The 72089-nt window shown below is 46.1% G+C and overlaps 2 long non-coding RNA genes across 3 annotated transcripts in view; both read right to left on the reverse strand.

Annotated features, from left to right (window-relative positions):
• Window positions 1–9430: 9430 nt before the first annotated feature.
• Window positions 9431–35195, reverse strand: LOC122445492. Its single transcript, XR_006270545.1, has 4 exons — window positions 35082–35195; window positions 34678–34767; window positions 12663–13023; window positions 9431–9910 (listed from the first exon to the last, which is right to left on the reverse strand). It is a non-coding gene; the product is annotated as an uncharacterized LOC122445492 (long non-coding RNA).
• Window positions 35196–57350: 22155 nt separating this feature from the next.
• Window positions 57351–72089, reverse strand: part of LOC122445491 — a 22583-nt gene continuing 7844 nt past the window's right edge. Inside the window, exons 2-4 of one of the 2 annotated variants that reach the window (XR_006270544.1) lie at window positions 67076–67741; window positions 57600–57809; window positions 57351–57507 (exon numbers count right to left, since the gene is read on the reverse strand). This is a non-coding gene — a long non-coding RNA (uncharacterized LOC122445491). Of the gene's footprint in view, window positions 57508–57599; window positions 57810–67075; window positions 67824–72089 lie in introns of those variants that run through there. The other variant, XR_006270543.1, reaches the window with a different exon arrangement.

A 72089-nucleotide genomic window follows, 5' to 3' on the forward strand; every position in this document is an offset into this window, starting at 1 on the left:
CATCATATCCACTATGGACTTCAAAATCTTTCAACATTTCCAGTGGAAGCTGAGCAGTGACTTTGGTTCTCAGTTCCATTTGCACTTTGATGGAAGAAATTGATGCCTTTGCATCCACAAAAATTACTGAGACCAAAAAATAAGCCAGGTAACCTTATTTTATTTTTTTACTTCTTTTGGCTGCACTGGGTCTTTGTTGCAGGATACAGACTCTCTTTAGTTGCCCCTCAGCATATGGGATCTTAGTTCCCCAACCTGGGATCAAACCAGCATTCCTTGTACTAGAAGGCACATTCTTAACCACTGGACCACAGGGGAAGTCCCCAAGCAACCTTTTAAAATATTAGTCCATGATGGCTATAGTCCAACTCAGAGGACATACATTTGTATGCAAGGTAATGTTAAAGTTTTAAGAGAAAGAGGGATAAATGTTGCATGCATGCTAAGTCACTTGAATTGTGTCCAACTCTTTGTATCCCACGGACTGTATCCCACCAGTCTCCTCTGTCCATGGAATTTTCCAGGTAAGGATACTGGAGTGGGTTGCCATGCCCTCCTCCAGGGGATCTTCCCAACACATGGATCGAACCTGGGTCTCCTGCATTGTGGGCAGATTCTTTACCACCTGAGCTACCAGAAAAGCCATGGCAAATATTACTCATTTCTAAAACTAGATGGAAATGATTGATGATCAGAGTAGCAAAGAAATAGTATGTACTGTATTCCAAGAAATCAAGAGAGGAGAAGAAAGCATGAACACAGTAGTTGGGGGTCATGGACAGAAATGTATGGGGTCTTCAGAATATTCAGCCAAGGACAACATCAAAGATGACAGAAGTGAGGTTGTTTTTGGAGTATATGACAGGCCACCCAGCCGGGGAGAAGATGGGCAATGCTTGCAAATGCAGATGGAAAACCTGGCTCGAAGGCCAGATCCTGTGGTGATGGGGGCTGTCAACAGACCAGACGTTGGCAGGAAGCCTGATCCTAATTGAAGCAAAGCATCTGATTAATTCTTGGCTTGCCTCCTTGGAAATTCCATCTCTTACAAGTTTGAAGAAACCCTGGAACAAGGGGCTGGTGGGTATCCCTAGTCCTTTTCAGCAGGCAACCATAAAAGCCAAGAATGCATCGAGTCCCTTGCGAATGGAATACAGAGGTCAATACGGAGGCCTAGTTTGTGATCCAGGCCATGGCCCTGGTGACTAGCAGGACAGGGCGACATCCAAGCAAAGCCTCTACTTGGGTCTATGGAATCATCTCTGCCTCTTGCAGATGCCTGGAGCAGGGTATTCTACAGGCACTAAGGTCACTTTCAACTTACATTCCTAACACACAGCATAGTTCACATGCAACCAGGAACTGTATTCTAAAACAACGCATGCTATTTTTCGTAAACCACAAGTTTATTTACATATATAAATATGGACTCCCCTGGCGGCTTAGATGGTAAAGCGTCTGCCTGCAATGCAGGAGACCTGGGTTCGATCCCTGGGTTGGGAAGATCCCCTGGAGAAGGGAATAGCTGCCCACTCCAGTATTCTTGCCTGGAGAATCCCATGGACAGGGAAGTCTGGTGGATTACAGTCCATGGGGTCCCAAAGAGTTGGGCACAACTGATATCTACACACACATACATATTCAAATGAGTTGAAAACTTATGTCCACACAAAGGCAGATGTTTACAGTTGCTTTGTTCACAGTTACCAAACCTTGGAGACAACCAGGATGTCTTTCAGTAGGTGAATGGATAAACAAACTATGGTAATACATGCAAAGGAATATTATTTAGCCATATCTAAAAAGAGTTATCAAGCCACAAAAAGGCACACAAGAACCTTAAGTGCATTATAGTAAATGAAAGAAGCCAATCTGAAAAGGCTACATGTTATATTACTCCAATGGCAGGACATTCTGGAGAAGGCAAAACAGTAGAGACAGTATCATGATCAGCTGTTGTTAAGGATTCAGGGTGGGTAGGAGGGGGGATGAATAGGTGGAGCACAGATGAATTTAGGGCAGTGAAATTACCCTGTATGACACCATCATGATGTCACAGGTCAAACTACATACATCAAAACTCAAGGAATGTACGACACAAAGGGTGAACCCCAATGTAAACCAGGGACTTGAGCTAATAATAATATCAATACTGTGGCTGCTAGCGGGGAGGGGGATGGCGGAGGGATGGGTTGGAAGCCTTGGATTAACACGCAAACTTTTACACATGGGATGGATAAACAACCAGGTCCTATTGTGTGGCACAGGGAACTATATTCAATATGCTGTGAGAAATCATAATGGAAAAGAATATGTATCATACATGTATTATATAACTGAATCATAGCAGAAGCTAACATGGCATTGTAAATCAGCTATACTTCTATAGGGCTTCCCAGGTGGGGCTAGTGGTAAAGAACCTGCCTGCCAATGCAGAAGACGCAAGAGATGCGGGTTCGATCCCTAGGTTAGGAAGATTCCCTGTAGGAGGAAATGGCAATCCACTCCAGTATTTGCCTGGGAAATTCCACGGATAGAGGAGCCCAGAGGCCTACAGGACATGGGGTCACAGAGAGTTGAACCCGACTGAGTGAGCACACACAGACATACGTCAATAGAAAATGCATTAAAAAATAATGATCAATATTGGCTCAACATTTGAAGCAGATGTCCCACTCTTAATGTAAGATGTTCAGAACAGGGAAATGGGGCATTAGGAAGAGTGAGACGGTGCATAGGAATTCTCTGTACTTTCCGCTCAGTTTTTCTGTAAACATAAAACTGCTAAACGAAGAAGGGAAACCATCTAATATATGCTGTATATATAAATATAAAGAATAGATGGAGCACAGAGGACCTACACAGCAGTGGAACGATTTTATAATGTTTATAATTTGACAATATAATATAAAAGCCACCCTTAAAATTATATAGGACTCATATGATACTGTTATATATGTTATAATTCATAGGCTAACAATGTCAACATCATCCTCCAAATTGGGACCCCACCATTGTAAGGCTGTACATTGAGCAGGAACACTTGGAACGTTTGGACTGAAGTCGGAGGTTATTCATCTTCCAACACGCAGAGGGAGGCTAAGGGAAGGTGATAGAATAAAACAAAATCACATCAATTTTAATTTTTGGGGGGAAAATTCATTTGACTATTTAATGAATATTTAAGCCTTTCTTAAACGATTGCGTACAACTGTAACTGTCTGCACTGTTATTCCCGACACATCCTGATAAAGTAGGAAGTCTAAAACACAGAACTGCTCCCTTGTCAGGGTCCTGCTGCTCCTTTAGAACAGGGAAAGTGAAGTCGTTCAGTCGTGTCCGACTCTTTGTGACCCCATGAACTGTAGCCCGCCAGGCTCCTCTGTCCATGGGATTCTCCAGGCCAGAATACTGGAGAGGGTTGCCATTTCCTTCTCCAGGGGATCTTCCCAACCCAGGGATTGAACCCAAGTCTCCCGTATTGCAGACTGATTCTTTACCGTCTGAGTCATCAGGGAAGCCTGCTTAAATAGAAACCCTCTGCTTTTAACATATCCTTGGTTAAGCGGATGATTAATCCTGCAGCTGCAGTAGGACATGGCATGGCGTTTTAAGCACCACATACAAACCTTTCTCAGCTGAAAGAGCGAGTGAATGGTTGCCCAATATGCTCTTTGAAATGGAAACTTCATGCATTCCAAGAAAAAAGTAGGAGGGTTTTTCCCTGGTATCTCGACTGATCACACTTCAGATCAAACCTAAACACACACCCAGTGATGATGTCAAAGCTGTTTAAACACTCAGTGCGTATAACAGGCTAACTCGATGGTGCCAAGTTTCTTTTACCTCAGATGGGGCTCTGTTTCTCTGGCTCCCGGGCCCCTCCTATCCTAAGAACAAACAACTCATTCCGGGAAAGATGATGAGCTAATTATCAGGGATCATTGCACAAACGACTCCTGAGCAGACAGATGGCCCTTTACAGAAAACCAATCTATAGAGTGCATTTAAAATGAAATACAGTTCAAGAAGAGCAGACCTCTGTTTTAAAGCTTGTTCAACCCAATACATTTATTTTTAAAGTGATAGTGGAATTCTGGTTCCAGGTACAATGAGTTAAGTGCATGATGGCTGTGTAATTTGGGGGCCCCGCCACAAGATGAAAATATGAGGACCTCCATTTTAAAAAGTTGAGATTACAAAAAATAAAAATAAAAATAAAAAGTTAAGAGATTACAACAGAGAGTAAACCAAGAACAGGGCCAGTCTGAGCGCATGGATACGGTGGGACACAAGTGTGACATCCAGGAAGCTGGGACAGGTCGATGTGGCTTGGATTTATCCTAATAGTTGACTTTGTCATTTGTGATCACTGAAAGAATGTGTGAGAAAAGGGATGTACATGGGTAAATGTTTAAAGCCTCTGTCTCATTAACTAAACAGAAACTCTGATATATGCTCACTATGTAACAGGATGAGAATCATGGGGCTTTTGAAACATTTTGAAAATGATCATTTGAAAAAAATTTTGTTCTGTATGGCAGTTTAATTGATTTACACTGTTGTGTTAGTCTCAGGGGCTACAGCAAAATGATTCAGTTACATGTGTACATATACCCATTCTTTTTCAGATTCAGTCCCCATATCAGTTATCACAGAATACTGAGTAGAATTGCCTGTACTATCCAGTAGCCCCTTATTACCTATTGTACATAGAGTAGTGTGTGTGTTAAACCCAGCCTCCTAATTTATCCCTACCTGCACTTTCCCCGTTCGGTAACCGTTAGTTTTTTTCCTAAGTCTGTGAGACTGTTTCTGTTTGGTGGGTAAGTTCCCTTGTGACACTGATCATTTTTGTCAGGACCCAATCCTTTTCTTTCTTGCAAAGATCTGAGATGCCCCCAGAACCCCACTATCCCCACCCCATCGGCACTGGAAATGCCTCTGACCGTCTTCAGCTTCTGATCGTAGAGAGCCTCCCCAGAGATGCAGCAACCCTGTCTGCAGTCAGCTCGCTACCCGCCCCCCTTCACACCACCTCTTTCCTGTGGAGGGCCTAAATGACGGGGTGCTTGGGGGCCAATCTAACGGCTTTGCACACTCAGGCTTTCTCTCCAAGAATACTCAAGCCCCTGAAACCCGTCCAAAGAAAACGGTAAAAATTCCACCCTCCATCCTGCATTTCTGCACACTGGGTTTGTGTGTTCCCTTCCTAAAACCCAAGCCAGTAAGACGCCTCGCAGATCCATAAAGCTTGGCTTTGCAGAGCCAATTGCTAGGTCAATCTTAGCACATGCCTTTTTGTGTTTATCACAGTGGTACAGTCAGAAAGCCTGGCATCCATTGAAACTAAAAGGTCATTCATGTCAGCTGCGGGACAGCCTTGGTTTACACAGGGACTCCTCCTTGTCCAGAAAAACCAAGGGGCTTTAGTGAAAAGCATTTGGGTTCCTTTCTATCTGCATTTTATTTTGGGTTTTTAATTTATTTTTAAACATAGTTAATGTTTGACTTAACATGCTGTCTAGGTTGGTCAGGTTGATGACCTTATTTGCCAACAAAGGTCCATCTAGTCAAGGCTATGGTTTTTGCAGTAGTCAGGTATGGATGTGAGAGTTGGACTCTAAAGAAAGCTGAGCAACAAAGAATTGATGCTTTTGAACTGTGGTGTTGGAGAAGACTCTTGAGAGGTCTTGGACTGCAAGGCAATCCAATGAGTCCATCCCAAAGGAAATCAGTCCTGACTATTCATTGGAAGGATTGATATTGAAGCTGAAACTCCAATACTTTGGCCACCTGATGCGAAGAACTGATTCATTTGAAAAGATCCTGATGCAGGGAAAGATTGAAGGTGGGAGGAGAAGGGGGCGACAGAGGATGAGATGGTTGGATGACATTACTGACTCAATGGACATGAGTTTGAGTAAACTCCAGGAGTTGGTGAAGCCTGGCGTGCTGCAATCTGTGGGGTCACAAAGAGTTGGACAAGACTGAGAGACTGCAATGAACTGAATGTTTGACTAGGTAATGCTTTCACACTGTATCAAAAAGTGTAAGAAGTTGTACAGTTAGGGGGTGGTTTTATATATTACCTTCTATCTAGTAATATTCAAAGATTATTATGCAAATATAAGCAAATAGATACTCCCCTTTTACACAAAGGGGAGCTTACCCTGAACCCTACTCTGTACAGTAAGTCCCCAACATACAAATGAATTCTGCTCAGGGAGTGTGTTTATAAGTCCAATTTGCTCATAAGTCCAACAAAGTTAGCCTAGGTACCCAACTAACAGAATCAGCTACATAGTACTATACTGTAATAGGTTGATAATACTTTTCACACAAATAATACATAAAATCAAGCACACAAAAAATAAAGAGACCGTTTGTAGTCTTACAGTACACTACCTTGAAAAGGAGGGTGTGAGACTGTCAAGACTAGCACCATGACAGGCGCCCTGAACTAGGAGTAAGTTTCAGTTTCTCCTGAGGGTAGGGTAATTATCTGCCCTCAACAGGCCCCCAGAGACCAGCTAATCAGTACTCGCCCAGTAAACCTCCGAGAAGGTCCCCTGGACAGTCCCGCGCGCGCTAAAGTTTGTACCAATAAAGTTGCTTTGCAAACATGTAACCAATCTGCTTGCGCCCACTACCCACTGCTTATGTTTGAAATCGAGCGCCTTATAAATGTGCGTGGAAACTGGGGCTCGGGGCTCTCTGACTTTGCACCACTGTGTTGGTTGCAGCAGGGGCCCAGACTCGAGTCTGCAATAAATTTCCCTTCCTTTGCGAGTTGCATTGTCCTGGAGGTCTTCTCTTTTCCTGCTGGGGGATTCAGACAGCGGGCATAACAGAGGGTAGTCCAGTACAAGAGCTGGCACACAGGGGCTGGCATGGAGTGAACAGGCAAGAAGGGTTACTGACCGGAGGAGGGAGGGGAGGTGAGAGAGGGTGGAGCGGAAGGATGCTCAGCCACAGGAGACAGAGGGCGAGCTGCAGGGTCATGCTTACCTAGCATTGATGGCGCAGGTTCTGGGCTTGAAATAAAGATAGTGTACTTCTGTAATCTACACAGTTGTTCAGTCATTCAGTTGTGTCCGACTCTTTACGACCCCACGGACTGCAGCACGCCAGGCTTTTCTGTCCTTCACCGTCTCCCGGAGCTTGCTCAGACTCATGTCCATTGAGTCTGTGATGCCATCCAGCCATCTCATCCTCCGTACAGTACTTGTACGGTAAAGCATACACATGCACAAGCACTTGTAGAGGATGCATGCCCATGGCAAGGTACGCCAGACTTGTGAACTCACTTATGTGATTGGACAATCGAACACGCGTTCGCCTCTCTGAAAGTTTGCAGCTTGAAGGTTCGTATGCAGTGGACTTACTGTAATTTCCTTTGCAATTTAACACTCTGTCCTGGAACAATCTCCATCAGGACGTAAAAGGCACACCCCTTGTTGCATTCTGCTGTATGTATGGATGTCCCATAGTATACTTAATCAGTCTTCTTTAAGGGTAGGGGCCCCCAAATTCTGATGATCTGAGATGGAGCTGATGTAATAATAATAGAATTAAATGCACAATAAGCGAGGTGGTGGTGGCTTAGTCACTAAGTCGTGTCCAAATCCTGCAACCCTATGGACTGGAGCCCGCCAGGCTCCTCTGTGCCTGGAGTTCTCCAGGCAAGAGTACTGGAATGGGCTACCATTTCCTTCTTCAAGGGATCTTCCCGATCCAGGGATCAAACCTGGGTCTCCTGTGGAGAAAACAGGCAGATTCTTTACGAATGGGCCACCAGGAAGACAATCAGTTCAGTTTGGTTCAGTTGAGTTCAGTCCGTCAGTCATCTCTGACCCTTTGCAACCCCATGGACTGCAGCACATCAAGCCTCCCTGTCCATCACCAACTCCCACAGTTTACTCAAACTCATGTCCATTGAGTTGGTGATGCCATCCAACCATCTCATCCTCTGTCGTCCCCTTCTCCGCCTGCCTTCAATCTTTCCCAGCATCAGGGTCTTTTCAAATCAATCAGTTCTTTGCATCAGGTGGCCAAAATATTGGAGTTTCAGCTCCAGCATCAGTCCTTTCAATAAATATTCAGGACTGATTTCCTTTAGGATGGACTGGTTGGATCTCCTTGCAGTCCAAGGGACTCTCAAGAGTCTTCTCCAACACCACAGTTCAAAAGCATCAATTCTTCAGCACTCAGCTTTCTTTAGAGTCCAACTTTCACATCCATACATGACTACTGGAAGAACCATAGCCTTGACTAGACGGACCTTTGTTGACAAAGTAATGTCTCTGCTTTTTAATATGCTGTCTAGGTTGGTCATAACTTTCCTTCCAAGGAGTAAACGTCTTTTAATTTCATGGCTGCAGTCACCATCTGCAGTGATTTTGGAGCCCAGAAAAATAAAGTCAGCCACTGTTTCCACTGTTTCCCCATCTATTTGCCATGAAGTGATGGGACTGGATGCCATGATGTTAGTTTTCTGAATGTTGAGTTTTAAGCCGGAAGACAATAAATGTAATAAAATAAATGTAATGTGCTTGAATCATGCTGAAACCATCCCCTACTCCAAGTCTATGGAAAAACAGTCTTCCATGAAACCAGTCCCTGATGCCAAAAATGTTGGGGACTGATGTTTTAGGGAACAGATATATTATTGCAAACCTTTTGCTGTTACAAAATTACCCAAATCTATTTTTCAATGTGATTTGTTGATTAGAGCCTGAGGAGGCCATCGTGTGATGAAAAGATCACTACCAGTCACACCAGGGCCCTAAGACAAGGCTTCTCGGTTGTAAAAAAGTGCATTTCTAACAGTGAGCACACATTTTTGCCCACAGAAGTTCAGAGCTGAAGGTTTTCCCCTCTCCTCCTAAATTCTTCCAGGAATTTTTCTGAGAATTTGCCTCCATTCTAAGGATGTGAAACCCTCTTGCTCTCAGTACACAAAAACCTCTGGGTACTACAGACTCAAACAAGACCAAAGACAGCACACAATTAAACGGCCCCCAAGCACCTTTACATTTCCGCTCACAGGGGATGCTTTTGATTCAAAGCCTTTGTATGTCAAGAGACGTGCAAAGATAAACTTATTTTAGTAAGAGAAAGCATTTAGCAAAAGACTACCCTATAGCAAGTGCTCAGCAAATAACAGATAAAAATCAGTGAGCTGCCTACAGCCCACTTCCTGTGGTCAATACTATAAGAACCAGTTAAACATTCTGGGCTTCCCAGATGGCTTAGCAGTAAAAAAAAAAAAAAAAAAAAAATCTGTCTGCAATGCAGGAGATGTAGGAAACCCAGGTTCAATCCCTGGGTTGGGGAGATCCCCTGGAGGAGGGCATGTCAACCCACTCTAATATTCTTGCCTGGAAAATCCCATGGACAGAGGAGCCTGGTGGGCTAGAGTCCTTGGGGTCACAAAGAGTCAGACACAGCTGAAGTGACTGAGCAGCAGCAGAAAACACTCGGAAGAGACAAATAAACACTAAAAGGGAAATTTAATGCCTGCAGCCCACCGGAGCGTTCCCCTGCCCCCAGTTTCTAGGTTAGTGTCTGAGGATCTAAGCCAGACTTCAGCCCTGGATCACATCATCACATCACTGGATGTCTGGATTCTGGGATAAAGGCACTAACTGAGGCCAACACTGTGGTCGTCAGCGTGGTCTAGCCAGAGACCTCTGGGAGTCTTAGACCCTCTGGGGCATCCATGAGGTCACAGAGAGTCTCATAGTAACACTGAGACCCATCTTTCTCACTCTTGCTCTCTCAACAATCCATGGAGTTTTCCAGAAGTTTTGTGACGTTTGATACTGCACCAGATTGAATACAGAGGCAGGAATGAGAACACAGCTATCTTCCAGTAAGCCAGCCATGAAAGAGACTTGAAAAAAATCTGCAAAATAATGTTAATTTCTCAATTAGACTACTTTGCTTTGGAACATGTAGTTTAAAAAAAAAAATGTACATATTGTTTATGCCGAAATGTAGTGGGTTTATTATTTTTAGTCAATTAAATGGCTTTTAAATTTCTCACTTTTTTACTTTCTAATACAGTAAAAATGCTCTGGTTAGCACAGTACACAAAAACAAAAGCTCTTGGAGGTCTTAAGCAAATTTTAAGAGTGTGAAGGGATTCCAAAACCAAAGAGTTTGAGAATCCTGGCCCATCCAACAAAGAGACGTTGGTTATCAACTCCTCCACCTTAAGTTCTAGGGGTCCAGCCCACTTGCGGACTTGGTCAAGCTTATGTCCCCAGCAGCACACAACACTTGCATGTGGCAGAGGCCTGTGTTTGGTGGGGGGAGCAAGGGGGTGGCAGGCGGGAGCAACCTGAGGACGTCTTCATTAACTATCACTAAATAAGGCAGCGAATGCAAATGTAGGAAATGGCAGCCCAGTCCACCATTCTTGCCTGGACAATCCCATGGACAGAAAAGCCTGGTGGGCCACAATCCATGGGGTCACAAAAGGGTCAGACACAAATGAACGACTAACACTTCACTACACGTCAGTGCAAATGTAGGCAAACTCTCCAAGAGGAAATGGCAAGTTGTTTGGGGTGCATGGCTCATCGTGAAGAGAATCAGCAAATGGACAAAGAGTTGGAGATCCATGTTGAAAGGGAGGGAAGGAGGGAAGCATAAACAGGTGCATCCCAGCCAGGGGTGTCCTGCAGAGGGGCTCCTCACCTCTCCCCACCGCTGCTGCTCCTCCAGGACCTGCCCTGCACGTGCCCCCCCCCCAGGCCAGGGCTGGGCAGCAGGGGTGTCCAGCTTCCTGAGACCACCCTCGGCCCTGCATCGCCCAGCCTCACCTACACGCCCCTGTGGCTCTGATGAGCCTGCACCTGAATTCCGGCCCGGGAGCCCCACCACCAGCGCCACTGTGGCAGGAGCCCATCATGGAACCTGCCGGGGTCCACCTAGCTCAAGCGCTGCCGTGTTGCCCGGCAGAGTCCAGCACCATGAATGCCCCGAGTGCAAGGCCTGAGGGCTCCTCCATCCACTCCCCCACCAACATTTAGCGCCAGAAGCCTTCCTGATCCTGCCTCAAAGATTTAAGGTGGTGTCTTCTGCTTTGCATTTTTCCCATCCCTGTGCCTAACGAAGGTCTCCTCCCATGCTTAAGCACATTTGGGGGTCAACCTTTCCTATAAATCACCTGTTTTTCCTTCACCTTTTTTCCATTAAGATTTCTTCTTCTTTTTAAATTGAAATATTGTTGATTTACAATGTTGTGTTAGTTTCTAGTGTATAACAAAGTGATTCAGTTATGTGTGTGTGTGGGGGGGGTGCACATGTGTGTGTGTTCATTTATATACATATATATTTTTTCATTCTTTTACATTATGGTTTATTACAAGATATTGAATACAGTCCCCTATGCTCTACAGTAAGACCTTATTGTCTATTTTATATATAATAGTATGATTATGTTAATTTCTGACTCCTAATTTATTCCCCACTCCCTTTCCCCCTCTTTGACCATAGGTTGTTTTCTATATCTGTAAGTCTGTTTCATAAACAAATTCATTTGTGCCAGATTTCAGATTCACATATAAGTGATATCAGATGGTGTTTGTCTTTCTCTTTCTGAGTTACTTCTCTTAGTTTGATCATCTCTAGGTCCTTCCATGTTGCTGCCAATGACATTATTTCATAGAAAGTCTTCTCTATCTTACTGGTTTGTAGATGTTTCTTGCATATTCTTTATTGGTTTCAGTTGTGGACACGTCTCTCTGCAGCCTGACTCCACCAATCTGTCATCCTTCTCTAACCTTGTCCATGGGGTCCTAAGGGCAATAAGGTTTCATTGATTTTTTTTTTTTTTTTGCCTGTAATGTGAGCTTTTAAATTTTGGCTTACTAATCCTTTTCCCTCTGTAAGGCCATAGACACCTTCCTACATCTTCTTCAACTGAATGTATGGTTTTACCTTTCACTTTTTAGATCTTTAGTCCAGCAGGGGTCAAAGCTGATAACAAAGTTATCTTTACTTTGCAAAACAAGCCATGCAGTGCTTGTGTGTGAGCTAAGTTGCCTTAGTCATTTCTGACTCTTTGTGATCCTATGAATCGTAGCCTGCCAGGCTCTTCTGTCCAGGATTCTCCAAACAAGAATACTGGAGTGGATTGCCTTGCCTGGAGAATCCCATGGACAGAGGAGCCTGGCAGGCTGCAGTCCATAGGGTTGCAAAGAGTCGCACACAACTGAAGCAACTTAGCTCACACTGCATGACTTGTTTCACAAAGTAAAGATAACTTTGTTATCAGCTTTGACTCCTGCTGGACTAAGGTTTAAAAAGTGAAAAGTAAAACCATACATTCAACTGAAGAAACTGCAGGAAAATGTAAACCCAGGTATTTCCTTGCATTGGCCAGAGGGTCCCTGTCTTGAGCCTCTACCTCCGGGGACAGCTCAGCAGGTATACTCTAACTCCAGGGGCTGAAGGCATTGGGGGCACTCCTTGAAATGGAGTTGCTCCATCTGGAGCCCTGGAGAAGAACACCTCTGCCTTCCTCCCCAGGACAAACCCCACTGAGCCCCAGTATGTTGGAGTCATCTTAGTTCATAGTTTCCAAGAAAATCCAATTTGGGATTCCAATGTGGTAGGAATAAGCATCAGGAGAATAGCACTTGAAATACCTTCATATTCCAGTAACCAGCACCTGCTGTCTGCCAGGAACTGTCATAAGCACTTAGCAACCTTCATCCCAGGATCCTGTTTGGGTATAAGACCTCATCGAAGCCTCGATGGAGACACTCCATGTGTTGAGATGCAGCTGGTGAGAACTCATCAGGTGTCGAATATGGCGTGATGCACATCACACCCCAAGAAACCAATGTCATCGGCCAGTCTTCCAGCATCTGCTACAGAAAGCTATTCTTGTACACCTTGGGAGCCCAGCCCTTTGCTCGAGGGTCCTTGTAACAGTGTGATTGCTTGAAATCCAGCTGAGGCAAAAGCAGAACCATGGCAAGAAATGCTTGCAGCTGAAGTCATAACCTAATGTGGGATCTAAAAGATAAAAAAGTCAGTCATAGGACAAGAGAGTAGGATGGTGGCTGTCAGGGTCTGGGGTGGGGGAAATGGGAGAGGCTGGTAAAAGAGTACAGACTTAACTATGAGGAAGGTCTAAGGATTGAATGTGTAACTTGGTGACTATCATCAGAATACTGTGTTGAATAACTGAAAGTTGTTGAAAGAGTAGAACTTAATGTTCTCAGAAAATAAAAAAGAAAGTAAAGAAGTGAGGTGATAGGTGTGTGGTAAATAACAGGAGTGTGGGAAACTTCCACGGTGTACATGGATATCCAATCACCATAATGTAGCCTTTAAATACATTACAGTTTTGTCAACCATACCTCAATAAAACTGAAAAAAAGAAAGTCATTTACTTAAGTTGTATGCTTATTTAACTTATCCGCAGAGTACATCATATGAAATGCTAGGCTGGTTGAATCATAAGCTGGAATCAAGATTGCTGGGAGAAATATCAACAATCTGAGATATACAGATGATACCACTCTAATGGCAGAAAGTGAAGAAGAACTAAAGAGCCTCTTGATGAAAGTAAAAGAGGAGAGTGAAAAAGCTGGCTTAAAACTCAACATTCAGAAAACTAACATCATGGCATCTGGTCCTATCACTTCATGGCAAATAGGTTGGGTAAGAGCGGAAACAGTGGCAGATTTTAATTTCTTGGGCTCCAAAATCACTTCGGACAGTGACTGCAGCCATGAAATGAAAAGATGCCTGCTCCTTGAAAGTAAAGCTATGACAAACATAGACAGTGTATTGAAAAGCAGACACATCACTTTGCTGACAGAGGTTCATAGAGTCAAAGCTATCGTTTTTCCAGGAGTCATGTACAGATGTGAGTTGGACCATAAAGAAGACTGAGTACCAAAGAATTGATGCTTGCAAACTGTGGTGCTGGAGTAGACTCTTGAGAACCCCTTGGACTGCAAGGAAATCAACGCAGTCAATCCTAAAGGAAATCAACCTTGAATACTCATTGAACCTTGAATATTCAATTCAACCTTGAATATTCAGCATTATTCCTTGAAGGACTGATGCTGAAGCTCCAATACTTTGATCATCTGTTGTGAAGAGCCAACTCATTGGAAAAGACTCTGATACAGGAAAAGATTGAAGGCAGGAGGAGAAGGGGACGACAGAGGATGAGATGGTTGGATGGTATCATCAACTCAACGGACAAGAGTTTGAGCCAACTCTGGGAGATAATGAAGGACAATGAAACCTGGTGTGCTGCAGTCCGTGGGGTGGCAAAGAGTCAGATACAACTTAATGACTGAACAAAAACAAGAGGTAGGTTCTCTCCGCCCCCCAGATCGCAACGACCTGAGTCTGGCCCCCAGTTCTATGTCCACGGTGGCAACATGAGTTCCTCTCCACTCATCCTATGGTTTCCTGAGATTGTGGCCTCCAGGCTCCGGCCCTGGGGCAGGTCTGCAGCACAGGAACACACAAGCCCAGGTGAAGAACCGAACACAGCAAATGTGTGCACGCGTGGGCAGCAGTGTGCATGGATATTCATGTGTGCATGCATGAACACACATGGAGAGGTATACATGTATGGGAGCATGTGTACATACACAGGCGTGTGTGCTCTCTCACAAAACTATCACAGAACACACGCTAGGGTTCCTGGCTTTACTGCAGACTGCTGGCCAGAGAGAGTTGGAGTTTGAGCTCAGTCACTCAGTCATGTCTGGCTCTGGGACCCTGTGGACCGCAGCCCTCCAGGCTCCTCTATGCATTGGATGTCCTAGGCAAGAGTGCTGGAGTGGGTTGCCATTTCCTCCTTCAGGGGATCTTCCTGACCCAGAGATCGAACCTCCGTCTCCTGAGTCTCCTGCATTGGCAGGGGAATTCTTTACCCCTGAGCCACCAGGAGAGCCCAGAGGAAGATGGACAAGGGTTCAAATGAAGTTTGTATGAAAACTCGCTCCAGTTGCAGACCCACAGCCCCACAGCACCATCACCCCCATCCCCTGACCTGTCTCTCCTCCTTCCTCTTTTCTCAACCTCCTCTTCTCATCTCTGACAATGCAGGGGCTCTTTTCCTACTGTAAGCATTCAAGGTGTTTTCCAAACAACACAGTGATTTTTCCTACTTGAGAAGAATTCTGCTACCAGTTGTTCAGATGATCAGTTCTTATAAATCTCCTCATGTGGTAAGAAGAGATGTACAATCTCAAGAAGGTCCTCTCCTGGGCTAGCCTTCCCCTGTGGATTCTTGAAAGATGCTCTGTCACCTGACGTGGAATGCTGGTGCCTCTTAGATATTTCACCCTTCATGTCTTTTTAGGAGCAGAACCATTGCCAGGATCCCAGATGTAGTGTCAGACCAAGTTGTTTGCACGCTGCCCAAGTGATTCTAAAAGAAAACAACAATGTACTTGCCACATTCTCAATGAACAGACAAGCAATTCACAGAGGTGCCTGATTAATGCTTTTAGCCCCTCAGGATATTTTTTTACCAACCACTTTCCCCACCCGTAGTTTAATTGCCCATGAAGTTCATCAGCCATGGCAATGACACAGAAAATCTGGAATTCCCAATAGCCAATAGCTCAAGACATGTACAGTTGATACAGACTGTCAGGAATGTAGATGAGCCCATAATTTAAGCACTGAACAAAAGTCTCCATGACTAATGAGGAGAAGCATAATCAAGGGGCAAAGGTTGTCCTTCTGAGGAAGAAAAGAAATGAAGCTTACCTTCAATTTTAAGCTAGATTCATCATGGGTTGTCCCAACTGTTTCATGGTCAGTGTTATTTATTCTATAGTTTAAAATGGTGACATAAATTCTCCAGTTTCACACTTTGCCCCATTGGAATCCAAACTAACAGAATCACAAAGGAATTTCTGGTCTCTTCCCACATGTTCATCTGATAAATTGATAATGAGGGCATCAGAATATGTACCATGCTTGCAAAGCAGTGACTATATCAAGGCCACAAAAATTCAGGCTCAACGGAAGTGCTAAACCTAAGGATTTGTGCGATGTTGAGTGACAGTTTTCCAACATTTGCAGAAGCAATTTTGAAACTACTTCTAAAATGTCAACTTTGGCAAAGACCTCTCCACACACTGCCTCCCACAATCCACACAAGAACCAGATATTGGAGCAGCGTTTCAGTGTCTGATTCTCAGTAGTTTTGACACCTCCACAAAAGCTCACCTTAGAATTAGCAGTTAGTGTTAGTTAAATATTGGTGATGTGTGGCTGGAATGAAGGTGCTCACCACATTTTAAGTAAGCACTCAGGCTCTTTTAAAAGCTTTTCCCTTGGAGTGAAGATGCATTTTTCTTGGCCAGGTCTAAGGGAGGAGGTTGGATTCTGTTTGTCAGCTTCCAACTCCTCAGAGCCTCACTGGGGAGTTTTGACCAGGAATGACCACCTGTGTGGTCATTAATAGTGGCATGAACTGCTTTCTTCCCAAAAGGATTCTGTGCCAATGTCTTAAAACAGAAAGAATAAATACAGAAATACATACTGCATTTGGGAAAGCATTCCCTTTGCCCTGTCAATTACAACAACACATACCCTTCAAGTTACCAAATACGCAGTGTCTCATAATTCAGTGACTAGGAAAGGATTGGCCTTTAGGAAAGAAAACTGGCTTAGAGTATATACTACAACTGAACTAGACCCTATTGAGTGTCTGTCTGTGTGTGTGTGTTTAGTCACTCAATTGTGTCTGACCCTTTTGTGACCCCACGGACTGTAGCCTGCCAGATTCCTCTGTCCATGGACTTTGTCAGGCAAGAATACTGAAGTGGATTGCCAATTCTAACACCAGCGGATCTTCCCAACCTAGGGATCAAACCTCTGTCTCTTCACCTCCTACACTGGCAGGTGGATTCCTTACCACTGAGCCACGTGGGAAGCCCCATTGAGTGTCTCAGTTCAGTTCAGTTCAGTCACTCCGTAGTGTCTGACTCTTTGCAATCCCTTGGACTGCAGCACACCAGGTTTCTCTGTCCTTCACCATCTCCCAGAGTTTGCTCAAACTCTAGTCCATTGAGTCAGTGATGCCATCCAACCAGCTCATCCTCTGTCATCCCCTTCTCCTCCTGCCCTCAGTCTTTCCCAGCATCAGGGTCTTTTCCAGTGAGTCAGTTCTTCGCATCAGGTGGCCAAAGTATTGGAGCTTCCACTTCAGCATCAGTCCTTCCAATGAATATTCAGGACTGATTTCCTCTAGGACTGACTGGTTTGATCTCCCTGCAGCCCAAGGGACTCTCAAGAGTCTTCTCCAATACCCCAGTTCAAAAGCATCAACCCTTCAGCATTCAGCCTTCTTTATGGTCCAACTCTCACAACCATACATGACTACTAGAAAAACTCTATGGATCTTTGTCAGCAAAGTGATGTCTCTGCTTTTTAATATGCTGTTCTTTTTAATAAGCCTTTCTTCCAAGGAGCAATGGCCATTTAATTTCATGGCTGTAGTCATTGTCTGCAGTGATTTTGGAGCGCCAAAAAATAAAGTCTCTCACTGTTTCCATTGCTTCCTCATCTATTTGCCATGAAGTGATGGGACCACATGCCATGATCTTAGTTTTCTGAATGTTGAGACTTAAGCCAGCTTTTCCACTTTTACTTTCATCAAGAGGCTCTTTAGTTCTTCTTCACTTTCTGCCATTAGGGTGGTGTCATCTGCATATCTGAGGTTACTTATATTTCTCCCAGCAATCTTGATTCCTGCTTGTGCTTCATCCAGCCCAGCATTTTGCATGATGTACTCCGCATGGAAGTTAAACAAGCAGGGTGATGATATACAACCTTGACATACTCCTTTCCCAATTTGGAATCAGTCTGTTGTTTCATGTCCAGTTCTAACCATTGCTTCTTGACCTGCATACGGATTTCTCAGGAGGTGGGTAAGGTGGTCTGGTATTCCCATCCTTGAAGAATTTTCCAGTTTGTTGTGATCCACACAGTCAAAGGCTTTATCATAGTTCATGAAGCAGTAGATGTTTTTGTGGAATTCCCTTGCTTTTTCTATGATCAAAGGGATGTTGGCAATTTGATGATGTCAAATGTTATCTCTCACAACAAACCTACCAATAAGATACACTGATCCTTTGTTATTTATCAAGTTCAGAAAAATGAAATAACTTGTCCAAGGTCAACCAGCAAAGTGGAAGAATCAGAATTCCAACCTAATTGTGTTCCATCCCACAATATTCATCCATAGTAGTCTTCTCAGGCTGCCATAACAAAAATATCACAAACCAGGCAGCTTTAGCAGTAGAAACGTATTTTCTCTCAATTTTGGAGGCTGAGAAGAAGTCTATGGTCAAGGTGTCACATGGTGGGTTTCTGATGAGAGCCCTCTTCCTGGCCTGCAGACAGGAAGTCCATTCTTGTCTCTTCATGTGAAAGTCTCTCAGTCATGTCCAACTCCTTGTGACCCCATGGACTATACAGTCCCTGGAATTCTCCAGGCCAGAATACTGGAGTGGGTAGCCTTGCCCTTCTCCAGCGGAATCTTCCCAACCCAGGGATTGAACCCAGGTCTCCTGCATTGCAGGTGGATTCTTTACCAGCTAAGCCACAAGGGAAGCTCTTGTCATCTTGCCTCTTCTTACAAGGACACTAATCCTCTGGGAGCAGGGTCCTACCTTTATGATCTTGTTTAAACTTAAGTAATTCCTCAGAGACCCCAATTCCAATACAGCCACACCAGTGGTCAGGGCTTCAGCATGGGAATTTGAGGAGACACCTTCAGACCATAGGTCTTCCCCAGCGGCTCAGTGGTAAAGAACCTGCCTGCCAGTGCAGGAGATGCAAGAGACACAGGTTTGATCCCAGGGTCGGGAGGATCCCCTGGAGAAGAAAATGGCTACCCATTCCAGTATTTTTGCCTGAAAAACTGCATGGACAGAGGAGCCTGGCGGGCTACAGTCCATGAAGTCACAAAGAGTCGGACACAACTGAGTACATAAACACACATACACACATTCAGACCATAATATGGTCTTTCTACTACACTGTGCTTCCTTTCTGTATCAATATATCAATTAGAGAAAATTGCATTAAAATTTTAGATATTTTTAGTCACAACATCCACATTAAGACTCAATTCTTTCCTGACTTGATTGTTTTCTGCCATCAAACTTTATTTTTACCATTAAGTCAGGAAGTGAGAACACAAGTTAGCAAGATTGAGTCAATATTTTTCTAATGTAATCTTCTGTCAGTTTTAATATTACAAATATTTTCTCTTAGTGTGGAAATACTTGTGTCTGCCTTATCGTCTTTACTGAAGGGAAATTTCTTCTTTATTGAACAGAAATTTTTCTTTTTTTAAAAAAAATTAATTTTTATTGGAGGGTAGTTGCCTTACAATGGTGTGTTAGTTTCTAGGGTACAGCAGAGTGAATTGGCCATACATATAAAGCAGCCCCCTCCTTTTTGGACTTCATTCCCATTCACGTCATCACGGTGCATTAAGTAGAGTTTCCTGGGCTATATAGTATATACTCATTAGTTATCTACTTTATATATCCTATCAACAGCATATACGTGTCAACACCAGTCTCTCAATTCCTCCCACCCCCTCCTTGCCCACTCAGTATTCATACATTTGTTCTCTGCATCTTTGTCTCTATTTCTGCTTTGCAAATAAGTTCATCTGTACCCTATTTTTAGACTCCACATATACACATTAATAAACGATCTTTGTTTTTCTCTCAGCAATTCTTCATGTTAATGTGTTGGGTAGAATACTATTGGCACAGACACATTTGGAAGGACAAAGGAGAACTTGGAATTTTGCTCCACTAGGCTCAGATGACTTTCCCCAGTTCGATAATCAGCAGGAGTTTATCTAACTGCATGATGCCAACCATGCTGACTAAATCTGTTTCCTACTTAGAACACTGTGGAAGTAAGATATTCCCAAAAGAATACTGAAGCACAAGTCAATGAAAGACAGGAACCATAGAAAAATCAGAGCTGCTTCCAGCTGTGAAAGACATCATCTTCCTTTAATATTTTGATTCCCTAGCAGAGCAGAAGTCATTTTTCTCTGTGCATCACACTCAAAGGGATTGCAGGCGGCATCATGCTCATTGAGAAGGCTCCAGGGATTCAGAGAGGTGGTCCAGATTGTTATAATGATTCCAAGGGACAGGAAGCAGCTGTGATATTGATTGCTGCCAGACCGGAGATGCTTTCAGAGAGAACGGGAATCAGAGCTGAGGGTCGAAAAACAAATGGCCATAATGGAGAGCAGTGAATGCCACAGGCCTTGGAGTAGACTTGACAAGCGTTCCGGCACTTCCTAGCTGCAGAATCTTAGACAATTCCCTTCCATAACTAGTGTGGGGCTAGCGTGAGCATTGGAGGAGAGATGGAAAGGGCTTGGAGCAGCCTGGCACTTGCTTTCCCACTTGGAACAAGTATTTGCTGCTGGAAGGGGATGTACTGTTGAGAACAGATTCAGCATCTGTTGATGCTGCAAATTTGCATAAGTGCAAATTCAGCGTCTTGACCTCAGAACAGAGAGAAGACTTGCTCCAATTTTCAGGCTCAGAAGGGAGGATGCAGAATCCAGCTGAGAAGGTACATGAAGAGAAGACCTTCATCACGGTGCATCCAGTACTTTGGAAGAACGATCTCAAGTTCCTCCCATTGAGGGTGGGGGGAGGGTGGCTATTCTTCATAGCATCTTTTTTCACTTTTTTTTCATTGTCGTAGAATATACATAACACAAAATTGACCATCTTGATCATTCTTCAGTTAGACATCCGTGTCATTAAGCACATTCACGTGGTTGAACAACCATCACCCACCCTCCAGTCATCCCAAACTCAAACCCTGTCCCCATTAGGCAATAAGTCCCTAGCCTCCGCCCCTCTCCCCCCGCACCTACTATTACACCTGTGTCTGTATGAGTTTGACTACTCCAGGATCCTCGTATCAAGTAGAATCTTTACAGAATTTGTCTTGCTGTGACTGGTTTATTTCACTTATCATCATGTCCTCAAGGCTCGCCCCTATTGGAACGTGTGTTAGAATTTCACCCTTTTGAAGGCTGAATAATACCAGTAATAAGGAATGAGGCTGAACAACCCTATGGATGGACCACGTTTTGCTTATCCCCTTGTCTGTCAGTGGCTGCTCATGTTGCTTCCACCTCCTGGCCACTCTGAGGGATGCTGGTGAGCAGTCGTGGTCATGCACAGCTGTCCCCACCTCTGCCACCACTCACAGTCCCTTCTACCTGCTCCCAGCCCTGGAGATTTCCCCTCTACCAGACTCCTTCCTCCCAGGCCTCAGTGAAAGCAATGCTGACGCCACGCCTTCCCTCTGTATTCATCTGGGGAGGTGACTGTTCCGGGACAAGTTCCAGACCAATTCTCAGAAAGCATGTGGTGGGGGCCCAGAGTCCCCCCTTGCTATGAAGTGCAAATGACACGCTTTCAACCCGCCCCCTACACGGCCCAGAGAAGTCGTTGTCTCTCTTGCCAGAAATATCTGGGGACCTGCCTTAGTAGGTGGTTTTTCTTGGTGGCTATTATCAGGTTCAATGCAATGCAAACCTCAGATAATTACATGGCATCCCATAAATTATTTGTGTGTATGTTCTTGAGAAACCTGTAAGCAGGTCAGGAAGCAGCAGTTAGAACTGCACATGGACCAACAAGACTGGTTCCAAATAGGAAAAGGAGTACGTCAAGGCTGTATATTGCCACCCTGCTTATTTAACTTATGTGCAGAATACATCATGAGAAACGCTGGGCTGGATGAAGCACAAGCTAGAATCAAGATTGCCAGGAGAAATATCAATAACCTCAGATATACAGATGACACCACCCTTATGGCAGAGAGTGAAGAGGAACTAAAAAGCCTCTTGATGAAAGTGAAAGAGTAGAGTGAAAAAGTTGGCTTAAAGCTTAACATTCAGAAAACTAAGATCATGGCATCTGGTCCCATCACCTCATGGGAAATAGATGGGGAGACAGTGGAAACAGTGTCAGACTTTATTTTGGGGGCTCCAAAATCACTGCAGATGGTAATTGCAGCCATGAAATTAAAAGACACTTACCCCTTGGAAGGAAAGTTATGACCAACCTAGACAGCATATTAAAAAGCAGAGACATTACTTTGCCAACAAAGGTCCATCTAGTCAAGGCCATGGTTTTTCCAGTGGTCATGTATGGATGTGAGAGTTGGACTGTGAAGAAAGCTGAGCGCCAAAAAATGGATACTTTTGAACTGTGGTGTTGGAGAAGACTCTTGAGAGTCCCTTGGACTGCAAGGAGATCCAACCAGTCCATCCTAAAGGCGATCAGTCCTGGGTGTTCATTGGAAGGACTGATGCTGAAGCTGAAACTCCAGTATTTTGGCCACCTGATGCGAAGAGTTGACTCATTGGAAAAGACCCTGATGCTGGGAGGGATTGGGGGCAGGAGGAGGAGGGGACGACAGAGGATGAGATGGCTGAATGGCATCACCGACTCGATGGGCATGGGTTTGAGTCAACTCTGGGAGTTGGTGATGGATAGGGAGGCCTGGCGTGTTGCAATTCATGGGGTCGCAAAGAATCGTACATGACTGAGTGACTGAACTGAACTGAACTGAACTGGGTGTGTGTGTGTGACTAAGATAGTTCAAGACCCAAGAGCACTGGGTAGAGAATATGACCTAGAGTTTCCAAAGGAAGACCTCCAAGCAGGAGGCCTCCACACAAGCCTGGTGACCTTGAGGATAACTCTCTGGGGGCTGTGGGTCCTAAGCCGGAGCTCAGCCCTCCTCCAACTGGGTGATTCCCACCCACCCCCAGGTGTGTGCCAGGACAGCTTTGCCACGCATCCCTGGAGCAGAGGTTTGACCAGAAGATCTGAGGGCAGGGACAGAAACACAGAGGAGGGGATTAAAAAAGTCCAATATTTAGTTGGTGACCAGTGTACCTATTTTAAGAATAAAGCAATCAGCTACAAAGTAAGGCAGAATCCAAAAATTCTCATGAATAGAGAGAATTCTCATGAATACAGAACACGAGAAGGTCTAATTGAAACACCCTCTGAGACCAGCTCCACACAGTTACCAGAAATGTATTAATACAACCTGGCCTGGGTGCCCCACTCCATGGAGAAGTCAGTGCCATAGTGGGGGAGAGGGAATTAGGAAGGAACTGATAGAGCAAAGAAGCAACCAGGCCCCTCCCCTGTTTCCCTTTCCCCCAGACTGGGGGAGGAGGTAAGGAAGGAGTTTTCCTGAGGACGAGGTGCTGGACACACTAATTACTAACCCGAGACTTTTCGGGGAACAAGGGGCCCAGAAGACTTTCACTGACCTGAGAGTAGCCAGAAGAGAGATGAGGCTTCGTGGGTGGTGCAGTGGTTAAGAGCTCGCCAGTGCAGGGGACACAGTTTCGACCCCTGGCCCAGGAAGATTCCGCATGCCTAGGGCCTCTAAGCCCATGTGCCACAACAAGAGAGGCCACTGCAGTGAGAGGCGCGGGCACCACAGCTAGAGAGAGTAGCCCCTGCTCACCGCAACCAGAGAAAGCTGCAGGTGGCAACCAAGGCCTCAGTCCAGTTCAGCTCAGTCGCTCAGTCTTGTCCGACTCTTTGCGACCCCAGGGACTGCAGCGCACCAGGCCTTCCTGTCCATCACCAACTCCCGGAGTTTACTCAAACTCTTCTCCATTGAGTCGGTGATGCCATCCAACCATCTCATCCTCTGTCGTCCCCTTCTCCTGCCCTCAATCTTTCCCAGCATCAGGGTCTTTCCAAATGAGTCAGGTCTTCGCATCAGGTGGCCAAAGTATCGGAGTTTCAGCTTCAGCATCAGTCTTTCCAATGAACACCCAGGACTGATCTCCTTTAGGATGGACTGGTTGGATCTCCTTGCAGTCCAAGGGACTCTCAAGAGTCTTCTCCAACACCACAGTTCAAAAGCATCAATTCTTCAGCACTCAGCTTTCTTCACAGTCCAACTCTCACATCCATACATGACCACTGGAAAAACCATGGCCTTGACTAGATGGACCTTTGTTGGCAAAGTAATGTCTCTGCTTTTTAATATTCTGTCTAGGTTGGTCATAACTTTCCTTCCAAGGAGTAAGTGTCTTTTAATTTCAAGGCTGCGGTCACCATCTGCAGTGATTTTGGAGCCCAGAAAAATAAAGTCAGCCACTGTTTCCACTGTTTCCCCATCTATTTGCCATGAAGTGATGGACTGGATGCCATGATCTCAGTTTTCTAATGTTGAGCTTTAAGCCAACTTTTCCACTCTCCTCTTTCTCTTTCATCAAAAGGCTCTTTAGTTCCTCTTTGCTTACTGCCTTAAGGGTGGTGTCATCTGCATATCTGAGGTTATTGATATTTCTCCCGGCAATCTTGATTCCAGCTTGTGCTTCCTCCAGCCCAGCGTCTCTCATGATGTACTCTGCATATAAGTTAAATAAGCAGGGTGACAAAGAAAGGCCTAGTGTAGCAAAAATTAAACAAAGAAAATCTCTGGTTAAAAAAGAAAACCACTCAGGGGGCCCACCCTGATTCCAAACAAGATGAGAGGAAAGATGAACTTACATCGCAGGATGAGGTGCAGAAAAGAGATAACCTGTAGGCCCTGCCTCTTTTAAAGTAAGAATCCTGAGTATTTAGATCAAGGCCCTCCCTGGCTGGCAAAACAGATGACAACTGCTTAGAAGTAACTCAGGAAGCCTCTCAAAGCACGACCTTCAGAGGCTGGGAACCACCTCTGGCCTGTGAAATCCAGAGCCTACAGGCTGATTTTGTCTCTGATTCCAGGTAGCCTAGAGGGGGTTAAAAAGTGGTGACCGCTTTACACACTGCAGTATTCATGATGGACAACCAACCAGGTCCGACTGTAGAGCAGAGGGAACTGGGCTCAACGCTCTGTGGCGGCCTGGAGGAGAGGGAGGTACGGGGGAGAACGGATACATGTGTAAGTACTGCTGGCTTCCTTTGCTCTTCACCTGAAACTAGCACGTTGTTCATTGGTTTTACCCCCATACAAAACAAAAAGTTTGAAAAAATATAGTGGCCCCAAGTTCTGATCCTTCTCCAAGTTATTCTCACATGATGGCCGCGCCCTCAGGTTGTGAGGCTACCGGATAAAATACAGGCCACCTTGCTGCAGCTCGAATTTCAGATAAACATGATAATTTTTTTCATATAAGCATATCCCAAACATTGCAAGAGACATTATACTAAAAATTAGTCCTCATTTGCCTGAAATTCTTATTAAACTGGGCATTCAGTGTTTTTAACAGCTTTACTGAGGTATAATTTATATACCATATAAGTCACCCATTTAAATAAAATTCAATGGGTTTTTGGTACATTCAGAGTTGTATAACCGTCACCGAAGTCAATTTTTTGAGAACGTTTTCATCACCCTCCCAAGAAGCCCTATGCGCATTTGTGGTCACGCCCATTGCTTGCACCCAGTTCAGCTCCCTGGCCCCTGACAACCCACTAATCTACTCTCTGCCTCTATAGATTTGTCTGTTCTGGACATTTTGTGATATGTGGTCTTTTAGAACTGACTTACTACACTTGGCATGATTTTTCAAGGTTCATCCACGTAGCACAGGTCAGTATCTTGTTCTTTGTGTACTTAGCCGCTGGGTCGTGTCCGACTCTTTGTGACCCCATGAACTGTAGCCCACCAGGCTCCTTGTCCATGGGATTCTACAGGCAAGAATACTAGAGTGGGTTGCCACTTTCTCCTCCAGGAGATCTTCCTGACCCAGGAATCGAACCCAGGTCTCCTACACTGCAGGCAGATTCTTTACCCCCTGAGCTAAATCTTGTTCTTTATTACTGCCAAATAATATTCCTTTGGATGGATGTAACACACTTTCTTCACCCAAACATCAGTTGATGGGCATTGAGCTATTCCTACTTTCAAGCTATTATGAACAACGCTGCAGGGAACATCCATGCACACGTTTTTGTGTGGATGTTTGTTTTCATTTCTCTTGGATGTGTACCTAGAAGTGGCATTACTGGGTCATACAATAACTCTGACCTTTAGAGAAATTGCCAAACTGTTTTCCACAGCAACTAAACTATTGCATATTTCCACCAGCAATATACAGGGTTCCAATCTTTCCACATCTTTACTACAATTACTAAAAGAGTCTCTCGGCTTTTTTATTATTCCACGTCAGTGGGTATGAAGTGCTAACTCACTGTTGTTTTGATTTTCAATTTCCTAATGACCAACAAGCATCTTTTCATGTGCTTTCTGGCTGTTTGTGCATCTTTTTTGAAGTCACATCTAATCAGAGTTTTTTTAAGGTGGACCATTTTTAAAGTCTTTATTGAACTTGTTACAATATTGTTTCTGTTCTATTTTTTTTTTTTTTTTTTTGACTCTATGAGACATGTGTGATCTCAGCTTCCCGACCAGGGATCAAACCTGCATCCCCTGCATTGGAAGGCAAAGTCCAAACAACGGGACCACCAACTAAGTCCCCTATTCAGGTTCTATGCCTATTTTTTAATTGAGTTGCTCATCTTCTTAGTATTGAGTTTAAGAGTTCTTTACAAATTCTGAATACTATACTCATATTACTTAAATTGCCTAAAAATACTTCCTCCCATTCTGTGAACTGTCTGTTCACTTTCTTGATTGTGTTCTTGGAAATATTTCTGTTGTTTAGCCACTCAGTAGTGTCCTACTTTTTGCAACCCTATGGACTGTCGACTTCCAGGCTCCTCTGTCCTTGGGATTTCCCAGGTAAGAATACTGAAGTGGGATGCCATTTCCTTCTCCAGGGGAATCTTCCTAACCCAGGGATTGAACCCCCAATTTCAGCATTGGCAGACAAGTTCTTTACCATTAAGCCACTTTGAAAGACAAACGTTTTGAATTCTGATGAAGTCTAATTAATCTATTTTTTTTCTTTTGTTGCTTATGCTTTTGATGTTATACCTAAGAAGGCTTTCCCTAACCCAAAGTGACAACAATTTTCCCTTTATTTTCTTCTAATGGTTTTATGGTTTTGAAAAGTGAAAGTCGCTCAGCAGTGTCCGACTCTTTGCCACCCCATGGACTATACAGTCCATGGAATTCTCCAGGCCAGAATACTGGAGTGGGTAGCCTTTCCCTTCTCCAAGGGATCTTCCCTACCCAGGGATGGTACCCAGGTCTCCCACACTGCAGGCAGATTCTTTACCAGCTGAGCCATCAGGGAAGCCCATTTTACAGTTTTAGTTCTTACTTTTAAGTCCATGAGCACATTTGGTATATGATATAAGAAAGACTCCAACTTCATACTTTTCATTCAGCTGTCCCAGCACCATTTTTCTCTGGCATCTTCTGTTTTTATTTGTTACCTCTGGCGGGCCTAGCCAGATATTTAGCCACTGAAAAAAGCGGGCGGCTCCCTAACCCTTGGCAGTTTCGGGTTGATCTTTTCTGGAGGAGCTGCTCATCCTTTTCGTTCCTCCCACCATGAATTCACATTTTCCTCCAGCCCTTGGCCTTAAGCACCGGGCAAGGGCTGCCAAAGACAAACCACAGGTTGTTGGCTCCTGTTGTCAGTGGCACCGTTGTTGACGTCCCAGAGTCGAAACGGGTGCCCTTTGGACTCTCTGGGCCCTGCAGGTAGACAGTTGCTCTCCCTGCCCTCCGCCACCTCGGTTCTCAGAGATCTTCCGGTCCACAGGCCGCCGGCCCCACGGCGCAGAGGTTTCTGCCTGTGAGAACTGAGACACGTGCTGGCCTGCATCCCTATGAGCTGGCATCAAGGTAACTCAACACAGCCGCCCGCTGTGGGAAGACTCAGCCCAGTGGCCTGTGCCTGGCATTTAGCCTGGAAGCCAAATTTACTAAGCCTGGATGGTAATTTACTAAGGTTCAGACTCAACATGGCTCATAACTTTCTTCTAAGGCCCTGGAGTCACTTCCCCAGACCTCCGTTGTCTACCCAAGATGACTTATTCATTAGCAAGAGTGAATAATGCCTGAACGCACCACTGGATTTCCCCCTAAAGCCCTGCTGGGTGTGCCTCACGGGGCGTAATCTTGCCTGCAGAGCTGGAGTTACGCAAGCGTCTACGAGGCCTAGCCTGTCTTGATTCATACCTGAGAACCGAAAGTAAGCAACTCCAAGAACCGAAAGTAAGCAACTCCAAGGCCCGTTGAGCCAAACTGGGTGGGAGTGAGAGGTTGGGCAGAGAGTCATCAACACTTCTGCATTAACAGACATCTGTCTCTTAATGACCCCTGAGATGAAAGCAGAAGAACCAAAAATAGATCCACCTTTTCCATTCAAGACGGGCTTTTTTTTCCCCTACCTTCCCAATGGAAAACACATCATTAAACTATCACTTTGTTAATTAAATGTGTCATCACAATTGCATCTCTGTTTTGCTCTTACCATGTGTATCAGTGAGGGTTCTGCTAGAGCAACAGAACCAGCTCTGTGTGTGTGTGTGTGTGTGTTTAGGCAAACAGGCAGACAGACAACCTGATTTTAAGGAACTGACACCTACAGTTGTGGAGTCTGGCTGTAGGGTGGGCTGTAAAGTCTCAGGCAGGAGCTGAAGGTAGAATCTCTTCCTCTTCAAGAAAGTCTCTGATGTGCTCTGAGAGCCTCTTAACTTACTGCTCGAGGCCCATCCACAGTACTGAGGATAATATAATCTCCTTGACTTAAAGTCCGCTGATCTTTGAGGTTAAATCAACATCCTACCTTCAAAATATCTCCACAGCAGCACCTAGATTGGCATTTAATGAAATCATTGGACAGCATAGATGGCCAAGTTGACACATGAAATCAAACATTGAACCATGAAATGCTTTTCTGTCACTAGGGGAGGGAGGCTGGCATCACTTCCCAGAAGAAGATACTAGAACATACACACCAGGTGAAGAATCTGCTGTCCCCCTCGAGGTCACACAGATGCAATTGACTGAACATCTTGGGGGTGGGTGGGGGGGCTAGCAAGTGATGAACCCAGGCCCTGGACCAAACCTGCAGAGGACTCAGAACTGGGCACAGGGGCTCAGAAGTTGGGGTTCACGGGCCCTGGGGTGCACAGACTCAGTAGTTGGGGCTCATGGGCCCTGGGGTGCACAGACTCAGTAGTTGGGGCTCACAGGTCCTGGGGTGCACAGACTCAGTAGTTGGGGTTCATGGGCCCTGGGGTGCACAGACTCAGTTGTCGGGGTTCACATGCCCTGGGGTGCACAGACTCAGTAGTTGGGGCTCACAGGTCCTGGGGTGCACAGACTCAGTAGTTGGGGCTCATGGGTCCTGGGGTGCAGAGACTCAGTTGTTGGGGTTCACACGCCCTGGGGTGCACAGGCTCAGTAGTTGGGGCTCACAGGTCCTGGGGTGCATGGCTCAGTAGTTGGGGTTCATGGGCCCTGAGGTGCACAGACTCAGTAGTTGGGTCTCACAGACCCTGGGGTGCACAGACTCAGTAGTTGGGGTGCATGGGCCCTGGGGTGCACAGACTCAGTCATTGGGGTTCATGGGCCCTGGGGTGCACAGACTCAGTCGTTGGGGCTCACGGGCCCTGGGGTGCACAGACTCAGTAGTTGGGGTTCATGGGTCCTGGGGTGCACAGGCTTTACTAACTGTGGCACACGGGCTTAGTTGCTCCGCAGCATGTGGAATCTCCCTGACCAGGGATCAAAGCAGTGTCCCCCGAATTGGCAGCAGATTCTGATCCATTGTGCCACCAGGGAAGTCCCACTGCCTGTTTTTGCATGTAACGTTTTATTGGCACATAGCTGTGACTACTCATTTAAGTACGATACATAGCTGCTCTCATGTTATCATGGCAGTGTTGAGTTATTGTCTAAATGACCAGCAAAGCTTTAAAAACCTATTTGACCCCTTGTAGGAAAGCTGTAGCTTTCCAGCAAGAAGGTGCTTTTCCTCCTGCCCCATCAGGAAAGCGGGCATGTTCTTCAATTCCAGAATTCCTTACAACTCAGGGACTAGAAATCATTGTGAGGTTTCCTGTGTTCGCTGCAGCACTATTTACAATAACCAAGTCATGGAAGCAATCTATATGTCTGTCGGCAGATAAATTGATAAAGAAGATGTGGCACATATACACAATGGAATATTACTCAGCCATAAAAAAGAATGAAACAATGCCATTTGCAGCAACATGTTGGACCTGAAGATTATCTTACTAAACGAAGTCAGACAGAGAAAGACAAATATCAAATAGTATCTCTTATATGCTTCCCTGATAGCTCAGTTGGTAAAGAATCCACCTGCAATGCAGGAAACCTCAGTTTGATTCCTGGGTCGGGAAGATCCACTAGAGAAGGGATAGGCTACCCACTCCAATATTCTTCGGCGTTCCTTGTAGCTCAGCTGGTAAAGAATCTTCCTGCAACGCAGGAGACCCTGGTTCGATCCCTGGGTTGGGAAGATCCTCTGGAGAAGGGAAAGGTTACCCACTCCAGTATTCTGGCCTGGAGAATTTCATGGACTGTATAGTCCATAAGTTGCAGAGTCGGATACAACTGAACAACTTTCACTTTCATCTCTTATATGTGGAATCTTAGGAATACAAATGACCTTGTTTCCGAAACAGAAAGGGTTTCACAGACACAATACTAACAATAGGAAACAGTGGTTCAGGGAAGGAATGAATTAAGAGCTTGGGATTAATATACACTGCCATATATAAAATAGATAACCAACGGGACCTATTGGTCTAAGGACCTATTGTATAAGACAGGGAACTCTACTCAATATTCTGTAATAACCTAAATGGGAAAAGAATCTGGGAAGAATGAATATATGTATATGGACTGCAAGGAGATCCAATCAGTCCATCTTAAAAGGAAATCAGTCCTGGGTGTTCATTGGAGGGACTGATGTTGAGGCTGAAACTCTGGTACTTTGGCCACCTGATGGGAAGAGCTGACTCATTTGAAAAGACCCTGATGCTGGGAAAGATTGAGGGCAGGAGGAAAAGGGGACGACAGAGGATGAGATGGCTGGATGGCATCACCGACTCAATGGACATGAGTTTGGGTAAATTCCAGGAGTTTGTGATGGACAGGGAGGCCTGGCATGCTGCGGTTCATGGGGTCGCAAAGAGTCGGACATGGCTGAGCGACTGAACTGAGACTGAGATAAATGAATCATTTTGCTGTCCACCTGCAACACAACACTGTAAATCAACTGTATTCTAATAAATTTAAAAAAAAAAAACCACTGGATTGTGCCATTTAATAGGGTGACTTTTATATATAAAAGGTATATATATATATAGTTGTGGGGCTTCGAGAATGGCCCATGTGGATCTCCCCAACCCTGCCCTTTGCTAGGGAGGAGGCTGCCCATGAAGGGGGCAAAGCCATGGAGGCAGAGTCTCAGGGTGGAGGACTTCCACAACGTGCTTAAACTCTGTGCAGAATCTGGCTAAACTGCTGGCCCAGTCCTTATTGACTGGTTGCCCTCAGTGAAACACCAGGGATGAGATTCCACAGGATCAGAGGGTTTCTTTCAAGGAAGCTGAGATTATTGGTGATCTGATGAGGGAACTAGCACTAATGTTTGTTCTGTGATGCTTGAGGCCTTGGGAAGGTGAAGTCAGGTGTTCCCTCCTCGAGGAAAACACCAGACCGCAGAGGACGAAGGGGCAAATGGACACACCCCTTCTTCCCCTCGCATCGTCACACACCCGGGTCTCCCGAGTGGGGGCTCCAGGCCCTAAAATTGGCCGTGTCTGGACTGCTAGAGGGCCCCCGAGGAGGCTGGCCTCTCACAAGAAACTGCAAATCCACTGTGACAGTCGCCAGGATCCAGAAAAGGAGCCATTCAGATGCCTTCCCCGCACTGCCCCGCCACCCCCCATCAGAAGGTGCCCCACCTCCCAGGTTAGCAACTAGCTCGAGTAATTTCAAGTCAGAACAAGAGTTCCCGGGGAAACCTTCATCTGCACACTTTCCCGACATAATTGAAGCCCTCTGACAACTTTATGAAGTCCCGGGTGTGGGATGAAGCTGCCTTTCTGCAGGCAGGTCTTCCAAGGAGAGTTCAGCCACCTCCAAGGACTGGGATTGATCAGTACCCCTGCTGTGAGATGGTCAATGTCCTCTTGGTCTGCCCTGTCCAGGTGGGCAACAGACATGAAATACGTGTGTACTCCAGTAGTGACCCCATTCAGCTCAAATATCTACTTTCCCCAAAATGTGGCACAGACCCTTCCTCTTCCTGCCAACCCAGGAGGATTTCCCCAGAATTTCAAATTATTTGCAGAGCCACGTAGCCATTTATCATACGGATGCCATGTGGAGCTTCTCAGAGGGAATCTGGCAAAATTACATGCTGCTCAAGAAAAGGAAAAAATATTCCATCTTCCTCTTCCCTAAGGGAAGGCAGAAATTAGACTTGTTTTTCCAAGACACTCATACCAGAGGCGTTACAAGCAACCCAGGGAGATGTCTCATCAAAGGGATTCAAGACAATGACAATTTTCAACAGGATTAGAATTGCAACTGCAGAAATGACTGCTTTGCTACTCAGAAACTTTTTAATTGCCTTGGCTGATCTCTACCCCTGCTTCTAGTAATTTTATTACTATTATTGGGTTTGAGGTTTCTTTTTTATAAAACATCTCAGGGTATTTTCAACAGTTGTCATGGAGAATTGGCACCAGAGAGAATTCCTGGAGAAAAATTATTTCAAAGGCTTGTGTCCTCAAGACAAACACACCAAAAAAAAAAAAAAAAAGAAAGAAAAAAAAGAAAGAAAGAAAAAGGCTTTGCAAGAGAACATTATAGGAACTTTGAAGAGAAAAATATTGTGATGTCATCTATAAATTCACTTCTCCCTCTAGGTCACATTTGGATGCCTACCACCTGCCATCACCTACAGATTAATGGCTTTTATTACAATGTTATGATCACACATGACAGCAAATATGAGACATTAATAAATTGACAAAGCATAATTAACACAACAGATAAGTGATCGAAAAACAATTGTAAATGAAAGCTCTAATGAGTGGCAGAAGGCATCCAAGGACCTGACTGCATGCCAGTGTTTGGAACTATTTTGTATTGAGACCGTTTGTCAACTCAAAGACCAAGGCTAATATCAAGACACATTTCACAACTTCTAAGCAAGTTTAGAGGATGACCCCTGAAGAATAACCCACAAAGTCACTCGACGCGTCCACACAAGATCCTTAACGTTGGGTATGAAGACAAAGCAGTCTGCATTTTTCACAAAAGCGTACAGGCTTACGACCTGAAGGGCTTCCTTGATAGTTGGTAGAGAGTCCGCCTGCAGTGCAGGAGACCTGGGTTCGATCCCTGGGTTGGGAAGATCCCCTGAAGAAGGGAAAGGCTACCCACTCCAGTATTCTGGCCTGGAGAATTCCACAAAGAGTCAGATATGACTGAGCAACTTTCACTTTCACTTCACTTTTACAAGACCTGAAACACTGCTCCTTTCAACCATAAAGGCCATATACATATTTGGAGTCAGGTGACAAATGGACAGGGCACAAAATATCACAAGGCCAAGATGTGGAAGAAAATGTGGTCGGTGCTCCAAGACCCTGAAGTCTACGTGACTGGGGTTGCCATTCAGGAAGTACAAGAAAGGAAGTACAGAATTCCAAGGCCCATTTCTTCTTTCTAGTGTGATGGAGCTTTGAGAAAAAACATCCAAGAGAAGGCCAAGAATCAGAATAGGAAAATCAAACCATAGGTGGGACAAATTGGAAGAGTGGCATTGATATATACACACTACCTTACCATGGGTAAAACAGACAGCTAGTGGGAAACAGCTGATAGCTGGGAGCTCAGCTCAGTGCTGTGATGACCTAGAGGGTGGGATGGGGTGGGTGGAAGGCTCAAGAAGTTGGGGATGTATGTGTATGCATATGGCTAATTCAGGCTTCCCAGCTGGCTCAGTGGTAAAGGATTCGCCTGCCAAGCAGGAGACACAGTAGGAGGTGAGAGTCTGATCCCTGGGTCTGGATGGCAGAAGCAAATGGCAACCCACTCCAGTATCCTTGCCTGGGAAATCCCATGGACAAGAGGAGCAATGGCGGGCTGTGCTCCATGGGTTCGCAGAGTCGGACACCACCGAACAACTAAACAACAACGATGATGGCTGATTCACTTCATTGTACAGCAGAAACCAACAAAACAATGTCAAGCAATCAGACTCCAATTAAAAAATTAAAAAGAAATAAACATTAAAAAAAAGAAAAATCCAGCCATAAGGTTCATAACGTGTGCCTTACTTTGGCCTTTTTGATGTTTGCGGGTAATGCTGGCCCATCCTCTGCCTTCTGTCCCCATCCAGCCATCCTCTCTAGGAGACCAGAGTCCCTCGGGGGGTATACGCTCATTCAAGGCCCCTCGATTCCCACCCATCCACACCTATTGCAAATTCCATTAAAAATTTTTGCTTTCATTTGTCCTCTCTCCTCCCTTTTAGATGTTACTTGAACATTTCTCCTTTTTTCATAGTCTCCTTTGAGAAACTCATAACATTCCACTTTTAAGTCTCATCTGTCATTTGTTTTCCCCCTGTATTAAATCCCAAGTTCTACTGGAAAACCATGAGGGAGAGGCCATCAGGAGAAGAAAAGAATATTTAAAAGGAAAGGGGAGGAGAAGAAAAGCTACGACCTCAGCAGGCAGAACAGAGCCGGGACGATGGACCTCGCAGAGCTGCCAAGATCTGGCTCACAGGGAGGTGAGATGATTTGGGAAGGCTCCCTGCAAAAGAAAGAAAAAAAAGTCCTGTTCCCGAAACAGCAGGTCTGGCTTTCTTGCATGGCTGTGCACCTGTTTGCTAATTTTATTTTGTTTTGTTTTAACCTGTGTACTAATTTTAACCTCTCCCTTCCCCACCTGTCCCCACGTCCTTCTGAGCACTGATGAGTCTCAAGAACTTGGATGGAGGAGCCGGGACACTCCCTTCTGGCTCCTTCCAGCTTTGCCTGGAGATTTCTTTCAGAGGCTCTCCAGTTCCTGCTCTTGATCACCCACAAAACACCCCTTCCCCCTCTAGGCTCATCCTACAAACAAACCTTCTCAAGATGTCATCAGACTCCTTGGCCAGTTCCCAGTGGGAGGGATGGGGTCCTGGGGAGCCCTTTCTCTCCTGTGTGTTGATTTCCTGATGTAACAAATGATCACAAACGCACTGGCTTAAAACAACACAGACGTGTCATCTTACAATTCTGGGGTCAGACATCTGACACTGGCACCAAAACCGAGGTCTCAGCAGGTCTGGTTCCTCCTGGAAGCTCTGGGGACAGTCTGTTTCCTGGTCTCTCCAGCTTTCTGGTGGCTGCCTGCATTCCACGGGCCCTCCCTCCATCTTCAAAGCCAACAGCAAGATCAAGTCAGCAGGAGCTGACACATGGAGGACCCATATTTGGCTGCTAGGTATTTTTGTGCATGTGATTATTTCCATTCCAGTAGGGAGAGCTGTGGTGCTGGAGAAGACTCTTGAGAGTCCCTTGGACTGCAAGGAGATCCAACCAGTCCATCCTAAAGGAGATAGTCCTGGGTGTTCATTGGAAGGACTGATGCTGAAGCTGAAATTCCAATACTTTGGCCACCTGATGCAAAGAACAGACTCGTTTGAAAAGACCCTGATGCTGGGAAAGATTGAAGGCAGGCGACAGAGGATGAGATGGTTGGATGGCATCACTGACTCAATGAGCATGACTTTGAGCAAACTGCAATCCATAGGGTCTCGAAGAGTCAGACGTGACTGACTGAATAACAGCAGGGAGAGTTGAGAGTGGCCCTCGGCTTTTTTTATTTTGGTAACTGAGCATGTCCTTTACTGAGACAGCAGACAGAGTGTAAGAGGGGGGCTTGAGGAGAGTAGGTCATGGTATTTCCTCATTTACTTGTTATGCAGTTATTCATGGACGTAACTGTTCTTTGATTTTGTTTAATTTTTGTTTCACACCGGAGAAGAGCTGCTTGACAATGCTGTGTTCATTTCAGACGCACAACAAAGTGATTCAGTTATAGCCATGCAAGTCTCCATTCTTTATCAAATTTTCCTCCCATTTAGGTTATTACAGAACATTGAGCCGCGTTCCAGGTGCTGTGCCATAGGTCCTTGTTGGTTATCTATTTTAAATATACTAGTGTGTACACGTCATTTATTTTGAATACTAACAAATCCATAATAAATGAATATTAACTTTTCATTCCTTCCTAAATATTACTTGAGACTTCTGTGTGCCATGCAATGTGCTCTTGGCACTGATTAGACAGCTGTGAACAAGATCAATTATGTCTCTGGCCTGGGAGGTTCATGTCTTTAGCTATGAAACAGGCAGGCTGACTTGTTAGCTTCTAAGTAGGGTTAAAAACTAGGACCCTCCATAGTTCTTGACATTGTAAAAACAAACAAACAGACTTGTAGAAAAAGAGGTCAGATTTGTAGTCACCAGTAGTGGGAAGAGGGAGGGGGATTAAATGGGCTTCCCTGGTGACACAGCCGGTAAAGAATCTGCATAGTGGGAACATGAGGGGGAATTAGATGAAGGTAATCAAAAGGTATAAACTCCCAGTTATAATATAAAAAAGTACTAAGCATGTAATGTACAAATGATCAATACAATTAACACTGCTGTACTTTTATATATGAAAGTTGTTAAGAGAGGAAATTGTAAGAGCTCTCATTACAAGGACAAAGCTTTTTTCTCTTTCTTTCATCTTGTATCTTTATGAGATGATGGGTTCTTACTAAAACTGGTCATCATTTCAGGATGTATGCAAGTCAAATCATTATGCTGTACACCTTCCACGTACAGTGCTGGATGTCATTCTATCTCCATAAAACTAGAAGGAAAAAACTACGTCTTAAGACCTTTATAAAGAAAATTTAAATTTGGCCTATGGAGACTAACCAAACTCTGAGAAAAACGTTATTAAAAAGATATCAATTTTAAAAGTCTTTTCATTGAGTCAAAAAGCAACTGAATACCAAAGAAATGTAATAGACATTAATTTACAATCCTTTGATTTAATACAAATGCCTTTTTCCCATCCCTGGGATGGTGTGATTTACCAGTTTTCAGGTTGGCCAGAGTGACAGAGAATGCCTTGCGTCCCACTGGGCTCCTCTGCTTCTGAGGCTCCCACCTGGACCAACTCCCCAGTCCCCTTTGCAGACAGGTGATGGTTCTAACCAAGGAACATGGGTGGAAGGAACACAGGCTACTTCCTGATCTGATCCTGAAAAATCTTCTGGGAAATCCTCCTTACGTCTGTCTTCCCATATCCTTTGGGAAGGGAGGACCCCAGGCCTTTGAGGATGGCATGGCCATAAGACAGAAGGAGCCTGGGTCCTTGAACGAGGCTGTAGAGCAGACTCCTTCCCCACCAAACTCCCACCACCAGATACAGAATAAACTCTATTATACTAAGCCACTAAAACAGTGGGATCATTTGTTACGGAGGTTAACCTATGGTAACTCATTCAAACAGCTCCTGAATATGGATCTCAGAATTGTCACACACGCACACTTGCAGATATAGATAAGTGACACAGTCTTGTGGAGGGAAATCCAAAGACATGGTCACCACCTACCATCACACTTCATTTTCTCTCCCCAAATCTTGCAGGCCCCTCTAATCCAGAGAAATGTTCCAGATTCACATGTTATAGATTGCTGTTACTTTTTAGCATTTTACATATATTACAGATGTATGTAAATGATATGTGACCACTCTTGCTTATGGAAAAATACCATACAGTGATGCTTGGTTCAGAAGGAAGTTCAGCTTATCAACAAAGGAGATGTTGCTAATTCACCTGAATACTGAGAATTCAAGGTCCGTGAACTTTGCTTGGGAATGCAGCAGAGCCTTCCCTGGTCCTTTCTTTATTGACCAGATGGTCTTGTTTTTGGAAGCTTCAGTGAACACTCAGCAAAGCGTTTCAGTCCCAAATTAAGACTTTGAGCTGCTCTGGTGTTAATTTAAACCAGGCCCCTTAGTCAAAATTGTCTGAACCAAGAGACTCTTATGGGTGAGGAAGAAACTAACCAAATGCAGTCTTTGTCCCAGCTTCTGCTTTCTCCTTCTCTGACCTACTTTCTCCTTCCATTATAGGAATGGAATTAATAAAGATTTACTGTGGCAAATAAATCCAACTAAATCAGAAAGAAAGAAGAGACATTGTCTTTGCTTGTAAATGACATTTCATACATCAGTTCAGTCGCTCAGTCGTGTCCAACTCTTTGCGACCCCATGAATCACAGCACGCCAGGCCTCCCTGTCCATCACCAACTCCCGGAGTTTACTCAAACTCATGTCCATTGAGTCGGTGATGCCATCCAACCATCTCATCCTCTGTCATCCCCTTCTCCTCCTGCCCCCAACCCCTCCCCAGCATCAGGGTTTTTCCAATGAGTCAGCTCTTCACATCAGGTGGCCAAAGTATTGGAGTTTCAGCTTCAGCATCAGTCCTTCCAACGAACACCCATCTCCTTTAGGATGGACTGGTTGGATCTCCTTGCAGTCCAAGGGACTCTCAAGAGTCTTCTCTAGCACCACAGTTCAAAAGCATCAATTTTTTGGCGCTCAGCTTTCTTCACAGTCCAACTCTCACATCCATACATGACCACTGGAAAAACCATAGCCTTGACTAGATGGACCTTTGTTGGCAAAGCAATGTCTCTGCTTTTTAATATGCTATCTAGGTTGGTTGTAACTTTCCTTCCAAGGGGTAAGCATCTTTTAATTTCATGGCTGCAATCACCATCTGTAGTGATCTTGGAGCCCAAAAAAATAAAGTCTGACACTGTTTCTACTGTTTCCCCATCTATTTCCCATGAAGTGACGGGACCACATGCCATGATCTTAGTTTTTTAAATGTTGAGCTTTAAGCCAAATTTTTCACTCTCCTCTTTCACTTTCTTCAAGAGGCTCTTTAGTTCTTCTTCACTTTCTGCCATAAGGATGGTGTCATCTGCATATTTGAGGTTATTGATATTTCTCCTGGCAATCTTGATTCCAGCTTGTGCTTCCTCCAGCCCAGTGTTTCTCATGATGTACTCTGCATACAAGTTAAATAAGCAGGGTGGCAATATACAGCCTTGACGTACTCCTTTTCCTATTTGGAACCAGTCTGTTGTTCCATGTCTAGTTCTAATTGTTGCTTCCTGACCTGCATACAGGTTTCTCAAGAGGCAGGTCAGGTGGTCTGGTATTCCCATCTCTTTCAGAATTTTCCACAGTTTATTGTGATCCACACAGTCAAAGGTTTTGACATAGTCAATAAAGCAGAAATAGATGTTTTTCTGGAACTCTCTTGCTTTTTCGATGATCCAGCAGATGTTGGCAATTTAATCTCTGGTTCCTCTGCCTTTTCTAAAACCAGCTTGAACATCTGGAAGTTCACGGTTCACATATTGCTGAAGCCTGGCTTGGAGAATTTTGAGCATTATTTTACTAGCGTGTGAGATGAGTGCAATTGTGTGGTAGTTTGAGCATTCTTTGGGATTGCCTTTCTTTGGGATTGTAATGAAAACTGACTTTTTCCAGTCCTGTGGCCACTGCTGAGTTTTCCAAATTTGCTGGCTTATTGAGTGAAGCACTTTCACAGCATCATCTTTCAGGATTTGAAAGAGCTCAACTGGAATTCCATCACCTCCACTAGCTTTGTTCGTAGTGATGCTTTCTAAGGCCCACTTGACTTCACATTCCAGGATGTCTGGCTCTAGGTGAGTGATCACACCATCGTGATTATCTGGGTTGTGAAGATCTTTTCTGTACAGTTCTTCTGTGTATTCTTGCCACCTCTTCTTAATATCTACTGCTTCTTTTAGGTCCCTACCATTTCTGTCCTTTATTGAGCCCATCTTTGCATGAAATGTTCCCTTGGTATCTCTAATTTTCTTGAAGAGATCTCTAGTCTTTCCCATTCTGTTGTGTTCCTCTACTTCTTTGCATTGATCGCTGAGGAAGGCTTTCTTATATCTCCTTGCTATTCTTTGGAACTCTGCATTCAAATGGGTATATCTTTCCGTTTCACCTTTGCTTTTGGCTTCTCTTCTTTTCACAGCTATTTGTAAGGCCTCCTCAGACAGTCATTTTGCCTTTTTGCCTTTCTTTTCCATGGGGATGGTCTTGATCACTGTCTCCTGTTAAATGTCACGAACCTCCGTCCATAGTTCATCAGGCTCTCTGCCTATCAGATCTAGTCCCTTAAATCTATTTCTCACTTCCACTGTATAGTCATAAGGGATTTGATTTAGGTCATACCTGAACGGTCTAGTGGTTTTTCCTACTTTCTTCAATTTAAGTCTGAATTTGGCAATAAGGAGTTCATGATGTGAGCCACAGTCAGCTCCCAGTCTTGTTTTTGCTGACTGTATAGAGCGTCTCCATCTTTAGCTGCAAATATAATCAATCTGATCTTGGTGTTGACCATCTGGTCATGTCCATGTGTAGAGTCTTCTCTTGTCTTGTTGGAAGAGGGTGTTTGCTATGACCAGTGGGTTCTCTTGGCAGAACTCCATTAGCCTTTGCCCTGCTTCATTCTGTACTCCAAGGCCAAATTTGCCTGTTACTCCAGGTGTTTCTTGACTTCCTACTTCTGCATTCCAGTCCCCTATAATGAAAAGGACATCTTTTCATTATAGGCTGTGAAGGACCGCACAGAAGCATGGCCCTGAGCAGCTACCCCTCGCCCAAAGTCAGGGGTGGCGATCGAGAGCGCCAGGCTGCGATGGTGCAGGAGCAACTGAGAGGAGCTACCCCATGCCCGAGGTCTGGGGCAGCGGCCAAGACGAGCTACCCCAAGTCCAAGGAGCGGCTGCTGTGGGGTGCAGGAGGGCCTGGAGGAGCTACTCCACATTCAAGGTCAGGAGGGGCGGCCGTGAGAAGATACCCCTCGTCCAAGGTAAGGAGCAGCAGCTGCGCTTTGCTGGAGCAGCCATGAAGAGATGCCCCACGTCCAAGGTAAGAGAAACCCAAGTAAGATGGTAGGTGTTGCGAGAGGGCATCAGAGGGCAGACACACTAAAACCATAATCACAGAAAACCAGCCAATCTGATCACACGGACCATAACCTTGTCTAACTCAATGAAACTAAGCCATGCCGTGTGGGGCCACCCAAGACGGCTGGGTCATGGTGGAGAGGCCTGACAGAATGTGGTCCACTGGCGAAGGGAATGGCAAACCACTTCAGTATTTTTGCCTTGAGAACCCCATGAACAGCATGAGAAGGCAAAATGATAGGATACTGAAAGAGGAACTCCCCAGGTCGGTAGGTGCCCAGTATGCTACTGGAGATCAGTGGAGAAATAACTCCAGAAAGAATGAAGGGATGGAGCCAAAGCAAAAATAATACCCAGTTGTGGATGTGACTGGTGATAGAAGCAAGGTTCAATGCTATAAAGAGCAATATTGCATAGGAACCTGGAATGTTAGGTCCATGAATCAAGGCAAATTGGAAGTGGTCAAACAGGAGATGGCAAGAGTGAATGTCGACATTCTAGGAATCAGCGAACTAAAATGAACTGCAATGGGTGAATTTAACTCAGATGACCATTATATCTACTACTGTGGGCAGGAATCCCTTAGAAGAAATGGAATAGCCATCATGATCAACAAAAGAGTCCGAAATGCAGTACTTGGATGCAATCTCAAAAATGACAGAACAATCTCTGTTCATTTCCAAGGCAAACCATTCACTATCACGGTAATCCAAGCCTATGCCCCAACCAGTAACGCTGAAGAAGCTGAAGTTGAATGGTTTTATGAAGCCCTCAAGACCTTTTAGAACTAACACCCTCCCCCCAAAAAAGATTTTATACATAGTAAACCCTAACAATTCCACCAAAGAAAAACTGTGACAACTAATGAATGAATTTAGCAAAGTTGCCAGATATAAAATCATTACACAAAGATCAGATGCATTTCTGTACACTAACAGTGAACAATCCAGAAAGGAAATTAGCAACTTCATTTAAAATAAAATCAAAAGGAACAAAATATTTGGAAGGAAATTAAAGAAGATACCAATACATAGAAAGACATCCTGGGTTCATGGATTAAAAGACTTAATAATGTGAGGATTTCAATGCTACATTGAAAACATTACACTAAGTGAAGTAAGCCATCACCCAATTAAAAAAAAGAAAAGTGGTGATTCTACTCACATGAAGTTCCTACAGTGTAAAATCCACAGAGAAAGTGGAACGGTGGTTGTTAGGGCCTGGGGAGGGGACAGAGAGGAATTAGCATTCAATGTGCTTTAATCAGGGAACGTGTGAAAGTTCTGGACACGGTTGGTAGTGATGGTTATACAGCCACTGAGCTATACACTGAAAAATGGCATAAATGATAACTTTTGTGTTAGGTATATTTTACCAAATAAAAAAATGAACTACAGTTATGAGTAAATGGAATATAAGTAAGCAAATAGAATGATACCTTGCAAGGTATATATATATCTATATATATATCTATATATAGATATAGATATATATATCTCCAGGAGATAATTAAGGACAGGGAAACCTGACTTGCCGCAGTTCATGGGTTGCAAAGAGTCGGACACGACGTAGTGACTCAACAACACTAAGGTGCATTCTATCAGTAATAGAAAATATTCCAAATTTGAGCACTGATCTGATTGTTTCTCAACCAACAAAATCCAGTCTAGAGGTAAGGCAGAGTACACACACACAGCGTACTCTGGACACACACACGCACACAGGCCCCTCACCCTGACCTGGTGCATTTTCTAGAAGCTTGCCTCTGGTCTTCCTTTTGTGCACCCACGTTTTCAGTCCCTCCTGATAGAACCACAGGGCTCAGGGCTGCCTGTTTCCTCAGGGGAGAAGTCGGGGCAGGATGGAGTTTCCTAGTATCGTGCGGTCAGCTTCGGCCCACTGATGCCTCCTCTCAGGACACTGAATCTCCCTCAGAGCATGTTACAGCCTGCAGGCTCACTGGAAGACTCCAGTAACCATGAACAGGCAAGAAATAGAAGGAATAGGGCAAAACTGAAAAAAATGGCATGGATGTAATCAGCAACATGAGACTCCAGGAAAAGACTGGACAAATGTGCTGGTTCTTTTAAAAAATAAGTTAAAAGAATAACTGAATAAGAAAGAGATGTATGGATCAATCCAAACAAACCAAAGTTTTTAGATCCCAATTCAAATAAAATGTCAAAAACAAAATAAAACTTTCAAGACATTCAGGGAAATGTAAGCATTGTCTAGATGATAAAAATTATTATTTTAATTTGATTAAAAATTTGTCTTTGTTTTTAAATGGGATAATGGTACTGTGGTGTTATTGGTATGATTTAAGTTCTCTGTCTTTTCATCTTTCAGTTACATCCTGAAATATTTAGAGATAAAATTATGTGATTCCTTGAAACTGCTTCCAGTAAATTCTGGGGGTGGGATGATTTGTGGTATTAAAAGAAACAAGACTGGCCACATCCTGATAATTGTCAGTGTTTCCAGTTGATGATAAACTGCTATTGAATTTGGTACATTTTAAAATTTTATAATGAACTGTTTTGAAATCTTGCTTACAAATAATTTTCAGTGACATGGGCAAATGCCATTATCTACTCAACTGAGTGACTAACACTTTCACTATACTAAGTAGTAAAGGAAAAAAGTAAGCACAATAACATCCAAGCTATTGAAATCAACATGTTCTAGACCAGAACGTCCCCAGTAGGTATTATCTTGACTGGTGGGATTATTACAGTAAATTTCGTTCCTTAGTCTACACTCTAATTTCTGGCTTTCTACCATGGGCATGTAAAACTGATAATTAGGGGAAACATTTATATTTTAATTTTTAAGAGTAGAGAGTGGAGCCATCTGAAATAATGCTTTTGACTCTTCATCCATGTGTCTGGGAAACATTCCCTCTGGAAGAGCTAATCCCATCCCATAATGCATCTTAGCACTTAAAATGCATGAAATGGTGAATGTATTCACTTGGTTTTTAAAATAAGGCAGCAAGCATGTGATGGAATGAAGGATTTATTTGAGCTTTCACAAGTCCTCATTATCAAAGTCATTTCAGGGCCATTTCACAGATGTGACTACCTGGATGTGCCCAAAGGAACAGAGTCTGGCTCATTATTATTAGGTGATCACCATTCTCCAGTGACGCACTGGTAGAGAATCCTCCTGCCAATGCAGGAGACACAGGAGACGCAGCTTCCATCCCTGGATCGAGAAGATCCCCTGGAGGAGGAAATAGCAGCCCACTCCAGTATTCCTGCCTGCGAAATCCCACGGACAGAGGAGCTTGGTGGGCTACAGTCTGTGGGGTCACCAAGAGTCAGACACGACTGAACAGCTGAGCACCACAGCACAATCACTGTTCTAGAAACTTCCTGCCAGAGATGACGTGGGCACTTCACCTTTTTAGCTTTGGAGAAAGGTATGATGCAGAGGGCTCGACATGCTCTTTGCATGCCTTTCTCCACCAGAAATCAGGCTTTTGGTCCCTGCACCACTGGTGGAACCTGCCTGGCGATATTTCTGCTGGCAACCACGTCCCCAGAGACCCTGCCCTGAGCCACCTCTGTTTTCCGTGGAGTGTGTGTATAAAAGAAGTTTGTAGCCATGAAATTAAGAGATGCTTACTCCTTGGAAAGAAAGTCATGACCAACCTAGACAGCAGATTAAAAAGCAGAGACATTACTTTGCCAACAAAGGCCCGTCCAGTCAAGGCTATGGTTTTTCCAGTGGTCATGTATGGATGTGAGAGTTGGACTCTAAAGAAAGCTGAGGGCCGAAGAATTGATTCTTTTGAACTGTGGTGTTGGAGATGACCCTTGAGAGTCCCTTGGACTGCAAGGAGATCCAACCAGTCCATCCTAAAGGAGATTAGTCCTGGGTCTTCATTGGAAGGACTGATGTTGAAGCTGAAACTCCAATAATTTGACCACCTAATGCGAAGAGCTGGCTCATTGGAAAAGACCCTGATGCTGGGAAAGATTGAGGGCAGGAGGAGAAGGGGAAGACAGGGGATGAGATGGTTGGATGGCATCACTGACTCAATGGACATGAGTTTCAGTAAACTCCAGGAGTTGGTGATGGACAGGGAGGCCTGGCGTGCTGTGGTTCATGGGTTGCAAAGAATTGGACTCGACTGAGCAACTGAACTGAACTGAACTGAGGCCAATGAGTTCTTAGAAATCTTTCTTTAAAATCTTATGAACGCACAAACAGATGGAGAAACATACCGTGCTCATGGATTGGAAGAATCAATATTGTCAAAATGGCTATTCTACCCAAAGCAATCTATAGATTCAATGCAATCCCTATCAAGCTACCAACGGTATTTTTCACAGAACTAGACCAAAGAATTTCACAATTTGTATGGAAATACAAAAAACCTCGAATAGCCAAAGTAATCTTGAGAAAGAAGAATGGAACTGGAGGAATCAACCTGCCTGACTTCAGACTCTACTACAAAGCCACAGTCATCAAGACAGTATGGTACTGGCACAAAGACAGAAATATAGATCAATGGAACAGAATAGAAAGCCCAGAGATAAATCCACGAACCTATGGACACCTTATCTTTGACAAAGGAGGCAAGGATATACAATGGAAAAAAGACAACCTCTTTAACAAGTGGTGCTGGGAAAACTGGTCAACCACTTGTAAAAGAATGAAACTAGAACACTTTCTAACACCATACACAAAAATAAACTCAAAATGGATTAAAGATCTAAATGTAAGACCAGAAACTATAAAACTCCTAGAGGAGAACATAGGCAAAACACTCTCCGACATAAATCACAGCAAGATCCTCTATGACCCACCTCCCAGAATATTGGAAATAAAAGCAAAACTAAACAAATGGGACCTAATGAAACTTAAAAGCTTTTGCACTACAAAGGAAACTATAAGTAAGGTGAAAAGACAGCCCTCAGATTGGGAGAAAATAATAGCAAATGAAGAAACAGACAAAGGATTAATCTCAAAAATATACAAGCAACTCCTGCAGCTCAATTCCAGAAAAATAAATGACCCAATCAAAAAATGGGCCAAAGAACTAAACAGACATTTCTCCAAAGAAGACATACAGATGGCTAACAAACACATGAAAAGATGCTCAACATCACTCATTATCAGAGAAATGCAAATCAAAACCACAATGAGGTACCATTACACGCCAGTCAGGATGGCTGCTATCCAAAAGTCTACAAGCAATAAATGCTGGAGAGGGTGTGGAGAAAAGGGAACCCTCTTACACTGTTGGTGGGAATGCAAACTAGTACAGCCACTATGGAAAACAGTGTGGAGATTCCTTAAAAAACTGGAAATAGAACTGCCATATGACCCAGCAATCCCACTTCTGGGCATACACACTGAGGAAACCAGATCTGAAAGAGACACGTGCACCCCAATGTTCATCGCAGCACTGTTTATAATAGCCAGGACATGGAAGCAACCTAGATGCCCATCAGCAGATGAATGGATAAGGAAGCTGTGGTACATATACACCATGGAATATTACTCAGCCGTAAAAAAGAATTCATTTGAATCAGTTCTAATGAGATGGATGAAACTGGAGCCCATTATACAGAGTGAAGTAAGCCAGAAAGATAAAGAACATTACAGCATACTAACACATATATATGGAATTTAGAAAGATGGTAACGATAACCCTATATGCAAAACAGAAAAAGAGACACAGAAATACAGAACAGACTTTTGAACTCTGTGGGAGAAGGTGAGGGTGGGATGTTTCAAAAGAACAGCATGTATACTATCTATGGTGAAACAGATCACCAGCCCAGGTGGGATGCATGAGACAAGTGCTCGGGCCTGGTGCACTGGGAAGACCCAGAGGAGTCGGGTGAAGAGGGAGGTGGGAGGGGGGATCGGGATGGGGAATAAGTGTAAATCTATGGCTGATTCATATCAATGTATGGCAAAACCCACTGAAATGTTGTGAAGTAATTAGCCTCCAACTAATAAAAAAATTAAAAAAAAAAAAAAAAAATCTTATGAACGGACTACCCTGGTACCCTGAGACAACCTAGAGGGGTGGGATGGGGTGGGAGGTGGGAGGGAGGTTCAAGAGGATGGCGACATGTGTATACCTATGGCCCATTCATGTTGATGTGTGGCAGAAACCAATACAACATTGTAAAGCATTTTTAAATAAAGTTTTAATGAAAGAAAATCATATAAAAGGATTACTGACAGAGATCCACCAGCCTCAAAAGTTCCAGATGGGCTGGAAACATGTCTACAGCCATCAGCAGGCTTGTCCACTCCTATGGGTCATTTATACCCTGGTAGGGTCTGGCTGGATTTTTTCCTCCATCACCTCTTGGATTTCTTTGTGGTTTTGTCTAATTTTGTTTTCCTCTTTTTTTCTCAGTACTGCCTGAGGATGGTTTGACCTTCTGGTGAATCTGAACGTGGGGGTTTCTTGGAATTCCCGGCTTGGAGATTATCACTTCAGCATCTCCATGTCGCATCTGGACGCATGTCCCTCACAGAGCCTGCACTTCATCCTTCTTCTCCCCTAGTGGCTCCAAAATGTCTCCTTCTGTCTCAGGAGAGACCCTCCAGGAACGGAAATTCCATATCATATGGGAAAACAGAGACACCAAGAGGCTAAGCAATTTGGGCCAAGAAGTTGGGCTATCTCCCCTGGTGGACCCAATAGTAAAGAACCTCCTGCAATGCAGGAGACTTGGGTTTGAGCCCTAGGTTTAGAAGATCCCCTGGAGAAGAAAATGGCAACCCACTCCAGTATTCTTGCCTGGAGAATTCAATGGACAGGGGAACCTGGTGGGTTACAGTCCATGGGGTCGCAAAGAGTCGGACATGACTGAGCGAATAACACACACACATGATGCAATGGTAATATTTTGGATATATTTGGATATAAGTAAATTATATGATTAAGATTAACTTTGCTGTTTCTTCTTTTTTTGAATGTGACCACTAGAAAATTTTAGATCCAATAGAAAAGGCTCAGATTATATTTCTCTTGGGCAGCCCTGATCTAAGGGACTCCCCAAACTTCAAAGCTATGATTCTTGGAAGTATTCTTAAAGACCATTTTATATCTGATTGTCTCTTTTCTGAAAATTCATACAACTTATCAGCTTGTCGAAATGGTCTTGTCACCCCACTTCTACTCTCTAGAAAGTGGAAGGAAAGGGCTAAAGGGACCACATATTTATCTGCCGCAAGTTTTCCCTCAGGCTAGCCAGGTCTTCCTTTGAAGATTCTCCTGCTGACCCTTGACTGAACATGCCTAGTTCCAGGTATCAGAGGCTTGTCCTTGAAAGTGACCTTTAAGCCTGCCCAACAAATTCCTATCTAACCGGATATCAGCCTCACTTCTGATCAAAGTAACAAGCATGACTGGAGTCCTCAGCTGATCCTTTACTTGACCAACATGATCCATTCAGTACTTTTTTCCTAATGACACCTTCACCTTTGTTTCCAAATCCAAGCTCGCATTGCTTGTCACACACAGGCTGATAAACCAAGAGACGAGTCTCTGGAGTGAGAAACATAGAAAGGAAGACAATCGAGAAGACCGGGGGCTCACGGCCCACAGAATCATCTTACCTGTAGAGTTTAGACTCAGTTCAGTCGCTCAGTCGTGTCCGACTCTTTGCAACCCCATGGACTGCAGCATACCAGGCCTCCCTGTCCATCACCAACTCCTGGAGTTTACTCAAACTCATTCATACTAAACGGGGAGGGAGTAAAGCCCAACATTTCCCATTTCCAACCAGACTCCAGAGGGGTATGCTTATTTCTTCCTCCCTGCAGCCATTCAGAGGTGGGCCTGATCAGGATGTTTCCTATTAGCTAACCAAAGGTATTTCAGAATAATGCTCATTACCTGGGAGGCAGGGTTCCCAGAGATGAGCCATGATGTATAATTTAAGCTTATGGGCAACATCCCTTTAGTGATTAACTTGCAATAGAATACAAAGTTTCTTCCCTATTACAAGTACAGCTGAAAAAGAGCAAAATGTCGCATTAGCTGATTTTTTTGATTGATGTATAGTTGATTTGAAGAACTAAAGAGCCTCTTGATGAAAGTGAAAGAAGAGAGTAAAAAAGTTGGCTTAAAGCTCAACATTCAGAAAACTAACACCACGGCATCTGGTCCCATCACTTCATGGCAAATAGATGGGGAAACAGTGGAAACAGTGGCTGACTTTATTTTTGGGGGCTCCAAAATCACTGCAGATGGTGACTGCAGCCATTAAATTAAAAGACACTTACTCCTTGGAAGAAAAGTCATGACCAACCTAGACAGCATATTAAAATGCAGAGACATTACTTTGCCAACAAAGGTCCATCTAGTCAAAGCTATGGTTTTTCCAGTTTTCATGTATCGATGTGAGAGTTGGACTGTGAAGAAAGCTGAGTGCTGAAGAATTGATGCTTTTGAACTGTGGTGTTGGAGAAGACTCTTGAGAGTCCCTTGGACAGCAAGGAGATCCAACCAGTCCATCCTAAAGGAGATCAGTCCGGAATATTGATTGGAAGGACTGATGCTGAAGCTGAAACTCCAATACTCTGGCCACCTGATGCAAAGAACTGACTCGTTTGAAAAGACCCTGATGCTGGGAAAGATTGAAGGTGGGAGGAGAAGGGGACGACAGAGGATGAGATGGTTGGACGGCATCACCGACTCAATGGACATGAGTTTGAGTAAACTCCGGGAGTTGGTGCTGGACAGGGAGGCCTGGCGTGCTGCAGTCCATGATCTCAAAGTCGGACACGACGGAGCGACTGAACTGAACTGAACTGACAGTTGATTTACAACACTGTTTCAGTTTCAGGTGTACAACACACTGATTCAGTATTTTTGCAGATTATACTCCATGACAGGTTATTATGAGATGATGGCTATAATTTTCTCTGTGATACAGAATATCCTTGTTGCTAACCTATTTGCACATAGCCCACATTTTCGACACAGAAGGGTTGTTTGTTTCAGGCTTCAAGACTGAAGCAAACATTTGGTATGAGGCTCGAGGGATTTTGCAAACAGTTTCCACCCATGACTTCCAAAGCTTGTGTAACATTTTGTGCAAAACTCGTGAGCCCTTTCCATGAAGCAAGGGTTTCCAGAAATATTTACTTTGCGGAAGTGAGTGTGCATGTTTTCCTGTTCCCTTGAACTTCCACACGTCCAGCAGACACATGCCCCTCTCTCATGGCTGGGCTGGCCACGTCTGTGCCATCCTCTGATGATCTGCCTTCCTGAGCCCTGACCCCTCTGGACGGGCCATGACTCTCAGCCACACTTTGAACTGTCATTAGTTAAGACCAGTTGTTCATAGGCCCTCTACGTGGAAGCCATCCAACTCAGTCCCAGAAAAGAAAGGCCCTGGACAGACCTAGGGCCGTGTTATGGATTGAATAGCGTTCCCTAAAAGAGACTTGCTGAAATCCTAACATCGGTGCTGTAGACTGAGCGTCTGTGTCCATCCAAAATTTATGTTGAAACACTAACCCCCAGTGGAATGGTATTAGCAGGAGGGGCCTTTGGGAAGTGATGACATCATGGGGGTGGAGCCCTCATGAATGGGATTAGTGCCCTTGTAAAGGGACCCCCCAGGGAGCTCTGTCACCTCTTCTACCACCCAAGGACACAGTATGAAGGCACTCTTTGCGAACCAGGAACCAAACCCTCATCAGGCACCTTGATTTTTAACTACTCTTGTTTACAAGCCACCCAGTTTATAAGACTCCTTTATAGCCCCCCAGTGATACTAAGGGGGCTTCCCTGGTGGCTCAGTGGTAAAGAATTTGGCTGTCAATGCAGGAGGCCCAGGTTTGACCCCTGGGCCATGAAGATCCTCTGGAGTAGGAAATGGCAACCCACTCCAGTATTCTTGCCTGGAAAGTCCCATGGACAGAGAAGCCTGGTGGGGCTACAGTCCACGAGGTTGAAAAGAGTCAGACATGGCTGAGCAACTAAACAATAGCAACAAATCAGACTGAGACATCCCAGGGCCTCAGAAGGTAACCTTATTAGGAGATCAGGTCTTCACCGGGGTAACCACATTATAATTAGCTCATGAAGGTGGGCCCTGATCCAATGTGACCGGTGTCAGGAAATCTGGACACACACAGGGGGAAAGCTGTGAAGAGATGGAGGAGAATGCCATGGGAAGGCTGATGCTATGCTGTGACAAGCAGAGGACCATCTGGGGCCCCAGAAACTGAGGGAGATACCTGGATAGATTCTTCCCCAGCACCTTCAGAGCAAGCACTGGCCCACCAACACCTGGAGCTCAGACTTCAACCCTCCAGAACCCTGAAAGAAGAAACATTTGTTGTTCTAAGCCACCAAGGTTATGGCACTTTGTTACAAAGAAGTGGAAGTGTTAGTTGCTCAGTCGTGTGGGACTCTTTGGGACCCCATGGACTGTAGCTCACCAGGCTCCCCTGTTCACGGGGTTTTTCAGGCAGGAATACTGGAGTGGGTTGCCATTTCTTTCTCCAGGGAATCTTCCTGACCCAGAGACTGAACCCAGGTCTCCCCTCCTTGCAAGCAGATTCTTTATAGTCTGAGCCACCAAGGAGACTTTGTTTTGTAAACAAAGTTACAAAGGCCCTAGGAAACTAACACAGACCAGAATTCCAACAGCTCCTGTAACTGGTTTATTTTCCATTACTCAGACATGTCAGCCCAGCTTGGGTTTCAGACCCATATCAGTGACTTGGCATCTTGCACGTATAGTTCCAGTGTCTGAAGGATGTGTTAGATACAGAACTGTTAATTTTATAAATAAAACTGCAGGATACCCAGTTAAACTTGAATTTCAGATAAATGTATGTTTATTTATAATATAAACAGTAATGATTCAGTATAAGGATGTCCCATGCAATATTTGAGTGTTAGATGAGATAATGATCTCAGATAAATCTACAACTTGAACATCAAAGTTAAATTACTCAGTCTGGTGAACTGATTTTCGCCCAAGACCACCATGTACAGTTGCTCAGGTTGTTCACTATGCAACATATAGGCATTGGGTTATGGTGCCTCTAAAACTGCATAACACAGCAAGCATCTCTTCAGCAAGTTACTCCTCACTTGTCTTCGTGCTAACTGTTCACAGGGACCTACTCTCTTACCACAGTTCTCAGCCTCTCCTGTTCCCAGGGCTATCCCCAACCTGTCCTTTACAGAACCTTGCAACGAGACCCTTTGTGTTAATGCATTTCCACCCCATTCTCTGCCTTCCCTCCCCACCTACACCTCTCAGAAGTGTGTGTACATCTAATATGGATGCATTGTGGCTTCTGTCTAAACAACTGTTGCTTGTGCAGGAAACTTTAAGGAGCATGAAGGTTGGAATAGGGAATTTAATTAGCAATTGACGGGATGTACATGACAGAAAAATTCTGAAGAGGGATAATGAGATTCTAGTTGCCTACCTTAAAGAACTCTGCCCTGAGAAAACCACGGTCATGGTGTTGCCTTGAAAGGGACTCGGGAACGTCACAGATGCACAAGCACAAACGCATCACAGACTAAGGGAGGCTCTCACACTCAGGACTCTGAGGCTGCAGTTGCTGCTTTGGGATGTATTGTAATGCTTAGCGTCCCTATCAGTTTTTCCAGTTGAGTTAAAATTCACACAATAGGAAATTGACCCTTTGAAAATGAACAATTCAGAGGCACGTATTCACAGTGTTAAACAACCATCACTTCTCTCTAGTTACAGGCCTTTTTAATCAGCCCAAAATGAAACCCTGCAACCATTAGGCAATCATCCCCTCTTCCCGTACCCCCGGCTCCTGGAAAACACTAATTGTTTTTGTCTCTTTGGATTTACCTATTCTGGACAGTTCATACAAATGGAATTATATGAAATTCCAATATATGACCTTTCACATCTGGCTTTTTTGAATTAGCACAATGTTTTTGAGGGTCATCCATGTTGAAGCATGAATCAGGACTTCACCTTTTGCCATCGCTGAATAGTAGTGTATTGTGTGGAAATGTCACATTTTGTCCACTAGTGGATATTGGGTAATCTCCAGCTTTTGGCTCTTGTGAATAATGCTGCCATGATCGTTCATGTACTTGTTGGGTGCTTGACTTCAATGCTCTGGGGCTCATACCTAGGGCTGGAATCACTCTGCATCCTCACCATTTTGACCACACAGCCGATCTTACTGAGACAGTACATTACAGGGCATGCTGCATATCTGCTTATATTTTCAACCTTTATTTGAGTATTTTTGCTGTAGATCAAAGGTCAGCAAACTTTTCCTCTAAGGGACAGGTAAATAAATAGTTTAGTTTTCATGGGCCTTGTGGTCAGCTCTGCCTTTGCATCATGAAGCAACCACAGACAGTATGTATGACATTTATGGTGCTGTAATAAAATTCAATTCACAAAAAACAAGCCCCAGGCAGCAGACCAGATGCAGCCCTCAGACTAGAGTGTGCCAACCTCGGCTCTAGGACGAACGCAGAAGGATGTAGCCTCATGCAAACGCTCCATCCCGTGGAGGATGGACCTCCTCCAGCCAGGACGGGACAGGATAGGTCAGAATGCACATTTCACACATATGGGCACGAGAACAATGACATCTTCAGTGCTGGTGAGGATTCCAAGGGAAGTGGACTTCACTCATGGCAGGAGGGACTCGAGGAGTTTCCCTGGTGGTCCAGGGGTTGAGACTCTGCAGGATCCGTGGGTTCCATCCCTGGTGGGGGAACTAAGATCCTGCATGCTCCATGGTGTGGCCAAAAAAAGAGAAGGGGCTTGAGACAGCACCTTAAGAACTTCCCGATTATGAAACATCTGAAGTCCCCAACGTGAGCAGCTGAGTTGAGCTTGAGGAAAGGTGGCCACCCTCTGGCTGGGTTGGTTGTGAAGATGAAGGGCTGATGAATTCACTGACAAATCCCTCAATTCGCCCTGTTCTGAGATTCATCAGGGCAGAAAGGGGGCAGCCAAGCTCAGAAACTCACTCATCCAACAAGCATTTATTGAGCACTTACTGTATACAGGCACCACGCTACATCTTGGGTATCCCACACATTCCAGGAGGTCTTCTGGGAAATCTGGACACTTCCGGTTGTGAGGAGCTCACGACCCACACAGGACATCCTGCCCCGTGGCTGGACAGTGCTTTGCCTCCTCAGAAATACCTAAACCTCCCCAGTATGACTCTACACCTGCCTCATTTTTGTTCAGGCTCTCAGTCGTGTCCAACTCTTTGTGACCCCATGGACTGCAGCACGCCAGGCCTCCCTGTCCTTCACCATCTCCTGGAGTTTGCTTAAACTCATGTCCATTGAGTCACTGATGCCATCCAACCGTCTCATCCTCTGTCGTTCCCTTCTCCGCCTGCCCTCAATCTTTCCCAGCATCAGGGTCTTTTCCAATGAGTCAGCTCTTCCCATCACATGGTCAAAGTATTGGAGTTTCAGCTTCAACATCAGTCCCTCCAATGAACACCCGGGACTGATCTCCTTTAGGATGGACTGGTTGGATCTCCTTGCAGTCCAAGGGAGTCTCAAGAGTCTTCTCCAACATCACAGTTCAAAAGCATCCTCCCACCAGTCAAATACCAACAGGCACCCCCACCACATACAGATACGAAGAGAACAGGCAAGGAACCCAGGAAACAGCAGGCAAACAAAGGATCACCGACTGATGACAGCCTTTGTCACTCCTGGTGTTTTTCAAGGCAAAATCACCTTTCACATTCTACAACTTAATGGAAAGCTCATGAACTCAGGCAGAGTTGACAGTCTAGTTCTAAGGAGCCGATTCCCACGAAGCAGAGGGCATCCTCGCTCCAAGGACATTGTCAGAGCTCTTCCCTTAAACCACAGTTTCCAAAAAAAGGCAAGAAGGAGTCTGGAGAGAGCAGAGATGAAAACCGCAGGCCTGGGAGCCGGGCAGGTCTGGGCTGGCGAGAAACCCTTTACCCTACTTAGAGCAGAACCTGGAGACGGGGCGAGTCAGAGAGCTGCAGGGGGGCGGGGTTTCCTGCTCTGAAAACCTGGGCGATGATCCAGCAACTTCACAGAGATGCCTCGATGAGCCACCCCGTCTGCCGTGACCCTGACCCCGAGGCTAGGCACTGACAGCCAGTGAGGTCTTCCCCACTGGTCTCTCACAACTGGCTAGGGCAGGCCTGGGTGGAGGGGACCCCACAGAGACCAAGCAGCCTTGGGGGCGAAGGGTTAAGATGATGGCTTGAGCTTTAATTAAAGAAAATCTCACCCTAAAAATTGAGCTAGCCCTTTCATTATGTATGCAGTTAAGTTACCTTAACTAACGTTATAAGCTGACCTAGCAAAAATATCTTCGGACTTTAAATAAAGGCCTTCTGGGGGAAACGTGCCTTCCTCTGTGTCTTTGAGATGTAAATGTTCTGTCTGGTCTTCCTAATGGATGTCCTATGCTTGCATGTTTTGTTTGTTTGTATTTTCTTGAAAAATTTTGCTTTTGCCAATACTAGTTTTGAGAGTAATCTCTCCGAATTTAGATTATATTTTCCTACTCTCTCCTATGCATCTTAGGTGGCTCAGTGGTAAAGAGTCCTCTTGCCAACGCAGGAGATGTAGGAGACACAGGTTCAATCCCTGGGTCAGGAAGATCTCCTGGAGAAGGGCATGGCAACCCACTCCAGTATTCTTGCCTGGAGACTCCCATGGACAGAGGAGCCTGAAGGGCTACAGTCCATGGTGTTGCAAGGAGTTGTACATGACTTAGCGGGCACACACTGAGGTTTAAAGAAAAAGATGAGTCTGTTGCAAAAAAAGGGAGGCAGAGGTCAAGGCCAGGAGGAAAGGGGAGGGGCCCAAATGCAGAAGCCACCAGAAGCAGCCCACCCCACCCGACCCTAGGAATTCCTTGGCTGGTTCATAGGCCTCGGGGCACCCTACCCACACCTGTAGGATCTGTTTTCCAGCAGCAATCTGTCCAGGATCTCAACCACCAGTAAGTCCTGAAATCAACTGAGACGTCACAGCCAGCAAACGATAAAAACAAAATGAGAACGGAATAGAATACGATAGATTAGAATGAGTAGCCTACGTAGGGTGAGTGTATCATATTACACTGTTTCAGCCACACGTACATGTGCATACACGTGTATGCTATAAAAACATGGGTGCAGGCATACTCACATAGCCTCGAATTCAAAGTGTCGGCAAGGGAGTATATGTCCTGGGTAAGAACTGCTTGCAGAAAAGTGAAAAGGTGTGAGTTGCTCAGTTGTGTCTGACTCTTTGTGACCCCATGGACTGTAGCCCACAAGGCTCCTCTGTCCTTGGAATTCTCCAAGCGAGAATGCTGGAGTGGGTAGTCATTTCCTACTCCAGGGGATCTTCTTGACCCAGGGATCGAACCTGGGTCTACCTGCATTGTAGGCAGATTCCTTACCAACTGAACTATGAGGGAAGCCTCACCGATTGTTCAGAGAAACCTCTCTAATTACACACACACACACACACACACACGTGTATGTGTGCATATATTTTGCTAAACTTCTCTTGGTTATAGTCAGGAAGAACTGGAAGCCTCTGGCTAAAGCATCCTGCAGGACTTTTTGGAGTCAGTGAGGAAAAACAGCTGTGGTTCCATTTCATGGCCCCCCTCATGCTCTCTGGGGAGGTGAACAGGGCAGCAGAAGCAGACGGTAGAGCCAATCAACAAGTATTTCATGGGGACTTCCTGGTGGTCCAGGGCTAAGACTCCGCACTCCTAATGCAGAGGGCCCAGGTTCGATCCCCGGTCAGGGAACTAGAGCCTGCATGCCACAGCTAAGACCTGGCACAGCCCAAGAAATAAATAAATATAAATATTTTAAAAAGATAAAGCTTACGTTGTTTTTAAAAAAAAAATATTTTATGTACAGCGAGAGTGAGGTATTCATTTATTTACCAAGGAGACAGGTGCACGAAATTAATTCTAAAGGCAACAATGAAATTCTGCAATCAACTGAAAAAAATGGAAAAGGCCTCTAAAGTTACCAGCCAGTGTTGCTTGCATCTTTCCCAGTTCCTTACATACAAGGTATAAGCCAAGCGTGTACCCGAGAGAGATCTGCATTTCCATGAGCTCAGTGTTCACATGTTCAGGAAGCACAGATTAGAATATTGACTTTTTGAGCTTTCAGCACCTGGGGAAGGCAATGGCACCCCACTCCAGTGCTCTTGCCTGGACAATCCCACGGATGGAGGAGCCTGGTAGGCTGCAGTCCATGGGGTTGCTAAGAGTTGGACACGACTGAGCAGCTTCATTTTCACTTTTCACTTTCCTGCATTGGAGAAGGAATGGCAACCCACTCCATTGTTCTTGCCTGGAGAATCCCAGGGACGGGGGAGCCTGGTGGGCTGCCGTCTATGGGGTCGCACAGAGTCGGACACAACTGAAGCAACTTAGCAGCAGCAGCAGCAGCTTTCAGCACCTGGCAGGTGCTGCAACAAATCCACTGAAATATCAGCCTGGAAAATAGAATCCTGCTGTTACAGCACTTACAGCCTCAAAGAGATCCCCAAAACTGTGGGTTTGTGAAAAAAAAAGCAGTTTCACTCACCAGTCAGCCTGTTGTTACAGCAAAATATCCAAGCTCCAGAACCACAGGCAGGTGCTGCCAGCTTCGGAGGCCCCTGGTGAATTGGGGTCCTTGTGAGTGGTGCCTGGGTCTCCCTCTCAACCTCTCCATTTGTTATGCTGAGGCTTGGACTTTATGCCTTCTGTTTTCGGTGGCATTCAATTTTAAATCAGGTCACAAAGAGTGGGCATCCTTTGAAGATAATTGAAAAGAAGATCAAAATCCTACAAGGCTGCCTCTCCTTGAAGGTCAGACTAGCAACCTCCCACCCTTCACATCACTTCCCTTTCTTCCTGCACCATGGCAACACCACCCAAGAGGGTGATGGTAACGTTTTCTGAGCTCTCGTCGGGTGACCAACTCATTCCCCTTTGCCTGGGTCCATTGAGGTCTTTAATACTGGAAGCCACCAGTATTCAGAAAACCTTAGTGCCTTTAGGAAGCGCCAGGAAAATGAGACAACTGGTCACCTTGGCTGTGTGCCGAATGTTCTAAGCACCCCAATGTATCAGTTCATTCGACCCGGACCACCCATGGGGCAGCTCCTGCTCTCCTAGCCTCTTACCAGGTGTGGAATTGACAGGTCAGGAGGGACTGGAAGACGTGATAATTATGGGATGTGATAGAACTTTTAGCTAATGCTACAGTGGCAATCACACTGTAACATAAACGTATCAGCGCTATATGTTGTACACCTCAAGCTTATACAATATGTCAATGATTGACATATCTCAATTTTCTAATTTTTTAATCAGAGGATATTCGCTTTACAATGCTGCCTTAGTTTCTGCCATACAACATCATGGATCAGCGATATGTATACATGTACCCCTCGCTTTTGAGCTTCCCTGGCATGCACCCCCATCTCACCCGTCTAGGTGGTTGAGCTCCCTGGGTCACATGGCAGCTCCCCACTAGCCACCTATTTTCACGTGACAGTGTATAGACATCAATGCTACTCTCTCAACCTGTCCCATCTTTTCCTTCCCCCACCGTGCTCATGGGTCCATCATATATGTCTTCGTCTTCATGCCTGCCCTGAGAATAGGTTCATCAGTACCATTTTTCTGGATTCCCTGTACATGCATCAATATATGATATTTGTTTTTCTCTGTCTTACTTCACACTGTAAATGAAAAATAAATAAATAAAAAGGTGTCTAGGTCACACAGGTGGTGAGCCTGGAACTTAGATTCACACCCCGAGCTCCACTGCAGGTGTGCCATCCGGCCGCCTCCAGTCCTGGCCAGCTGGGACCATGGCCCAACTGCGGAGCTCCACGTGGACAGCAAGGACCTTTGCGGAGCGCTTTCTTTAAACCATCACCATACACAGCCCTGGGCTCATAACACGACCTCGCCTCATGCCTACAATTGAAGGAATTCATTCCTTCCAGAAATGTTTTTTAAGAGCTTTCTCATATGAGGCTGGGAAAATAGTGGGGAAGGAAGGAAAAGGGGGAGGAGTGGAGGGAGGTAAAGAAATGCACAGCACGGTTGCAGGAAGCCAGTCAGACATTCCTGGTAAATGAGCTCTAGTTCGAGGGGGTCCTAGTCAGGAGTGTCCATGGAAGGAATTTAGGGAGTCTTTGAAACTGCATAGGAAAATAATGACATTCATATTTTCATTAATCTCCAACTGAAAATTAGCATTTCTTTCCATCATGAATGGATGCAACACACAGCACGGACCGATTCTGGGACCTAATCATAGATTAGAAACAGCAGATATTTTGACCTAACATTACACTTGATGTGCAAATCTCAGAATAACCTCCCACCACTCTCAAATTAGAGTGGTTATCAGAATCACTGGTAGGTCTTATTACAAAACACATTTAAATAAGAGCACATTTTTTTTAAGTTGATAACTGTATTCTTCCTCCTTGTTAGTTATGTCTGACCCTTTACGACTCCATGGACCATAGCCTGCCAGGTTCCCCTTTCCATGGGATCCTCTAGACAAGAATACTGGAGTGGGTTGCCTTTCCCTTCTCCAGGGGATCTTCCCAACCCAGGGACCAAACCCGGATCTCCTGCATTGAAGGCAGATTCTTTACCAGCTGAGCCACCAGGGAAGATAAACTAATTGCTTTCCTTTGCAATCCAGAGAGTTTTATTTTATACATTTAAAAACATTATGCTAATAAGGAGCCAACAGGCTTCCTCAAAGGTGTCATAGCACCAGGAGAAGGCAGAACCCCTGCCCTAGTCAAGAGTCAGGCTCACAGCACCGGGGACACATCCCAGGGCCTGGGACAGAGGCTGCCCCACAACCCTTGAGCCAATGAGCAGCTGAGACTCCAGGGATGCTCCTTGGGCTTCCATCAGCATTTTCGCCACCTTCACGCTTTACAGGGACTAAACCAACTCCGAGCTTTTCTGCAGGGCAGAGACAGCTGGTTCTGTAAATGCTTCATTCTCACTGAACAGTTTTACAGACGCTGGGCAAGCCATGGCCCCAGAACCCTGTAACTGCAGGGCTAACACATCGGAGATCTTTTCATTTTTAAAATAAAGAAACCGAAGCAAAGAAATACATGTGTTCCTGCCCAGCATTGCTCAGCCCACGTGTCCTGCAGACCTGAGCCCGGATCCTGGCTACCTCTGCCCTCTGCCCTCTGCCCTGAGCCTTCCCACTGGCCTGCGCTGTGCAAATGCTCTGTGTGGCCGCCTCCGAGCACACCTGTCTCTGTGTCGCCCTCTGTCTGAACTTGGGAGGGTGGGACACCACGTGACAAGGATCGTTAGGACAGATGCGTGCCTGTTTATTGGCCTGGGGGTCCCCGTGCTTTCTCAAAGTATGGCGCTATCTCCCCATCTTCTGTCCAGGTGACCTTGAGGATGCCAGGTCAGCCAGGAAAGGACAAATAGCATCAGTGAAAATGGCAAACGGGGAGGGGCCACTTCCTCCAGGATAGTCTTAAAAATGCACATAAAAGGTCAGGAAGCATTTTCATTTCCTGATGCACCGCTGCCCTTACGGTCCTCGGGCCTCTCCAGATGGATTCCCCACTAATATCTGACACCCAAGGTGAGTAGGGGTGGGAGAGGGGGCCTCCTCCCAGCTACTGCTACCAGGGAGGGCCCTGCTAGCAGCCTAGTGATGGCAAACCTCCCGGGAAGCCAGCTTCAAACACTGCATCCTCCCAGGTCTCCCTCGACAGGGAGCCCGAGAGACACTCCCCTCCCATTTCACAGATGCAGAAGCTGAGGGATTCCACTCGTGTGGGGGTGGGGGAAGCCAGGCTGGGGCTTGCTCCCCTTCCTGAGCTCTCGTCTCACCCTCACTGCTTGCTTCTGCCTACTAGGGGCAGAGAGCACAGGCTTCCACTTTCTGGGTGGGTCTGGGTTGAAAGTGAAAGCGTTACTCACTCAGTCGTGTCTGACCTTTTGTGACCTCATGGACGGTAGTCTGCCAGGCTCTTCTGTCCATAGGATTTCCCAGGCAAGAATCCTGGAGTGGGTTGCCATGCCCTCCTCCAGGGGATCTTCCCAACCCAGGGACTGAACCCAGGTATCCAGCACTGCAGGTGGATTTTTTTTACCATCTTAGCCACCAAGGCTGAGTTTCTCTTCCTCTATGTTCTACAGTCATGACTGCACCAAAATAGAGCCTCACAGCAGTAAAAATCTGCCCTTTGCCCTCTTCTCCCCTGCCCTCTGCCCTCTGAAATCTCCCTTCAGTCTCTAGGACGTCCTTGAAGGAATCTCCCCAAAGTAGTAGTCACAGAATTGCATAGGGTGGAGCTGGAACATTTTGCTTAGGAAACCAGATCCTGTTTAAACGGCACAGTTTTGCAAGTGCTTATATTTAGTGTCCTCCAATCTCCTCGATGCTGGGGTAGGGTAGGGGGTTGGGGAGGTTGCATCAGCCTTGTACAGGAAAAGATGAGCAAGAATCCCGGAGCAAGTGCTTGCGTGAGCATCGGCAGGCATGTCCTTAGCCGTATTGGATAGCATCTCTGTTTTCTTGCAGTTGGAGGTAAGGACTAAAAGTGCTGCAAGCAGTCACTCCTATGAAACAGTGGACAGCAGCTGAGGCTGGAGTAGGGGAAGTGGAGCAGGGGGCAGGGGACACTGGGAGGTGTGGGACCCAGCCCCAATGAGCTTCAGGAAGGTCAAAATTTTCCTCACACTGCTGGGCATTTCCATGGTTGAGAATACCGAAGGGTATGGGCAACTCACTGCCTGCCAAGCAAAATACAGTGGACAATGGGCACTTCCCGAATCCATGCCAGTGGCTGCAGTGCTGCCGTGGAAGGGGAGAGCTGGCAAAGGGAGGTGGGAGACACCCAGGGCTTGACAAAGGAAAAACAGATGCTTCCTCCCTCGGGAAGCAGGAGCCCCAACTCCCACTCTCTCTCCCCCACCAGCATTGTCTGGCCCATGGTAAGCGTCAGAGGGCCGCTTGTTAAAGATGCAGGTTTGGATCCCTTCCCCAGAGCTCGGGAATCCAGCCCTCTAGGGGCAGGAACCTGGGGAGCTGCAGCAACAAGCACCCCTCTCTGTACACCAGAGATTCATCAACTCCAGAGTCCCCAGTGACATGATCAAAATGCATGCATCTGCCCCTTTACAGGGCTTTCCTGGTAGCTGGCACTTCCCTTATAGCTCAGTTGGTAAAGAATCTGCCTGCAATGCAGGAGACCCTAGTTTGATTCCTGGTTTGGAAAGATCCGCTGGAGAAAGGATAGGCTACCCACTCCAGTATTCTTGGGATTCCCTTGTGGCTCAGCCAGTAAGGGATCTGCCTACAATGTGGGAGACCTGGGTTCAATCCCTAGGTTGGGAAGATCCCCTGGAGAAGGGAAAGTTTACCCACTCCAGTATTCTGGCCTGGAGAATTCCATGGACTGCGTAGTCCATGGGGCTGCAAAGAGTCGGACACAACTGAGCGGCTTTCACTTTGACCCCGATATATGACAGACTTATCAAAATCTCCATGGGGACTTCCGTGATGGTCCAGTGGTTGGGAATCTACCTGCCGGCACAGGGGACACAGGTTCAATTCCTGGTCCGGGAAGATTCCACATGCTGCAGGACAACTAAGCCCATGGGCTGCAACTACTGAAGCCCACTCACCCTAGAGCCCGTGCTCTGCAACGAGAGGCCACTGCAATGAGAGGCCCACACACGACAACTAGAGTGTAGCCTTGCTCACTGCAACTAGAGAAAGCCCGTGCATAGCAATGAAGACCCGGCATGGCCAAAAATAAGAAATAAATAAGTATTTTTTTGAAAAACCTCCAGAAACTACACCCAGATGATTCTCAGGCATCCAAAATTTGGGACCCCCATCTTAGATGAAAAAGTGCAGTTGATCAGTCATGTCTGACTCTTTGTGATGCTATCGACTGTGTGTAGCTGCCAGGCTCCCCTGTCCATGGGATTCTCCAGGCAAGAATACTGGAGTGGGTTGCCATTTCCTTCTCCAGGGAATCTTCCGGACCCAGGGATCGAACTCACGCCTCCCGCACTGAGGGCAGGCTGTTTACCGTCTGAGCCACGAGGGAATCCCTTAGACAAGTGGTTCTCAAAATGTGGTCCCCAGACAAGCAGCATCAGCACCACCTCAAAGTTTGTCAGATTCATGCAGATGCTCAGGCCCCGCCCAGACCTGCTGGATCAGAGACATCAGGGGGTGGAGTCCCGCCCTCAGGCAACTCTGAAGCAGCTAAAGTGAGCGAACCTCTGGGGAGCCCAAGCTTCCCAGGGGCATGGACGTACGTGTCCAGGTCTCGCTATTCCAGAGGGAGCCTGTCTACGCCTCCCTGCTCACTGGGGACAGAGCGCAGCTCCCAGGACAGGCGTGTCCGCAGGGAGGGCTGCGGGGAGTGGAGACAGCCACCTGCCCACTGCTGTGCCAACCTCTCCAAGGTTCTGGTTTGGTCTGTCTTATGCCAAAATAGCCCCCCAAACCTGACCAGATCCTTATGCATTTCAACTCAGAGTCCCAGGACTGCAAAGCCCAGTGTGGCGTGTGCTTTCTCTACTAGCCTGAAGCACAGAACAAATACCCCCGGACTCACAAAGGCACCTGCAGGGCTGGTACTAATGATGGCTCTGGATGAAATAGGGAATCCTTCAGGGTCCCCACTGAGCTGACTTGGACTTCGCATTCCTGCTGCAATTCCGCTCATCTCCTGGGGATCATGAGACACGCTGAGCCTTCCAGCCTCTGCCACCACCCCTCCGACCCCGCACCCACCTGCCCCTCACCCTCCGAAGCTCCAGCTCCCCTCACCTAAGAACCAATCTTCTCTGGCACTTTCCAGCCCGCTCTCCACTCACGGCCACACATTGCCCTCAGCATTTAGCACTTCCAGGGCTCTTGAATTTCTGTTTATTTTCCAATTGAAAATGCAGGTCTTCAAGAGCAGTTTCCCTTGAACTGCTCAGCACCAAGAAAGTCATCACCAGGGTGCTCAGTGAAGATCTACTCATGACAGTAAAAGCTTTGCCACAAGAAGCAAGAATTCTTACATCACTCCTGCTGCATGAACAATTTCTGGATTTATAGGCACAGCCTTCGGAATGAGTCAGATCAACCGGGCATTTGTCCTCAGGGCTGGGGGTGAGCTTTGGGTCCTTTACAAAGACAGGAAGGTGGCATCACCCCCTGAAAACCCTGCCCCATGGTCAACCTGGCTCCAAGCGACTTCACACAAGCCTTCTGCACCTGCTCCTGTTGATGAAATGGCAAGGGCTGGGGCATCAGCAGGGGTGGGTTCAAATTCCAGTCTTATTTCTTATTAATAATATTAGCATAACTATCAACGTGGGTCAGGAAGATCCCCTGGAGAAGGGATAGGCCACCCGCTCCAGTATTCTTGGGCTTCTCTGGTGGCTCAGACAGTGAAGAATCCACCTGCAATGCAAGAGACCTGGGTTCGATCCCTGGGTTGGGAAGATCCCCTGGAGGAGGGCATGGCAACCCACTCCAGTACTCTTGCCTGGAGAATCCCCATGGACAGAGGAGCCTGGCGGGCTACCCTCCATGGGGTCACAAAGAGTTGGACACAACTGAGCGATGAAGCACAATTGACCTGACAAGAGCTGGTTCACTCTGGAAGAATCTGGCTTCATCGACCCAGTGTCCTCCCTCCCCCCACCTTCCTACACCTGCCCAGGTGGGTGTCCTGCTTTGGGAGGCATTTGAGTCTGAAGATCAAGAAACTGGAAACTGGACTTTCCTGGTGGTTCAGTGGCGAAGACTCCACACTCCCAATGTAGGGGGCCCAGGTTTGATCCCTGGTCAGGGAACTGGATCTCGCATGCAGCAACAAAGATGCGGTGCAGCCAGACAAATAAATAAATATAAATTAAAAGAAAAGAAATTGGGAAGGAATTCCAAAGAAGAGCCTCAGGCAAGGAAAGGCATCTGGGGAAGAAAGTGGCAGTGTCCAGGAGAAGGAGAAGTGAGCTGGGCTGCTGGGCATGATTGACTGGAGCCCTTTCATGTCTTTGCAGGCCACGGATAAAGAATGGTATTTCCTTACGTGATCTCTGATGACCAAGCTGTGCCCTCCAACACGATGAGCCTCAGGCAGAGTCACTGCTCCAACAAGGCCCCAGCGATGACCGCGAGCATTTATCATGCAACGGGAGCCAAGGGCCACACGCGGTCACCTGCGATCATAACCACGTTCCAGGGCGTCCAGGAAGCAGAGAGAGGTTAAGAAGTTGCTCCAGGTCCCGCAGCGAAGCGGGGCTGTGAACCCACATGGGTCCCAAGGGCTGTGCCCTGGGCCAGAAAAGACTTGGATCCCATGAGCCAGCCCTCTGCACGCAGGGCCTTCCCCGAGGTCTCATCTCCTTTCCCTAGAAGTGAGCGAGGTCCAGGATCAAAAGCCTATGGCCTCCCGGCATGGAAGCTGGTCCCCGAGTTGGCAACTGAGGCTCCTGTTTGCTCTGATTCTGCCCCGCGAGGAGCCAGCTGGGGTCTGAGCGGAGGCCACGGGCACAGAGCCTCCGGGGGCCTGGTGGAGCGGGTGCAGCCTCGGGGTGGGGTGGAAACCAGATGGGGCTCTCAGCCCCGCAGGGCCCGCCGGCCAAGGGCCTGCGATTAATTAAGGCTGAGGCGAGCCCTGAATGGCCCTTTTGTGGATCAAAAGCCCTTGGCTGGAAATCCAGCTGACAGACCCAAGAACACCGGCTTCATGGTCTCTTACGAAAAAACCATTCAGATGTCGTCGAGGAGTGAAGCAAACCTTTGTTCAAGCCTTCGCGTGACCACCAGAGACTCGAATTACAAAGTGGCCGGTGCTGCCCAGTGACAACAAACATCGCCTTGCAAAGCCAAGGCTGCCCAGGTGCAGAAAGCCAGAAATAACACAGGACAGCTGATGCCAGAGCTCCGGCACCCACGCTGCCCCTGCATGACGGTTCATTTACTGAAAAAAGACGCACACGTTCACACACACAGCCCACAGTTATGGACTTGGAGACTAGACATTGCATGGACCCCCTCCACCAGGGCCATCCCCACTGAGCCGGTCTCAGTTCAGATTTTTCAATATAAAAGGCACCTGAGAACACACGTCTCTCTCGGGTTTTGCCACCAAGGCTGCAGGTTGGAATCACCAAGAGCTTTGAAGACTCCCAGGTCTGTGTCCAGGCCCCAGGTCTGGTGTAACTGACATGCAGTGAGCCTGGACAGCAGGACATATAAAACCCTCCAGGGGTCGTGGGCTGAGCGGTGCTGCTCACTGGAATATACATCCCCGGAACCTCAGAGAGCAACCTGATTAGGAATAAGGGCCTTTGCAAATGTCTTTAAGGTAAAGCTCTCTAGACGAAGTGATCCTGGATTAGGGTAGACGTTAAACCCAATGACTAGGGTCCTTTTGGAGCTTCCCAGGTGGCACTAGAGGTAAAGAATCTGCCTGCCAATGCAGGAAACATAAGAGATGCAGGTTTGATCCCTGGGTCGGGAAGATCCCCTGGAGAAGGAAGTAGCTACCCACTCCATCACCAACTCGATGGACATGAATTTTGAGTAAACTCCAGGAGTTGGTGATGGACAGGAAGGCCTGGCGTGCTGCCATCCATGGGGTCGCAAACAGTCGGACACGACTGAGCAACTGAACTGAACTGACCTGAACCCGCTCCAGTACTCTTGCCTGGGAAATCCCATGGACAGAGGAGCCTGGCGGGCTACAGTCCGTGGGGTCACAAAGACTCAGACACGGCTGTGTGACTGAGCACACAAAGGCTCCTTATGGGAGGCAGAAAAGAAGACATACAGAGACCGGACCAGGTTTGTATGAAGACAGAGGCGGAGATCCGAGTGATGCATCCACAAGCCAAGGGATGCAAGGACTGGGGGAGACACCAGCAGCTGGGGGAGCCTCAGAACCAGAAGGAACCAGCCCTGCCAGCACCTTGATTTCGGCCTCCTGAACCATGAGAAGACACATTTCTTCCCCACCAGTCTGTGGTACTTTTGTTACTCACAGTAGCCCCAGGACAGGACTCCGTGGTGACCGTCAAGTGCAGCAGAGTTTGGCTGGCGGGTCAGGACTGAAGGTGGAGCCTGGAGAGGCTGGGTGGGGCGGGAGGGCGGCCAGGTCATTGGCTGATCCAGAACACTCTGCCTGCATCCCCTGGACCGGTGGCCCCTAAGGCAGGCTGCGTGCCAGAATCCACTTGGTAAATTCCTGCTGTCCGACCCCCCTGGAGATTCTGAAGACATTCGTCTGTGCCGGGCTCTGTTAGGGGCACATATTTAAAGGCCCAGAGGTGATGCTATTTCCAGCCAGGGTCGGGAGCAGCTGCCAAAAACCCAAGGCTGGAATTTTTGAAAGCAAAGCTTGAAGGAGAGCTTTGAAAGCAAAGCTTGGCTGTGTCCACGTGGCGGACAGCAGGGATCAGGCCTTTAATCAGCACAGTCCTCACAGAGCCATTTCCCACCCTTCCTTCTCCAAATTCCCCACAGTTTTTGCTGAGTAGAGCCGCCTTTGCAGCTGGAAGGAAAGCCTCCCCCTGGGCACTTCCCCTGGTGGGAGCTGACCCCAGAAGGTGTCCAATTGTCACTTCTTCCCTTTCTGCTGTTGTTGTTTGGTTGGGCGGTTTCTGTGGGCTTTTTCCTTTGGTCTCTGAGATGCTCCGGAGGAGCAGAGCCTGCAAGCAAATCAGAAATGCCGAAAGATCAAAGCCAATCCGGTTTCCCAGGAGGTCAAGGCAGCTGGGTGCTCGGCCACCAAAGTCCCACCGGCTGAGGGGTTAACAGAAGGTCACTGCCTCAGGCTCTGGAGGCCGAAAGCCCCAGAGCCTGAGGCAGTGGTAAAGAATCTGCCTGCCAATGCAGGAAATATAAGGGATGTAGGTTCGAGCCCTGGTTACGGAAGATCCCCTGGAGAAGGAAATGGCTACCCATTCCAGTGTTCTTACCTGGGAAATCCCATGGACAAAGGAGCCCCCGAGGGCTGTGAAGGGGGATGTGGGCCAGACCCCTCCCAGTTTCCGATGTTTTGCTGATCATCTTGACTTGAGCAGCATCACCCCAATCTCTTCCTCCCTCTTCGCTGGCTTCCTCTCCTCCGTTCAGTTCAGTCGCTCAGTTGTGTCCGACTCTTTGTGACCCCATGAACCACAGCACACCAGGCCTCCCTGTCCATCACCAACTCCCAGAGTCCACCCAGACCCATGTCCATTGAGTCGGTGATGCCATCCAGTCATCTCACCCTCTGTCATCCCTTTCTCCTCCTGCCTTCAATCCCTCCCAGCATCAGGGTCTTTTCAAATGAGTCAACTCTTCTCATCAGGTGACCAAAGTACTGGAGTTTCAGCTTCAGCATCAGTCCTTCCAATAAACACCCAGGACTGATCTCCTTCAGGATGGACTGGTTGGATCTCCTTGCAGTCCAAGGGACTCTCAAGAGTCTTCTCCAATACCACGGTTCAAAAGCATCAATTCTTTGGCACTCAGCTTTCTTTACAATCCAACTGTCACATCCATACATGACTACTGGAAAAACCATGGCCTTGACTAGACGGACCTTTGTTGACAAAGTAATGTCTTCGCTTTTTAATATGCTGTCTAGGTTGGTCATAACTTTCCTTCCAAGGAGCAAGTGTCTTTTAATTTCAAGGCTGCAGTCACCATCTGCAGTGATTTTGGAGCCCCCCAAAATAAAGTCAGTCACTGTTTCCACTGTTTCCCCATCTATTTGCCATGAAGTGATGGGACCGGATGCCATGATCTTAGTTCCCTGTGCTTGCCTGGGTCCAAATTTCCTCTTGGATTTGTTGTTGTTCAGTTGCTCAGTTGTGTCCAACTCTTTGTGACCCCATGGACTTCAGCCTACCAAGCCTCTCTCTCCTTGGGATTCTCCAGGAAAGAATACTGGAACGGGTTGCCATGTCCTCCTCCAGGGGATCTTCCTGATCCAGGGATCGAACCCTTATCTCCTGCATTGCAGGTGGAGTCCTTACCATTGAGCCACCAGAGAAGCCCTCCTACTGCATTGGGGCCACCTTGATGACCTTGCTGTAACTTGATCACTTTTGTGAAAACTGTATCCACATCAAATCACCTTTGAGATACTGGGGATTAGGATTCCAACATTTGGGAGACACAGGCACCCCCTAATAGGCCCCAAGCTCACGCTCACGCCCAGACCCCACAGCCTGGCACTGGTCCTTTCAGGGTAGAGGAGACCAGGGCCCAGGAGGACTTTCGGGAGGCCTGAAGGCCCCCAGGCTCTGGCTGGCTCCTGAGCTGCGGGAATGAGCAGATTTGCTCAGGCTGGTCTCCTGGGACCCCTGACTCCTGGCTTTGGTCCCGTGCTAAGGGTGAGTGAAAGAGGGGGTACCCTGAGGTCATAATGGAGGTGACTCAGCTCCTCGGCAGGTGTTGGGGGTCAAGGACACCTCCAGAAGGGGCTTCTACCTGTGGCAACTGGGAGGATGATGCTCTGTGTTTATTAAGAAAAGCCACATTACACATTAATCTAAAATTAATTTACTGGGACTTCCCTGGCAGTCCATTGGTTAAAACTGATGCTTCCCATGCAGGGGACATGGGTTTGATCCCTGGTCAGGGAACTAAGATCCCACACGCCACGGGTATAGCCAATAAACAAATTACTTTATTGCTCAAAATGATTTTTTTTTACAAAAGGTACATTCACTTACAACAGAGACTAGATTTGGGCTCCTTTACTGAAATAAGCTGTTCTTAAGCACCCTTACCAAAAGTATCTATTTTGAGCCTTAAAAGAGGCCAGACACAAGAAAAATAAATAAAAAGTGGGTGCTCAGCTAAAGGCCACAAATGGTAATATTAAGCTCAGAGTCCGGTGCCGATTGGAGACAAAGCCAGGCCTCGGTCCTCTGGGTTCTAGAACTTTCTGTACTCAGCACACCACTCACTGTGTCCCACCTTTTAAGGTGGTCAGTTCATGACTTGGACAACACGCTCTTCCTTAATTTGGTCCCTCACAGACCCAGCCCCTGAACGCTGACCACCTCCCACCCTGCTATACCCCCGTCTCCACTTCTACCCTGCATAGAATTGGGGGATGGGTGGGATGACTTCGGGAGAGGTAGGGCCAGCAGAGGGCAGCTCCCCTGGCTGGTTCCTGGGCCACCAGAGAGAGTTCCTGGGGTTTGGGCTGAAATTGTTCATGAATGGGCAACCAGCTAACTCCAGCTGGTTACTTAAGGGTTCAATCTTTATTTTAATTCCTATGTCTCATAGCATTGCCAGAAAGAAAGAAAAGCCTCCTCTGTAGACTGTGACCCCCCAAAAGCAAAGCTTCTCTTGAGCTAAACAAATACTGATTCATGGACACAAGATGGGCATCACTTATAACAGTAAAAAAAATAATCAGTGTGCTAACACCAGGAAGTTGAACAAATACACTGAGGATAACAATTTAATTCCATACACTGACGAAGTAAGTCGTATGGAAGGAATTGTAACATAGCAAAACATTTCACCGTGGGAAGATATTCACAATACACCACTAAGCAAGAGGGAAAGTGCATGACAAGCAGTGTGGATACCAGGCTGCCTTCCAGGATGGAAAGATTGACCCTACATCCTTGACGGCCTATCGGGGTGGCAGAAAGCAGTGTGGATGTTTTTCCTTTTATGTGATCTATTTTCTACAGTCAGCAAACATTGATACTTTCACAACAAAATAGTTCTTTTTAAACAAAGTTAAAGAGGGGAAAAAAGCTTCCATTCGTCTCACTGACCACCTTGGTTCTCCAGGGACCTCTCCGTGGAGGCGGGTGTTTAGAAACCCAACACTAGTCAAAAGACCAGCCAATCGGAGGGGTCTGAGTTCCAAGTGCAGCCTTTGAGAGGAAACCAAAGAAAAACCATGGTCCAAGATTAGACTTTGATCTGCTCCCTGGGTGCCTGGCCCCCACGCTGCCTGAGCCTCTGACCCTTCCCACTGGAGGGGCCCTGCCATCCTGGCCTGGAAGGCACCACACCCCCCAACTTGATGCCGATTCCCTGTGAGGCATCAGATGAAGTTTCAGCTGAAGCAGCATGTGTTCCTGGGAGAAGTGTGGAGCATTGGGTGCTGAGGCCAAAGGGAGGAGAAGCCCTCTGTATCCAAGGCTCCCACAACGGCAGCCGTGGGGTGGGGAGCAGGGAGCCGTCGGATGTTCTCAAATATGTAAAAGAAATCACAAACGGTTACAGCAGAAGCCAGTGATTCTGAAACACAGTCTGGTCAAAACCGTTCTTACATCTCTGGTAGAAAACCAGATGTGTCCCTTTAACTCAAGTCTAACATGCCCGCCATACATTTTGAAGGGGTGAAGGGTGAACCCGATTTCTACATCTCTGTAGCAACTGTATGGCAATAGGAAGTTCCCTGGGGTTCCTATGGGGATAACTGAACTGGATCTGTGGTTAAAAAGGGCATATACCTGCAGAAAACTATAATTCAAAAAGATCCATGCACCCCAGTGTTCCCTGAAGCACTGTTTACGACAGCCAGGACGAGGAAGCAACCTAAATGTCCATCAACAGACGGATGGGTAAAGAAGATGTGGTACGTGTATACAATGGAATATTACTCAGCTATAAAAAATGAAATAGTGCCATTTACAGACACGTGGACAGACCTGGAGACCGTCCAACAGAGTGAAGCAGATGAGAGAGAGAAAAACAAATGTCATCTATCAAGGCTGATATGTGGAATCTAGAAAAAATGGTACAGGTGAACTTATTTACCGAGCAGAAACAGAGGCACAGACATAGGGAACAAATGTGTGGATACCAAGGGGGAGAGCGGGATGGACTGGGAGATTGGATTTGACACATACACACTGCTGTGTGTGAAGCAGACAACTAATGAGAACCGACCGTGTAGCTCAGGGAGCTCCACTCAGCGCTCTGCGGAGACCTAAATGGGGAGGAAATCCAAAAAGGGGGGATGTATGTATTTGTAGAGTTGATCAGCTTTGCTTTACAGCAGAGAAGTAACATAACCTTGTAAAGCAG

This window comes from Cervus canadensis, chromosome 7, assembly GCF_019320065.1.
Source record: "Cervus canadensis isolate Bull #8, Minnesota chromosome 7, ASM1932006v1, whole genome shotgun sequence".
Taxonomy (NCBI): domain Eukaryota; kingdom Metazoa; phylum Chordata; class Mammalia; order Artiodactyla; family Cervidae; genus Cervus; species Cervus canadensis.